At 47.1% G+C, this 72,089-nt stretch overlaps 3 protein-coding genes and 1 pseudogene across 6 annotated transcripts; 3 read left to right on the top strand and 1 right to left on the bottom strand.

Moving 5' to 3' along the window:
* Window positions 1-20,653: 20,653 nt before the first annotated feature.
* Window positions 20,654-26,740, top strand: LOC127300583 (uncharacterized). 4 transcript variants are annotated; one of them, XR_007851397.2, is made up of 12 exons: window positions 20,654-21,545; window positions 21,644-21,804; window positions 22,260-22,320; window positions 22,403-22,468; window positions 22,561-22,646; window positions 23,251-23,308; window positions 23,499-23,711; window positions 23,900-23,965; window positions 24,268-24,347; window positions 24,442-24,551; window positions 24,626-24,792; window positions 26,350-26,740. XR_007851397.2 is itself a non-coding variant. In XM_051330715.2 (11 exons), exons 1-10 carry the CDS (start codon window positions 20,754-20,756, stop codon window positions 24,541-24,543), a joined length of 1,698 nt encoding a protein of 565 aa, XP_051186675.1. In that variant the 5' UTR covers window positions 20,657-20,753; the 3' UTR covers window positions 24,544-24,551; window positions 26,350-26,740. The 4 variants fall into 4 exon arrangements, 1 of the variants encoding a protein (XP_051186675.1); XR_007851396.2 differs by having other exon boundaries at window positions 20,658-21,545; window positions 24,429-24,551; XR_007851398.2 differs by lacking the exon at window positions 24,626-24,792.
* A 1,469-nt stretch (window positions 26,741-28,209) lies between these two features.
* LOC127303744 (subtilisin-like protease SBT1.8) lies at window positions 28,210-46,565 on the bottom strand (annotated as a pseudogene).
* Window positions 46,566-53,204: 6,639 nt separating this feature from the next.
* On the top strand, window positions 53,205-55,070 carry LOC127300582 (uncharacterized). Its single transcript, XM_051330712.2, has one exon. It carries the CDS (start codon window positions 53,355-53,357, stop codon window positions 54,861-54,863), a length of 1,509 nt encoding a protein of 502 aa, XP_051186672.1. The 5' UTR covers window positions 53,205-53,354; the 3' UTR covers window positions 54,864-55,070.
* A 2,472-nt stretch (window positions 55,071-57,542) lies between these two features.
* Window positions 57,543-59,526, top strand: LOC139830093 (uncharacterized). Its single transcript, XM_071820620.1, has one exon. It carries the CDS (start codon window positions 57,623-57,625, stop codon window positions 59,369-59,371), a length of 1,749 nt encoding a protein of 582 aa, XP_071676721.1. The 5' UTR covers window positions 57,543-57,622; the 3' UTR covers window positions 59,372-59,526.
* The last annotated feature ends 12,563 nt before the right edge of the window (window positions 59,527-72,089 follow it).

Below are 72,089 nucleotides of genomic sequence, written 5' to 3'. Positions count from 1 at the left end.
GGAGGAATCATCCTCCTCCTTTTCCTCTTCTTCCTCTACTTCTTCTTCTTCCTCCTTTCCGCCGGAGGTGGGTTTCACCCAGGGATGGAGGTCGTCCTCGCTTTCACTTATCAGCTCCCCTTCGATGAGGAACTTGAGGTCGTCTTCCCCATCGGTCAGAGGCAGGTCGCCATCTGACCCGACGAATGCTTCGGGTGGACCATCTGGCACATGGTCGAAGTTCCACTCCGGCTCGCTTGAGGAGAAAGACTGGAGGGAGAGGCCGGAGGAGACGGAGGAAGAGGAAGACATTGCTACAGGGAAAGAGGGTTTTTTGGTGCCGATAGCTAGAACAGAGGAAGGGGATGAAGAGGGCTAATCAATCGGCACAGTTAAATAAAGGAGGAGCCTAGTGGAGATTTAATGCCATTGCAGTTTCCAAGGAAGTGATGCTAAAGCTATCAAATTTTGCAGAGAAGTTGAGAAGACAAGGTGTCATGATGAAGGATACTGCAACGGTTCTGCTCTGCCACGACATGACCCGACGAAGGAAAAGCAGAGTGATTTTGGAATTATCAATTCCAAAATCAGGGGGGCATGTGTTATCACCAGAATTTGACCGAGTCAGAGGTGGGCCGCGATCAAGATGGATTTGAAGAATATACGTGGAAGAAATACGTGAATCGGCCTGTTATGCAAAGTTTGGGCTAGTTGGCCCGTGTATCTGTAATATAGTAGGATACGTGTCGGTTAGGTGGAGTTTGTCTCGTGCACGGTGGGGATTATTCCCACGTTAGAAAGTCCCCTGGACTATAAATATGTATGTAGGGTTTATGAAATAAACAACAACCAACGTTCAACACAAATCAATCTCGGCGCATCGCCAACTTCTTCGTCTCGAGGGTTTCTTCCGGTAAGCATCATGCTGCCTAGATCGCATCTTGCGATCTAGGCAGCATAAGCTTATTACGTTGTTCATGCGTTGCTCGTACTGAAGCCTTTTTGATGGCGAGCAACGTAGTTATCTTAGATGTGTTAGGGTTAGCATTGTTCTTCGTATCATATGCTGTCGTAGTGCAACCCTTATACATCTAGCCGCCCTTACACCTATCTTAGGTGTAGGGGCGGCACCCCGCTTGATCATTATTTAGTAGATCCGATCCGTTACGGTTGCTCCTTGTTCTTCAAGGATTAGTTTAATATCTGCAATAGTTAGGCCTTACAAAGGGTTGGAGGATCTAGCGGCACGTAGGGTGTCGTTTGCTAGTCCTAGATAGGATGTTCCGGGGATCAACCTCGTGTTGGTTTTTAGGCCTTGTCTAGGATCGGCTTACGATCACCGTGCGTGGCCGCGAGGCCCAATCGTGAGTAGGATGATCCGATTATGCGGTGAAAACCCCAAATCGTCGTAGATCGTTTTAGCTTTATCTTGATCAAGCAGGACCACCATATATTCGTGCACCTCGTACGAATCATGGGTGGATCGGCTCCTTCAGCCGATTCACAGGATAACCTGAGAGCCGATCGAGGCTCGTATTTAATGTTTACGTGTATGCCATGCAGGAAACTAAGCGAGGCATCTCCATCACCTTCCTGACCAGGTATAGGTCAGGTGGCACGCCCTTGCACCAGCATCGGACGTGCGTACCAGAGGCTTTGCGGGCCGTCGCTCGGAGGGACCAGGGCCAGCCGCAGCGCTAAGTTGTTCCCGGCTCTACTGTGTTGCCCGTCGCTGCTCGCCGGTGGGTTTCTGACCGCAACACTACCTTTAAAATTTCTATCCTCTACCTTTGCAATATATAGCTCATGGGACAAATAGCCTAAAAGCTATTGTGGTATTGAATATGTACTTATGCACTTTATCTCTTATTAAGTTGCTTGTTGTGCGATAACCATGTTCCTGGGGACGCCATCAACTACTCTTTTTTGAATATCATGTGAGTTGCTATGCATGTTCGTCTTGTCTGAAGTAAGGGCGATTTACCACCTAATGGTTAGAGCATGCATGTTGTTAGAGAAGAACATTGGGCCGCTAACTAAAGCCATGATCCATGGTGGAAGTTTCAGTATTGGACATATATCCTCAATCTCATATGAGAAAATTAATTGTTGCTACATGCTTATGCATAAAAGAGGAGTCCATTATCTGTTGTCTATGTTGTCCCGGTATGGATGTCTAAGTTGAGAATAATCAATAGCGAGAAATCCAATGCGAGCTTTCTCCTTAGACCTTTGTACAGGCGGCATAGAGGTACCTGATACGTCTCTGACGTATCGATAATTTCTTGTGTTCCATGCCACATTATTGATGATATCTACATGTTTTATGCACACTTTATGTCATATTCGTGCATTTTCTGGAACTAACCTATTAACAAGATGCCGAAGTGCCGATTCTTTGTTTTCATTGTTTTTGGTTTCAGAAATCCTAGTAACGAAATATTCTCGAAATCGGACGAAATCAACGCCCAGGTTCCTATTTTGCCCGGAAGCATCCAGAACACACGAGAACCGCCAGAGAGGGGGCACAGGGCCACCAGACCCTAGGCCGGCGCGGCCAAGGGAGGGCCGCGCCCCCCTATAGTGTGGGCCCTCCAGAAGTCCACCGACCTTGCCCTTCCGCCTATTTAAAGCCTCCGTCGTGAAAACCCTGATATGTTCGACAAAACCCACAGAAACCTTCCAGAGCCGCCGCCATCGCGAAGCCAAGATCTGGGGGACAGGAGTCTCTGTTCCGGCACGCCGCCGGGACGGGGAAGTGCCCCCGGAAGGCTCCTCCATCGACACCGCTGCCATCTCCACCGCCATCTTCATCACCGCTGCTGCTCCCATGAGGAGGGAGTAGTTCTCCATCGAGGCTCGGGGCTGTACCGGTAGCTATGTGGTTCATCTCCCTCCTATGTACTTCAATACAATAATCTCATGAGCTGCCTTACATGATTGAGATTCATATGATGATGCTTGTAATCTAGATGTCATTATGCTAGTCAAGTGAGTTTTACTTATGTGATCTCCGGAGACTCCTTGTCCCACGTGTGTAAAGGTGACAGTGTGTGCACCGTGTGGGTCTCTTAGGCTATATTTCACAGAATACTTATTCACTGTTATGAATGGCATAGTGAAGTGCTTATTTATATCTCTTTATGATTGCAATGTGTTTTGTATCACAATTTATCTATGTGCTACTCTAGTGATGTTATTAAAGTAGTTTTACTCCTCCTGCACGGTGTAATGGTGACAGTGTGTGCATCCGTGTTAGTACTTGGCGTAGGCTATGATTATGATCTCTTGTAGATTATGAAGTTAACTATTGCTATGATAGTATTGATATGATCTATGCCTCCTTTCTTAGCATGAAGGTGACAGTGTGCATGCTATGTTAGTACTTGGTCTAGTCTTATTGATCTTTCATGCACTCTAAGGTTATTTAAATATGAACATTGAATTGTGGAGCTTGTTAACTCCGGCATTGAGGATTCGTGTAATCCTACGCAATGTGTTCATCATCCAACAAGAGTGTAGAGTATGCATTTATCTATTCTGTTATGTGATCAAAGTTGAGAGTGTCCACTAGTGAAAGTCTAATCCCTAGGCCTTGTTCCTAAATACTGCTATCGCTGCTTGTTTACTGTTTTACTGCGTTACTACTGCTTGTTTACTGTCCTGGGCAAAGCACTTTTCTGGTGCCGTTGCCACTGCTCATATATATTCATACCACCTGTATTTCACTATCTCTTCGCCGAACTAGTGCACCTATTTGGTATGTTGGGGACACAAGAGACTTCTTGCTTTGTGGTTGCAGGGTTGCATGAGAGGGATATCTTTGACCTCTTCCTCCCTGAGTTCGATAAACCTTGGGTGATCCACTTAAGGGAAAACTTGCTGCTGTTCTACAAACCTCTGCTCTTGGAGGCCCAACACTGTCTACAGGAAAAGAAGCGTGAGTAGACATCAGTACCCCTTTGTGACACTTGGTTAAAACATGTGCATTGCGATAATCCCGGTAATCCAAGCTAATTAGGACAAGGTGCGGGCACTATTAGTATACTATGCATGAGGCTTGCAGCTTGTAAGATATAATTTACATAACACATATGCTTTATTACTACCGTTGACAAAATTGTTTCTTGTTTTCAAAACCAAAGCTCTAGCACAAATATAGCAATCGATGCTTTCCTCTTTGAAGGACCATTCTTTTACTTTTATTGTTGAGTCAGTTCACCTATCTCTCTCCACCTCAAGAAGCAAACACTTGTGTGAACTGTGCATTGATTCCTACATACTTGCATATTGCACTTGTTATACTACTTTACATTGACAATATTCATGAGATATACATGTTATAAGTCGAAAGCAACCGCTGAAACTTAATCTTCCTTTGTGTTGCTTCAATACCTCTACTTTGAATTATTGCTTTATGAGTTAACTCTTATGCAAGACTTATTGATGCTTGTCTTGAAGTACTATTCATGAAAAGTTTTTGCTATATGATTCACTTGTTTACTCATGTCATATACATTGTTTTGATCGCTGCATTCATTACATATGCTTACAATAGTATGATCAAGGTTATGATGGCATGTCACTCCAGAAATTATCTTTGTTTATCGTTTACCTGCTCGGGACGAGCAGAAACTAAGCTTGGGGATGCTGATACGTCTCCGACGTATCGATAATTTCTTATGTTCCATGCCACATTATTGATGATATCTACATGTTTTATGCATACTTTACATCATATTTATGCATTTTCTGGAACTAACCTATTAACAAGATGCCGAAGAGCCGATTCTTTGTTTCTGCTGTTTTTGGTTTCAGAAATCCTAGTAAGGAAATATTCTCGGAATTGGACGAAATCAACGCCCAGGGGCCTATTTTCACACGAAGCTTCCAGAAGACCGGAGAGTCAACGAAGTGGGGCCACGAGGTGGCCAGGAGGTAGGGCGGCGCGGCCCCACCCTTGGCCGCGCCGACCTGTCTCCTGGGCCCCTCGTGACGCCCCTTGACCTGCCCTTCCGCCTACAAATAGCCTTCGTCGCGAAACCCCCAGTACCGAGAGCCACGATACGGAAAACCTTCCAGAGATGCCGCCGCCGCCAATCCCATCTCGGGGATTCGGGAGATCGCCTCCGGCACCCTGCCGGAGAGGGGAATCATCTCCCGGAGGACTCTACGCCGCCATGGTCACCTCCGGAGTGATGAGTGAGTAGTCTACCCCTGGACTATGGGTCCATAGCAGTAGCTAGATGGTTGTCTTCTCCCCATTGTGCTTAACTGTCGGGTCTTGTGAGCTGCCGAACATGATCAAGATCATCTATCTATAATTCTATATGTTGTGTTTGTTGGGATCCGATGAATAGAGAATACCATGTTATGTTGATTATCAATTTATATCTATGTGTTGTTTATGATCTTGCATGCTCTCCGTTACTAGTAGATGCTCTGGCCAAGTTGATGCTTGTAACTCCAAGAGGGGGTATTTATGCTCGATAGTGGGTTCATGTGTCCGTGAATCTGGAGGAGTGACAAGAACCTCTAAGGTTATGGATGTGCTGTTGCCACTAGGGATAAAACATTGATGCTATGTCCGAGGATGTAGTTATTGATTACATTACGCGCAATACTTAATGCAATTGTCTGTTGTTAGCAACTTAATACTGGAAGGGGTTCGGATGATAACCTGAAGGTGGACTTTTTAGGCATAGATGCATGCTGGATAGCGGTCTATGTACTTTGTCGTAGTGCCCAATTAAATCTCACTATACTCATCATAATATGTATGTGCATGGTCATGCCCTCTCTATTTGTCAATTGCCCAACTGTAATTTGTTCACCCAACATGCTGTTTATCTTATGGGAGAGACACCTCTAGTGAAATGTGGACCCCGGTCCAATTCTCTATACTGAAATACAATCTACTGCAATACTGTTATACTGTTTTCTGCAAACAATCATCTTCCACACTATACATCTAATCCTTTGTTACAGCAAGCCGGTGAGATTGACAACCTCGCTGTTTCGTTGGGGCAAAGTACTTGGTTTGTGTTGTGCAGGTTCCACATTGGCGCCGGAATCCCTGGTGTTGCGCCGCACTACATCTCGCCGCCATCAACCTTCAACGTGCTTCTTGGCTCCTACTGGTTCGATAAACCTTGGTTTCATACTGAGGGAAAACTTGCCGATGTATGCATCACACCTTCCTCTTGGGGTTCCCAACGGACGCGTGCTGTACGCGTATCAATACACCATTAGGGTGGAGGCGGAAGGAAGATACACGTGTTATCTAGCGGGAGAGATGAGGGACATGAGGAGGAACCGAATGAAGACCATGGCCTTCGTGATGATGCTCATCGTGACCATGGTCATATTTTATGTGATTGTAGTTTAGGTTAGTGTTGATCGCCAAAACCCACCGGCGGGCAGCGGCCTGTCAACACGGTAGAGCCGGGAAGAGCCTAGAGCTGCGGCTGGCTGAGACCCCTCCGAGCGACGGCCCGCAATGCTCTTCTGGTCACACGCGGCGATGCGAAGTGCAAGGGCGTGCCACCTGACCTATACCTGGTCAGGAAGGTGATGGGGATGCCTCGCTTATGTTCCTGCATGGCATACACGTAAACATTAAATACGAGCCTCAATCGGCTCTCAGGTTATCCTGTGAATCGGCTCAAAGAGCCGATCCACCCATGATCCGTACGGGGTGCACGAATACTTGGTGATCCTGCTTGATCAAGATGAAGCTAATGAGATCTACGACGATTTAGGGTTTTCACCGCATAATCGGATCATCCTACTCCAGGTTGGGCCTCGCGGCCACGCACGGTGCTCATAAGCCGATCCTAAACAAGGCCAAAGAACCAACAATGATGTTGATCCGCGGAACATCCTGTTTAGGACTTGCGAACGCCACCCTACGTGCCACTGGATCCTCCCCCCCTTTGTAAGGCCTAACTATTGCAGATATTAAACTAATCCTTGCATAACAAGGAGCAATCGTAACGGATCAGATCTACTAGATGATGAACAAGCAGGGTGCCGCCCCCACGCCTGAGATAGGCGTGAGGGCGGCTAGACATGCAAGGGTTGCACTACGTAAGCATGTTTATACGAAGAGCTATGCTAACCCTAACACATCTATGATAACTACGTTGCGCGCCATCAAAGACGCTTCAGTACGCGCAACGCATGAACAACGTGGGGCTTGTGCTGCCTAGATCGCAAGATGCGATCTAGGCAGCATGTCGCTTACCTGATTGAAACCCTTGAGACGAAGGAGTTGGCGGTGCGCCGAGATTGGTTTGTTTTGGGGTGAACGTTGTGTTGTTGTTTATTCCATAAACCCTAGATACATATTTATAGTCCAGCGGACTTTCTAATTCGGACGTGCACCTAACCGTGCACGAGTAAAACTCTAACTTTTAATCTAAAGATACGATCTACTATATTACAGATACAATGAGCAATTCAGCCCAATTTCGTGTATAAGGCCAATTCTTGTTTTTCCCTTCCATGTATATCTTCAAGTCTTTCTCAATCGTGGCCCACCTCTGACTCGGTCAAATTCTGGTGATAACACATGCCCCCCTGGTTTTGGAATTGGTAATTCCAAAATCACTCTGTTTTCCTTCGTCGGGTCATGTCGTGGCGTAGCCGTTGCGATATCATGATGCCTTGCCTTCTCAACTTCTCCGCGTGGCACCACGTCCTCGGAAACTGCGGTGGCATTGAATTTCCACTATATCCCCTTTTATTTAACCGCCACGAACAGTTCTCCTCTGCATCCCCTTCGCATTAGCACTCCAAGAGCCCTCCTGCGCCACCATGTCTTCCTCCTCCTCTGCCCCATCGGATCTTGCCAGCCAGTCCTCCACGTCCCGCGAGCCGACGCCGGAGTACAGCCCGGCGGAGGACCACGCGGCCAACACCCGCCGCGCCATTGCGGCCGGGGAAGAGTCTAGCCACGACTTCTCCATCTGGTCCGAGGACGACAAGTCCCTGACCGACGGGGAGAGCGACCTCCGCTTCCTCGCCGTTGGGGAAACGGAGGAGGAGAGCGATGACAGCTTCTCCTGCGACTTCACCTCTTCCGAGGAGGAGGAGGAGCAGGAAGAGGAGGAAGAGGACGACGACGAGAGCTCCTCCGACGAGCCGCCGGCCAAGCGGTTCTGCCCTTGGCCGGGCAATCTTAGCGACTTCGACAGCGACGAGGACGACGCTGACGAAGAAGATGAAGACAACGAGGGCCCGGTCGGCGGCCATTGGAGCGACGATGAGCCCGCCGGGAGCAGCGCCGATAGCGGCGACGACGGCGACGACGAGAGCAGTGATGGCCCATAGATAGGACCTCTAGAATAGGGCCAGTAGTAGTAGATGGGGCAATGTATCCCCTAGTACTTCCTTTTGAGAGCAATCAGCTCTTTATGTAAGAAATCTAATCAATGAAGAACTTTCCCCAATTCGATCTTGCCGATTTCCTTTGAGTTTAATTTAGCCGATTCCTCCTTCTACTGACCTTGCCGATTCGCCCCCTTTGCCGATGCGTAATAAACCGATAACAACGCATCGGTCCTTCGAAATTCGTCCCTTCCTTCTTCAACTGATGATTTTTCCTAATTCTGGCGGATAATGCAGAATCTTCAGGAAAACCTTGGAATTCTTCCAACCAAAACCAATAGTCCTTTTTAATACTCATCATCTGTGAAGGAGGCTGCAATGAAAAATCAGCCGATGGCATCCCCATCGGCTCTTTAAACAGAGTACCCACTAGGCCTGTTGCCCCCCGAGTCTTACTCGAGCCTGCTGCCCCCCGAGCCTTACTCGGGGCGAGAATGTCAGAGAGAATGCGCCACAGCCGATCCTCTTTCTTCCTCCAACAGCCGATAATCTTCCATTTCAACTGAACTAGCCCCAAAGATTGGAAATCCTTGACAAAGAGGTTCAGGAACCCGGATCGGCTTGAAGTAGCTGAAGAAGTTTCCATTGTTTTACTCACTCGAGGCAACAGAAGGTACCACCGTTAGCCTGGATCTGGTGGAGGCTCGATAAAAATTGCATAAATCCACTAAAGTCGATGGCTGCGCATCGGCTGCCTCTCAATTCTAAAGTCGATGCCCTTGCATCGGCTGTAAATTTTTTTTTTTTACTGGCCGATTTTCTCCTATCAGCCCCCAGTATTCATTGCACACATGTACCCCTGCATCTTGTTCACGTACCCCTGCATCTGTTCCCGTATTTAGGTGCCCCCCGAGCCGAATCTGTTAAAGAATGGCAGATATCGGCTCTGTAATTCGCACGTCGGCTCTTGATAGGGTCAAAGGTGAACACAAGCAGAACATGTGGTGAGGATAATTTTGGCCGATTGCTGGGATCGGCCTCCATAATGATTGAGCGCTGATCAAGGTTCCGTAATGTCCCTTCATACCTTTGGGGCCGATCACAAGGATCAGCCTCGCCAAGTTGCACGTCGCTTTGCTTCGACTACATGGTCAGGCCAGTGGATAAAACCAGCTTAACCCTTCCCTTTGTCACATCAATACGCTCGCAATCGTCCAAATTGATGCCTGAGAGGGGTTCTTGGCCTGCTGCTTCCCATGCGTTCATGCCAGCCGTTGAAACTTCGGCTGAGTCGTCAGCTTGGACGACCTCTACCTCATCTCCATCCCACTGTATTATGCATTGGTGCATCGTGGAGGGAATACAGCAGTTGGCGTGGATCCAATCTCTTCCCAAAGAAGACAAGATAACTGCTCGTGCTATCGACGATGAAGAACGTTGTAGGGATAGTTTTTCTTCCTACGGTCGGATCCACGTTCAGAACTCCTTGTGCCTCGTACGCTTGGCCGTTGAAATCGCTCAATGTTACGTTGGTCTTGATTAGATCCGAGCTAGAGCGTCCTAGCCGACGTAGCATAGAGTACGGCATGATGTTAATCGCCGCTCCGGTGTCCACCAGATCTTATTCACAAAGCCTCCCATCGATATACCCTCGTAAGTATAGGGCCTTCGATGCCCGTAGCTCTTATCTCGTGGCTTCTCAAAGATAACCGGCCGTGGGCCGCAGTCAAGTTGTGCCACGGATGTCTCATCTAACCCCTGGGCACCGAACTCGAAGGGAGGATGAACACCATGTTCTGCTCCAGCCGATGTTTCATCATCGGCTCTCCTTTGTTTGGGGCGCCACTCCATTTTCCGTGGACGACCCTCTTCATCCAGGGCTCGCTGAACCTTCGCAGCCAGATCAGGCCGTGCCTTCCTTAGCGTATGCAGGTATAACCTTTCGGCTTCCTCCAGGCCGCGCAAACGTTGAACCCTGCGCTTTTGTGAACGGCTGAGTCCGTCAGGGCACCACCTCGGACGGTGGCACCTGTCTTCTTCTTCTTCTAGTCCTTCGTCTTCGGAATCCTCAAGATCTGCCCAACGAAGTGACTCAGCACGTTTGCTTGGTGGTGGGAGAGGCCCTAAGCGCTCAAACACAGACACGTTGGCTGCCTCCTTCTTCTTCTCGTTGCATTCTGGGCAATTGCCGATTGTGGGCAATCGGCTCATTCCTGAATCCCAGCAGTGTCTGAAGAAAGGGCAGTCCCAGTGTCTGGCGTTATCATCTTGCTCCCTTGATGTGTCCGTGGCACGGCGCTCGTGCTCCTCCTCATAGCGATCCTGCCGACGATGTCTTCTGGCTTCTCTAGCCAGACGATCTCCTTCATCATCATAGTTGGACCGTCGGCGTTGGTCATACTGTCTCACATATTTGTTGAGGAGGTGATCAGAGAGAGGTCGTTGATATCTTATGTTCTTCACTTCTCCCTCTGTAACGTAGCGCTTGCCATCATGATGGAGCCGATCGCGTGGAGCGGCCTCCTCTCAGATCCTTGCTATGAGAGCAGCTGCCCTCATCTCCATCTTTGCCAGAGTGGTTCCCTTGTCCTACCATGTTGATGCTGAACGTGGGACCTGGCTGGCAGCCCTCGGGGTAGATGACTTCTACCATGTTAACGGCGGGGAAGGGCTGGGTGTCTACCTTCATGGCGTACTGGTTGAAAATTAAACGCCCCTTCTCTATCGCCGCTTGGATGTGCTGACGCCACACCCTGCAGTCGTTGGTGGCATGTGAAAGCGAGTTGTGGAACTTGCAGTACGGCTTTCCGTTTAGCTCTTGCGCCGTGGGGAACTTGAGACCTTCAGGAATCGTCAACTGTTTCTCCTTGAGCAGGAGGTCGAAGATTTGTTCAGTCTTGGTCACGTCAAAATCAAATCCCCTGGGCGGCCCTGGTGGCTTTACCCATTTGCAGGACACAGGGGTTCCTCCCCGAGTCCATTCAGCCATCGCTACTTCTTGGTCTCCCGCAGCACTTCACCTTCCTCTCAGATCGACCATGACTATCGCACGCTTGAACTTGTCTTGGTACAGTCCGGGTGGCGCTGTTCATATGCCGATAGTTTCGAACCATGTGCGCCACGAGGGATAATCTGCTTGGGAGGCCATGTCCTTGAGCTGTGTTGCAAGGCCAGCTACGCCAACTCGATCGCTTCCTTTTCAGCTTATACGAACCGAATAACATCGGTTCGGCAGTTTCCTGTGGCGCTGGATGTACTCTGTCACCGTTTCTCCGCGCTTCGACGTAATTGTGCTAGATCGGCAATGCTAGACTCGGAAGCTTCAATGATATTGCATATGGAACTGTTCTTCCAATTGCTTCCAAGATCGGATGGAGTTTGCCGGCAAAGAGGTATACCATCCAAAAGCCGATCCCGTGAGGGACTCGTGAAAAGAGCCTCACACGTAGCTGATCCGACATCGAAGCCGGTCCTAGTTGCGCCAAATATCGGCCGATGTGCTCGAGGGAGGTGGAGCCATCTGTTCGACTGAATGTGGCGAAGTCGTGAGCCGATATTTAGGTGGCAGCGGGATCATCTCGTACTCGTCGGGTACGGCTTAGAATAGCCGATTGCCCTTCTTTTCGGCATAATGCCGAACTGGTCTCTCAAGATGGTACTGATCGATCCGCCGTGGCCGGCTGCAGGAGATGCACTCGAAGATTCGCCGGGGTGGCGTACTTAGCCAGCCATGTTTGCTTTTCCAGCTCGAGCCAAGCTGCGGGAGCTGGGCTCTCGGAGTTTCGTCGGGGTGGCGTACTTAGTTAGCCACGTCTCGCTTCTCAAGCTCGTCGCCGACGTCCCTCCCGTCTGCGCCGGAGTCCCCGACGTTGTGGCCTGGTTTGAGAGTGCCCGGTTGCCACAATCTGACACATACGTGCACGCGTATCCTTGAGGGATCTCCTTAGGCGCCTCAGCCAAGAACCGGTAGTCACTAGGGTCACCACCGATCTTGTAGACGACGAATGCCGGTGTAGCCGACACTTTGTGGTGCTGCCAACGCATATGGCAGCGGTGGACGGGACCGGAGTGGCAACTCTCCTTGGTGTGTCCCGAGAGCTGGTCCCGACGGCGAGTACCGGTGGCTCATGATCTCCTGGATCACGCGCAGAGCGAGACGCTCCAACACGTTGACCAAGTTTTCGCAGTGGCGGTGTAGCGAGTGAGCCACCAAGTAGTTGATCTCCTGCCGCAGGCCCCGGTGCGTTCCTCCGACGGGGCAGAGATCTATCCCATCGAGTGCACCTTGTGGTGAGAATCCCTTCCATCTGATGCCATGGGTACGGGTTCTCTGGAAAGAGCCGATGAGGTCGGCTTCGAGGGTGGCCTTGATCTCGTCATGTTTCTTCTTGAGCTCGGCAGGCAGCTCCTCGTAGGTGACTGGCGTGCCGTCCGTCGCCATCTCAGATGTAGATGGCGATGTGGTTGATGTAGACGATTGTCCCACCGGGCGTGCTGTAATGTGTTGATCGCCAAAACCCACCGGCGGGCAGCGGCTGTCAACACGGTAGAGCCGGAAGAGCCTAGAGCTGCGGCTGGCTGAGACCCCTCCGAGCGACGGCCCGCAATGCTCTTCCTGGTCACACGCGGCGATGCGAAGTGCAAGGGCGTGCCACCTGACCTATACCTGGTCGGGGAAGGTGATGGGGATGCCTCGCTTATGTTCCTGCATGGCATACACGTAAACATTAAATACGAGCCTCAATCGGCTCTCGGGTTATCTCGTGAATCGGCTCAAAGAGCCGATCCACCCATGATCCGTACGGGGTGCACGAATACTTGGTGATCCTGCTTGATCAAGATGAAGCTAATGAGATCTACGACGATTTAGGGTTTTCACCGCATAATCGGATCATCCTACTCCAGGTTGGGCCTCGCGGCCACGCACGGTGCTCATAAGCCGATCCTAAACAAGGCCAAAGAACCAACAATGATGTTGATCCGCGGAACATCCTGTTTAGGACTTGCGAACGCCACCCTACGTGCCACTGGATCCTCCCCCCCTTTGTAAGGCCTAACTATTGCAGATATTAAACTAATCCTTGCATAACAAGGAGCAATCGTAACGGATCAGATCTACTAGATGATGAACAAGCAGGGTGCCGCCCCCACGCCTGAGATAGGCGTGAGGGCGGCTAGACATGCAAGGGTTGCACTACGTAAGCATGTTTATACGAAGAGCTATGCTAACCCTAACACATCTATGATAACTACGTTGCGCGCCATCAAAGACGCTTCAGTACGCGCAACGCATGAACAACGTGGGGCTTGTGCTGCCTAGATCGCAAGATGCGATCTAGGCAGCATGTCGCTTACCTGATTGAAACCCTCGAGACGAAGGAGTTGGCGGTGCGCCGAGATTGGTTTGTTTTGGGGTGAACGTTGTGTTGTTGTTTATTCCATAAACCCTAGATACATATTTATAGTCCAAATGGACTTTCTAATTCGGACGTGCACCTAACCGTGCACGAGTAAAACTCTAACTTTTAATCTAAAGATACGATCTACTATATTACAGATACAATGAGCAATTCAGCCCAATTTCGTGTATAAGGCCAATTCTTGTTTTTCCCTTCCATGTATATCTTCAAGTCTTTCTCAATCGTGGCCCACCTCTGACTCGGTCAAATTCTGGTGATAACAGTTAGTAAGCTACATTGTGAGGTGTATGACGACACTTGTGACGACTATGTACCGAGACTTCTAACTTTGTGAAACTTCATCGTTGGTGTTGCATGTGTGTTGTATGAATCAACATTTCGAAACGAGACTTGCCTATTTGTGTATTGATACCGAAATGAGACTTGGCTCTCTATGTGTTTTCATATTGCATGTACTGCTGTATAAATATGTATTGTATTGGATGCTATATGTATTGTTGTATAAATATATACTGTTGTATAAATATGCATTGTAATACGCTGGAAAAAACTGTAAAAATTGGATTTTCGAACTATACCACCGGCGCACCTCCATGCCCTACTGTCGGCGCACAGCACACGCGCCACTGCTGACAGCCCTACTGCCGACGCAGCACAACGTGCGCCAGCGGTAAACAGCTATTGCCGGCGAAGCTGGCTCGATGCGCTGGCACTAACTGAACTACCGCCGGCGCACCGTCCGGTGCGCCGACAGTAGCCAGTTACCACCGGCCCGTTCGCATCGGCGGGCTCTGGTGCGCCGGCAATTAATAGCCCAAAACGGTGCATCGACAATAGGCCTTTTTCTAGTAGTGCCATCAAGGTGCGCTTTAGTCAATCTCGTAATCTAACGGGCTCCAAGACGCAACAACACACACACATATTATTGTTGCCTATATCTTATCGCAACCGAGATGGTTGCAATGTATTTATATATGCTTGCTATCTATCTCTTGATGTCCATTTATGCATGTTTTTGTGTCAACATAAATGCATGTGCGGCCTATAAGAAAATCCTGTTTTAAAATATTATATGGCAGCATGTACAATATTGTTGTCTATTTCAAACATTAGATGGTAAATTTTAGGTAGATTTAAGTAGTAATAACTTTTCAAATTCATTGGAACGGTTGTGACGAGTTGTTCAGACATTGACATTTAAGTCCAAAGCGTTTTCAGCACTAACTTCTAGTGTATGCACGGAAGGTGTTTAGATCACGTGGTAGCCAATTTAATTAATTAGTTGACCAAAAACTCTAATGAAAATCAAGATGCATGTATTGTATGAGAATCTGATGAGAAACATGGTGCAAGACGTGAACATATATTGTGCAACTCCCATCCTTATCGCAAACTAGTTCCTTGCATGCATTTTGTGTGCATATCATCCATCGACGTCCATTCTCAAGCATTCATTTCCATATGTCAAATGTCGATTTAGACGCATAGGGTGCCATTTAATCAAATCATGCACTTCCATATGTCTTTCATGCTCATTCATCTATGGATATGTACGTGATAAATCGCTCATGGTAACACTAGCTGAATACAAATCTAAATTGCACGAACATTTCTCATGCCCATAATATGGTGAATTGATGTTCTCACAACGGCCATCAATGGACCTCTTGAATAAGGTGGTAGGGGTACTCACTCTAGCACGTCACTAATGCACATGTGCTACTTAAGGCAGTGTTGAAGTGCATGAAAGCATTACCAGTATGGTTGTTGCACCATGTGGTGTCACAACATTACTCTCTTCCTAGTATAGAAGAGAAGAGACCCTTGTATTTGCAAACAAAGCATCGGACATTTACGGAAGCGAAGGAAGGAGTAGAAAAAGTTTTAGATACATATGTCGCTTACGCCAACCCATTGACACAAGTTACTAGCTAGAACTAGGAAGCATCGGGATTGTTGTCCGGGACCTTAGACACAATGTTTTCTTGGGAACTACATCATGCGCCTAAGGATACTATATGCCACCTAGGCCTTAGCTTACAAGATCACAACAAGGTGGATCCCAACATGGGATCCCGTTTTCTATTATGTGTCTCCCCGCAAATATTGATGCGTTAGATATGATCACCCTTAGTGATGCATATTAATTAGCCAGCGAAGAAATGCCATCAAGCAACACTTTCAGAGATGTAGTCTCAGATTTCAATGATGCTTTGCACACACTTGTCTGTGTAAAATGTTGTCGAGTTTAATGGAAACACTTTCTATAAAAATGAGTATTTTTTGGATTATTTTAAGAAATCCAAGTGCCAACCAATACCCCAGATTCACTAGGGTGTGATCAAACCACACGAGAGCCCATGGTGATTGTAGAATCACACGTTGACCTGGTTTACACACTATTAGATGTCTTCCATTCTAGCTCACCGGGACTAGAGTAGCACACACACAAACATGTGGTAGTCCTCTCCAAAAATTAGACTCACTTGAATACATTTTTATGAGCCTTTTAAATTTGTTTGTTAGTGGCACGAGCCCTTCATCTAAACAAGTTGATAACCATATTCCATGTCACCTATATAAGACGGAAATACACAGTATACAATGGACACATCTCTTTGATTATCTCTAACGCTTAATTTTTGCATGCTTTTAAATTATGGATTTGTTAAGGTCAAACAAGAAAACGTGTGAGTAAGAGAAGACATCTCGTAAAATGAAGATGTTTTGTTTTTTCAACTAAGAGATCTTAGCTAGTGCTAGTAAGAAAAGACTAACCTCTTTCCATTTCTGCTCCATCTCATCAATTATTCTACGTGAAATCGTTAAACTATCATCATTGTGCATGCCCTAATGATTGCTTCACCGTTTTATTAGAGAAGAAGATTGGTAGCATGAAAAAATAACTTGACACCACAAGGCCATCAACAATCCGGCTTTAGTTGGGCCTGTAGACAACCTAAACACTAAACATACATCTCTACTTGATGAGCCCAGCTAAACAATCTGATATATTCCGGCCCGGCCCGGTCCGGATTTTCGCGATCCCATCTGACTTTCTTCTTCCTCGCTCCATTCATGCTCACCACACACCCAGAAACCCCACAGAACCCTACAACCACCTCCGCGCGCCGCCGCTCGCCATGGCTGCCGCTGCCGGCGGGGCAGCGGGGCAGCTGGGCACCTGTGGCGCGTGATCCCGCGCCTTGTCCTGGAGACCGTCCTCCACAACCACACCCTCCACCCGCGCGTGCCGCAGCCGCTGCTCCTCCTCGGCCCGCGCGGCGTCGGCAAGGCCACGCTCCTCCTCAACCGCCTCCCCCCTCAGTGGTCCAAGCCCCCGCACTACGCCGCCTTCGTCAACTTCCTCCATCCCGCTCCCACTTCCCCCCACCCACGCCACCACGGCGTTGTGGTCTGTCTTCGCTGACTCCACGGCCCCTCCCTTCCCTCCGCCTCCAGCTCGAGTCCGCGCTCGAGGAACTCACTCGCACCGCGGTACTATTAGTTGGCATGGACTACTAACACCTTGTACAAGGGGTGGTGATAATTTTCTGATGCTTTTTAGAGTACGTTATTTTGCTCATTACCTATCGACATTTATATGTGTACATGTCATGTGCATTATTGCATCACATGTTGTGACCCTTTGCTCTTCCTATTTAAGAGAAAACCTAAGTAGCTAGTATCCTTACTCACAAACAAGTTATCTAAGTTTTACCAAAGAAAAAACAATGAGTATAGCTAAGGCTGTAGCTACATATTTACAGCACCCTGTATGGTTTCTACATAGGAGTAGGAAGCATCAGGATTTGGCGACATTGGGCATCATAGCAGAATCGTGAAGGAACATTCTGGCACCACTCGCAAGCCACACTTTCATGGATCAAAGCATGGGAGCCATATGTTCACACTAAGTGGGATGTCCTTCCATTCGCCACATTAGGAGCAAAATCCTGCCACCAAGACACAGTGTTCAGCTTTGTTGTGAGCAAAAATAAGGCACGCGACAAATAAGATGTTTGCCGGAGCAGTAAACATGTACATATGAAGTTACCAACTTCCTACAGTGATGGCAGGTTAGAGCGCTCATTAATTAAATGAAAGAAAAGTTAATGGTCATCAGGGTGCGCTTTAGTCAATCTTGTAATCGAACGGGCTCCAAGACGCAACAACACACACACACACATATTGTTGCCTATATCTTATCATAACCGAGATGGTTGCAATGTATTTATGCTTGCTATCTCTCTCTTGACGTCCGTTTATGCATGTCTTTGTGTCAACATAAATGCATGGGCGGCCTATAAGAAAATCCTGTTTTAAAATATTATATGGCAGCATGTACAATATTGTTGTCTATTTCAAACATCATATGTCGAATTTAAGGTAGATTTAAGTAGTAATAACTTTTCAAATTCATTGGAGTGGTTGTGACAAGGTGTTCAAACATTTATGTCCATAAAAATCAAAGCGTTTCCAGCACTAACTTCTAGTATATGCACAGAAGGAGCTTAGATTACGTGGGACATGTTTCCAAGGGTAGCCAATTCAATTAATTAATTGAATAAAAACTCTAATAAAAATCAAGATGCATGTATTGTATGAGAATCTGATGAGAAACATGGTGCGAGACGTGAACATTGTGCAACTTCCATCTTATCGCAAACTAGTTGCTTGAATTATGTGCATATCATCGGTTGACGTCCATTCTCAAGCATTCATTTACATATGTCAAATGTCGATTTAGACCCATAGGGTGCCATTTAAGCAAATCATGCACTTCCATATGTCTTTTATGCTCAATCATCTATGGATATGTACGTGATAAATCGCTCATAGTAGGGCTAACTAAATACAAATCTAAATTGCATGAACATTTCTCCTGTCCATAATATGGTGAATTGATGTGCTCATAACGGCCATCATGGACCTCTTGAATAAGGTGGTAAGGGTACTCACTCTAGTACGATCACTAATGCACATGTGCTACTTAAGGCAGTGTTGAAGTGCATGAAAGCATTAATACTATGGCTGTTACTCCATGTGGTGTCACAATATTACTCTTCCTAGTATAGAACAGAAGAGACCCTTATATTTGCAAACAAGGCATAGAAGATTTACGGAAGCGAAGGAAGGAGTAGAAAAAGTTTTAGATACATATGTCGCTTACACCAACCCATTGACACAAGTTACTATCTAGAATTAGGAAGCATCGGGATTTTTGTCCGGAACCTTAGACACAACGTTTCCTTGGGAACTACATCATGCGCCTAAGGATACTATATGCCACGTAGGCCTTAGCTTACAAGATCACAACAAGGTGGATCCGAGCATGGGACCCCGTTTTCTATTATGTGTCGCCCCACAAATATTGATGTGTTAGATATGATCGCCCTTAGTGATTCCTACTAATTGTCCAGCAAAGAAATTTCAGGAACCAACACTTTCAGAGATGTAGTCTCAGATTTCAGAAGATTCACTAGGGTGTGATCAAACCACACGAGAGCCCATGGTGACTGTAGAATCACACGTCGACCTGGTTTACACACTATGATATGTCTTCCACTCTAGCTCACCGGGACTAGAGTAGCACACACACATCTGGTAGTCCTCTCCAAAAATTAGACTCACTTGAATACATTTTTATGAGCCTTTTAAGTTTCTTTGTTAGTGGCACGAGCCGTTCATCTAAACAAGTTGATAACCATATTCCATGTCACCTATATAAGATGGAAATACATAGTATACAATGGACACATCTCTTCAATTATCTCCAACACTTAATTTTTTTTGCATGCTTTTAAATTATGGATTTGTTAAGTTTAAACAAGGAAACATGTGAGAAGACATCTCGTAAAATGAAGATGTTTTGTTTTTTCAACTAAGAGATCTTAGCTAGTGCTAGTAAGAAAAGACATCTCTTTCCATTTCTCCTCCATCTCATCAATTATCCGTGGAATTGTTAAACTATCATTATTGTGCATGCCCTAATAATTGCTTCACCGTTTTGTTAGAGAAGAAAATTGGTAGCATGAAAAAATAACTATCAATCATGTATTGTTGATGCTTCTGGTTCGGTGGTGCTGGAGTATTCAGTGGTGCTGGAGTATATACTATGCATAATATCTCCTAGCAATGATCATGCCAATCTTCAAGAAATTGTGAGTGTAGCGGACTGGTACATTTGGTGGCAAAGGCGTGAGATGGTTAAAGGAGTGCAAGTTGTTTCTGCCACTAGCTATGCGTTTGCAATCAACGCGTTAACAACCAACTTTGTTTCGGCAAAGATTTTTGCAAAACAAAAGAATGTGGCTTGATCAAAGTCGGTGCAAGGATCATATAAAATGAATGCTGATGCTTCTTTCTTCAGCGATGGGTTTGGTGCGGCGGGAGTCGTCCTTCGAAACTGCCGCGGTGAGGCAGTGGCTGGCTGAGCCCGCTCGTTTGAGAATGTTCTAAATGCTGCAGCGGCTGAAGCGTTAGCCCTTTTGAGAGGTTTGGAACTCTTAGAACAATTGGGTTGTGCATCGGTGGTTATTGAGTCAGACTCTATGGAATTGATACATGCTTGCAATGGTGAGATGGAGATTTGGAGTCCGCACTCAGCTAGAGTGTTTTTCAAAAGCGAGTACGATCAACAATGTCTCTTTTCAACATTATCCTAGGGATGCAAATAGGGTGGCTCATAATCTAGAAAGGAATGCTTATAGAGGAAAGAATTTTTGTTTTGGGATGGTGATCCTCCGGGATTCATCCTACCAGATGTAATAAAAGATGTAATAGTTCTGTTAAATGAATAAAGGCCACTAGGCATTCCTTAAAAAACAAACTTAACATCACACCAAACATACATCTCTACTTGATGAGCCCAGCTAAACAATCTGGTATCTTCCGGCCCGGCCCGGCCCGGATTTTCGCGATCCCATCTGACTTTCTTCTTCCTCGCTCCATTCGTGCTCACCACACACCCCGAGAAACCCCACAGAACCCTACAACCGCCTCCGCGCGCCGCCGCTCGCCATGGCTGCCGCCGCCGGCGGCGCAGCCGGCCGCCCGTGGCGCGTGATCCCGCGCCCCGTCCTCGAGACCGTCCTCCACAACCACGCCCTCCACCCGCGCGTGCCGCAGCCGCTGCTCCTCCACGGCCCGCGCGGCGTCGGCAAGTCCACGCTCCTCCTCGACCGCCTCCTCCCCCAGTGGTCCGAGCCCCCGCACTACGCCGCCTTCGTCGACTTCCTCAACCCCGCCCCCACTTCCCCCGCCCACGCCCACGCCACCGCGGCGCCGTGGTCTCTCCTCGCCGACCCCACGGCCCCCTCCCTCCCTACCCTCCGCCTCCAGCTCGAGTCCGCGCTCGAGGGACTCACCCGCGCCGCCGTGCTCAAAGGCGCCGTCGGCTCCAAGGACGTGCTCGCCGCGCTCTCCCGCTCCCACGGCCTCCACACCGCGCTCTCCCGCCTCGCGGGCCCCGCCGCCGCCCGCGGCCGGGGCACCAGCTCGGTCCCGGTGCTCTGGGCGAGGGCCGTGCTAGCCGCGACCTCCTCCGCCCGCGGCGAGGACCCCACGTTCCGCATTGGCGAGGGAGAGGCGGCCAACTGTTCCATGGAGGAGACGGCGTACATGCAGGAGGCCATGGCGGCGCTGCGCGTGGCCAAGGAACTGCTCCGGATGCAGGAGGGGTGGAGGAAGGAGGCGTTGCGGGAGATGAATAGGACGGGCCGGTTCTCGCGCCCGCTGGTCAATTCAGCCACGGACTGGCCGTGCCTCCTGCTGGACGTGCTGTCAGGCGCGGCGGAGGTGGATTTCTTCCAGGTAGAGTTTTGTGTGATCTCAGTTTGGTGTGAGGATTCATGTGGAAAACATTGAGGCATTATGTACCAGTTTGACAGACTTTTTTTTTTGGTGTGCAGCCAAAGCTGGTGCTGAACAATGTGGATGTACTCAAGAGGGCGACGTGTGAGGATGACACTATGGTGCCTGCAGCAATGTACCATGACAGCTTCATTTGGAGGTTGATCGCACTTGGTGCCAATGAGCAGTGCTTGCCTGTGTTTATGTCGACCTCAGATGGGTAAGAATCTCTCTAAATTGTTCTGCATGATATATTTGGTAAATCTCACATTACATGAATGATCAGGATGCATAGAGACAGGGGTGAATGCTACAAGATTTGCATCAAGATTGAAAAATCTTGCATTTGTTGAACATAAAACATCTGATCTGATGCATAGAGACTGGGGTGAATGCTAAAATACTCAAACAAACCTTGCACTGGTTGAACACAAATATCTAATCTTCTTATACCATTTTAGGTTTTACCATGCCCTGGTGCCTTGTACCACTGTCACTCCTATCTTCTGATTACCATGGCATATCCAAAATACCCAAGATACAGTTGATCCTGTTATCTAGCTTTGTTGTGATAGTTGGCTATCCGGGCTGTATTTTTCTACTTATTACTGCATTAATGCCAGAACATTCCACATGTAAACTGACGAAACCATGTCCCTGTTCAAATCTTTGCAGATACTATTCTTCTCAAGCATTTGTTGATTTCGGTTTTCCTAATATCTTCATTTCTCGCGAGGTATGCTTAGTTTACTCTTGGACCCTTGCTTTTTTCCTTCTTTACCAATTTTTACTTAAGTCACGATTATTTGATACCACAGACATTTGGTTGGACACAACAAGAAGCTAAACTGCATATGGTTTCTGAGTTCTTCAGTGAAAAGGAGGTAGTAAGATTTTGTACTTACTAATTCTGTTCTGTTTCCCCCTTGAGCAAACCCTGTGCATAATTTCCTTCCCATGTTTATTGAAGTTGTAGTGGAAAGTTGTTGATGAGATTCTTGGGACAAACACACGACACCTATCTGAGATATATATGCTGAAGCAAAAGGCCAGTCGCCCAGAGTAAGCAACATACCCATTTTTCTGTCACTAATCTTGATATGATAGCCTTAGTAATAATATTCTCTGATGTTTTGTGGGTCAGTGTCATAAATAAGTAAAATAATTACTATACGCTTGATGTTCTTGCGGATTATATATCATTTTGTTGCAACCACCTGCTGTGGGAGCTTCTAGCACTGGGTCTGTCCTATCCGTAAAAAGGACAAAATGACCAAGTTTAGATACTTTTATCCTTTGTCACGACTGCTATTAACTCGACTGTTTTAGTAAATCATTTGGATGTTTTGATTTCTAATATCCCTGCTTGTGGTATGTATTACTCTATTATAGGTTTAATGTTTATATACCCTACATTAGAAGAGTTTGAGGTCTGTAGACCTCAGCTCATGCCTTCTTATTTATTTTGGAACTTATATAGTATTTGCTAGCAGATTTATGCTATACAATTAAGTCCTCTTGAGTAACAGAGTTTCATTATGTTTTCAGTCTTAAACAAATATACTACACATATATGATTAAAGCACCAACCTCAGTTTGTTCGACACTGCTGTTTGCCCATGCTTAATGCAATTGTTATTCTAATTTGATCTCCTTTGCGTTGCAGGGTTTTGCATGACACAAACATTGAGGAAATTGTTGACACATACCTGGCACACTTGCAAGTAAGTAAAATTTCAGCCAGAGCTGAGACAAGTACCACTCCCCTCAGCTTGGATAGCTGTAGTTATTTCCCGTTTCCAAATTTGCTCTTTCATTGAAACGCATGCTTTTGCATTGAATATCAGAACTAGGAGAATGCAGTTAAAATAGGAGGGAAAAGAGCATGATTGTTGTTTCATTTCTTCTCACCAGGTATCTGTTGTGAATCCTGCTATGGATACAGCATTGAGTATGGTGCAGAAGTTCGCCTCTGATGTTCGCGAGGGTAAAATACCAGAAAACAGACTGTCTTTTGGTGCACCCTGGAGACATCCACCCAGGACTGACAACCCTGATACGTCATATAAGTGGGCAAAGATTCAACTGATGGATTTTGTCCAATCCTTTGTAAACGCTGAATTTGGGGTAACTATTATGTCCCTTCTGCTAGCCAGGCATTTGCACTTTTGCTGTAATAGAAATAAAGATGGCATGCAATAGGGGAAGTGACAAACTTTCCCATTTTTCCACTTTCAAGCATACATGGAACATTTTAGCTCATGTATTATTGGATTTCCAGAGTGTTAAGAGTATTTTCTTTGTGTATTTTACAGTTGAACTACCTAGCAGATGATAGCCTGGAAATATTGGATGATCCTGCAGCAGTGGCTATGATGGAGGTATTTCAATCAATCTCTGTATGGTATTATTACAATCTGCATTGTAAAAAAAAAGGTTTGACCATCAGTATTGAAATAATCACCAACATCAACATTACTAATTGATATTAGTAGATCCATCATGATAATAATTTTATAATGTTACTCATATTTGTTTAAAGCACCATATTTTCATGAAAATAGTCTATAGAATGGTCAAAGTGACATCTTGGAGGCACTGTCAATGTCTATATTGGCCTGTACTGTTACTCAGATGGAGTATTGGCGTAATGATATCATGCTTACATGGTTGCTGTTTCTAGGTCGGCCTACTTTATCAACAGAGAGAACCATCCTTTATGCGACCAATCACTCGTGGGATTCAGCGCTGTCTTGCTAGATGGTGCGTTCTTGTACTCCTTGCACGCTGATGTTCTAGCGAATAGTTTGTTTCTGATGAAATTCTTTATTTGATTATGTCTAGGCTTGTTCAGCAGAGATTAGAGTTGAACCTTCAAGAATCAATATCATTCTTATGGCAACGTGCAATACGTGGGCGAAGCTACCGGCACTTGATGAAAGAAATCGGCTACAAGTAACAAGCTATGTAAGAAGGTCTCATATATTCACTCCGTTATTTTGAACTTGAAGTGGGACCCTTACATTTCATTTGTTATGCAGATTATGTCAAGAAAATTATCTTTTGTCTAGAAGTGATTTGAATGAACCAGGAACCATTTTCAATTCTATGGTGTGGAACTGACTTGTTATTTTGATGGATTTACCCTCTAGTATCCATAAGATTATGTGAAGCACACATGTGATTTCACAACCACTGACATGCGAATGTAAGTTAATTCACCTGTCATAAGTTATAACCATTTGCCATGTTTCTTTCAATCAGTAGTAACCTGGTATGAGTGGTTCTTATAGATTGGAAGAATTATTCCATATGTTGAGCTTTTGTCTTAGTGGCTTCAACTTGCAGCATTGCATTATTTAGCGTGAAAAGAATAATCCCCTATATAGAAGTTGATTGCCGCAACTATACTTCAAACAGTTTTCTGAAAAATCAAATTAAGTGTAATTATTAATAATAATAGTAATAAAACAATTGTAGTCTTCTTCGAGCAGGCCCTCCTGTGAAAGAGGCCGGTGTCTGCTGTTTGTGTTCCTGTTGCCCTGGTGATTGCTTCGCAGAAATGTCTGCCTCCAAATGTGCACCTTGGGCTCACCCACTCTTCCAGTTAGTTTGATTTATTTGCTAGTAACTACGAAATCAGGCTGCGTCTCCATGTTTTGTTGGTAGTATGGTGCAAAATCAGGAAAGCCTATTGTGTCTCGAATTTGGATACTCAGAACAAGACACTGGCCTAGTTTTTGTGAATGCATATTTTCTTCTCTTATTTCATCAATAACATGTCCCATATTGCTCCATTTTGGCATTTACATTTTGAGATGTGCACAACAACCAACCCATACTATTTATTTTTATACTGAACCACTGGTAACGTTTTATTCAGTAGCATCTAGTTGCATACTTCTGTAAACTAAATAGTAAAGTGTGCATACAGACATAACCATCACGTGAGTAATGTTTTATTCGTAAGTAATGTTATATTCAGTAGCACCTAGTTGCATACTTCTGCAAACGAAATGGTGAAGTGTGAGCATACAGTACTTAGTAAAGAAAGGAAAGTTCTTTGGTTTACAGTACATTGATCTTGGCCTGATAATATGTGTACTATCAGAGCCATACTTTAATCCTCAGTTGGCTGAACCTTTTAGGTTTTGTGTAAAATCAAATTAAGTGGGAGTAATAAGGAACAATTGTAGTCTCCTTCCAGCAGGCCTTCCTGTGAAAGAGGCCAACGTGTCTGCTGTTTGGGTTCCTGTCGCCCCGGTGATCATTTCCCAGAAGTGTCTGCCTCCGAATGTGCACCTTGGGTCACGAACTCCTCCAAAGTTAATTTGATTTATTTGCTAAAAACTATGAAATCAGGCAGCATATCCGTGTTCTGTTGTTGGTAGCATGGTGCAGAATCAGGAAGGCCTATTGTGAATGTGAATATTCAGAACAAGACACTGGTCTAGCTTTGTGAATGCGTATTCTTCTCTTATTTCATCAGTCAAATGTCACATATTGCCCATTTCGGCATTTACATTTTAAGATGTGCACCACAACCCACCCATACTCAACAGCTAGGAATGTTTTATCTGCGAGTAATCTTTTGCTCATTATAGCACCTAGTTGCATACTTCTGCAAACGAAATGGTGAAGTGTGTGCATACAGTACTTTAGTAAAGAAACAAAAAATACGTTGGTTTATAGTACTTTGGTCTTGGCCTGATAGCCATACTTCAATTTTCAGTTGGTTGAACCTTTCCTGCTCTTACTTTTTCAGGATGGCTCAGAAATTTTTCATCATGGTTGCCAGAGGTGGACGTCTTTTTTGTACTACGCTAACAAGTATATCTATTGTGGTAGCACTATGGTTCTTTTTAGGTCTCTTATTTAAGTATTTATACACCATTTTGGATGAGACGTTGCGAACAGAGAATCTCGCTCAAGTAGCAACATGAGTTGACAGAAAACCACTTTTATCGTTTACATACTCTGGTAGTAGGCAATAAGCTCCGATTTTTTGGGTGGATGTTTTTGTAATTCAGCATGATCAGATTATATACCAGTTCATGCTCTGATACACATAATAATACTGTGACTCATGGCTTGGTAGGACAGCCATGCTCACTATGTTCATGTGTGACCAATATGAATAGGCCTTGCATTGCTAATTTGCTTGTCTCTGGAAGTGGCTGGTTTGCTCTTAAATCTTTTGTTGATGAAGGCGGAACAAGAGCCCCTCTCTCTACCTTATACATTGTAACTAATTAAGCGGTTTGTGGATGGCATCTGTTCACTACTTGGCATTTGCTCAGAAAATATTAGAAGTGCAAATGTTCTGGAGTAGCGAAGAAACATTGGCAACAACTCCAGGAGGACACTCTCTATACCTTGATACATTGTGTCTAGCAAGGGTCTTAAAGCACACTTGAGGTTATGCTCACTCTCTCGTCGGTGAACGTGAATCTCCTATTAGCCAAGTTCGTCGAGGTGATGGAGCAAGCGCGGAGTGGAGAAGGCCACTTTGGAGTGAGAGCAGCTGCAATATGTAGACGTGAAGACTGCAGAGCGCCAAAATTTACAAATGAAACTTGTATAACATGGACAAGGATTTATTCAGGTTCGGACCCATGATGCAGGTGACAACCCTACACATTTCCTTGCTGGTAGACAGGTAGAGTACTATCTCTTCGGTCCTTTTTAATTAACTCAAATTTAGTACAAAGTTGTACTAAGTTCAAGTCAATTAAAAGAGAGCGGAGGCAGGATATTTTTTATGTTTCTGCTCCCAAAGATATTAGCTGGCCTATGATTGGCACGTACACCGTTTGAGGTTCGAATTCTCAAGTTTAGAACTTTTGTATGTAATCCAAAATCGGGAGTGGTGTTTTGGAACATGGGTGCATATGCTCCCTATATTTTGAAATGCATCTTACACATATTTTAAATTTCAAAAAAATTAAAACAAAAAATTAATACATACATCTTCACGTGCTACACGCTCACAAAGTCGTTTCATAAAAAATCGATTTATCATGTGACGTGTGTAAAAAAGACAAAATTCAGTGCTAAGAATAATGCTTTTCACAAGATAAAGTTTCTCCTTTTTACATAGACAAGAAATTTTTTTTTTCGTGAAACTTGACGAATACACATACATAATGAAGATGTACATGTAGAATTTTTCGTCCAAATTTTTCGACATTTCGAAATATTTTTTTTTGGTAGAGGGAGCATACGCACCCGGGAGCCGAATTGAATTTCCGGGCTCTTCGGTTAAATATTACACAAAACATGATTTTTTCGATAAAGAAAATATATTAATATCACGAATATACCAATCATAAAATCTGAATCTTAGAAAACCTGAACCTAAAAGCGGGAGAGCCTGTATTGTCTTTTAGCGAGGTATACACTATACACGGGGGAAGCAAAAAGGTCATTGAACTATTGACTTGGTTGCCTGAAAACTTTGTGTAGATGAGGAAATGGTCTATAGCTTTATTGAAAGGAAAAAAAAAGAGGAATGCAATTAGCTGTTTTCGAATCTGTTTCTCCAACTTGCATTTGTCACCCACAAGTTCACCGTTCATGATCCATATCTAACACGAATGCATCACAAGCTAATTATTCTCCTCTCCTTATCACAAGCTCAAAGCAAGCAAATCCTTATCATTCAGACAGTTTCACCAGATCAACTCACAATTCACATGCAACATCAGTTTCAGATTATCTCCCTCTCTCACTTATTCAGCTACTACTGTACTGATACATGGTGTATCTATCAAGGGGTCTGCCAGTTGAAGGCAACGGGGCTCCTGACCCGGTGCTTCCTGTTCTCCCAGGAAATGTGGCCGAACTCCCATGTCCCGGCCGGCTTCACCTTTCCTTGAGCCTCGATGCTGAACTCCACGGTGTAGCTCCGCTTCTGGTTCTTCCCCTTGAACTCCAGCGTCGTCGGCGTCACGGCCACCGCCACACCCTCCGGCGCCGCGAAGGTGACGTTGTACGTCTCCGGCTTCGCCGACAACTTGGTCACCGTCCTCGTCAGAGTGCGGTTGCTCCCGTCGAACACCACCACGAACGACGGGTAGTTGAGGTTGGCCACGCCCCCGGGGATCCTCGACCTCGCGCCGCACCCGGTGCTCATCTCCGGCACGAACTGCCGCATCTGCTCCGCCGTGTAGTTAAGGGTGCACAGGAAGTCCACGTAGTCCTGCGTGCCGGCGTCGTACACCAGGCCCGGGTCAATGGCGAGCCGAGGGAGGACGAGCCCCGCACCGGCCGCCAGCGGCGTCGCGTCCATCGCGGCGACACCGTCGCCGCTGTCGACCATGTCCCTGCCGTTCTTGTCGAGCGGGCCGGCGGTCGTCATCAGCGCCGACCGCACCATGGCCGGCGTTCAGTCGCCGTGCGCTTTCTTGATCAGCGCCGCGGCGCCGGCGACATGCGGGCACGCCATGGACGTCCCGGAGAGGATGTTGAACTCAACCCTCCGTGGGTCAACCTCGGAGCTCGACGGCGACACGTCGCCCGACCAGGCCGCGAGGATGTGTTCACGCCGGCGCGACGACGTCCGGCTTCAGGATCTCCGGGGCCACCGCGCTGGGGCCCCGCGAAGAGAACCCGGCCACCATCGGCGCCCGGTTCTCTCCGGTGACCGTCTCGCAGGCGAAGGCGAAGGACGCCACCGGGTACGGCGATGACGCCATGTAGTCGTTCAGCTTCCTTTCGGCAGTTTGACTGATCATGACACCGGTGAGCGTGAAGGTCTCGGCCATGACGGCGTCCCAGAACCGGGTGTCCGGTCTCGGCTCCTGCCATCCACGTGCACACCACCAGCTTGCCCATGACCTTGTCGAGCGTCAGGTCATCCTCGTCGCAGGAGCTGTACACGAGCTGGACCATGGCGAGCCGAGGGAGGACGAGCCCCGCAGCGTCGCATCCATCACGGTGCCGCTGTCGACAATGCCCCTGCCGTTCTTGTCGAGCGGGCCGGCGGTCGTCATCAGCGCGGACCGCACCATGGCCGGCGTCCAGTCGCCGTGCACTTTCTTGATCTGCGGCGCGGTGCCGGCGACATGCGGGCACGCCATGGACGTCCCGGAAAGGATGTTGAACTCGACCCTCCGTGGGTCAACCTCGGTGCTCGACGGCGACACGTCGCCCGACCAGGCGGCGAGGATGTTGACGCCCGGCGCGACGACGTCCGGCTTCAGGATCTCCTGGGCCACCGCTCTGGGGCCCCGCGAAGAGAAGTAGAGAACCCGGCCACCATCGGCGCCCGGTTCTCGCCGGTGACCGTCTCGCAGGCGTAGGCGAAGGACGCCACCGGGTACGGCGTCGCCCTCTCGCCGGTGACCGTCTCGCAGATGATCGACAAGGCAGTTTCAGTCCCTAATATCCTAGGGTTTCTCACTCTAGGGAATGTTAGTGAATAATATCCTAGGGTTCAACTTGCAGCATTGCATTATTTGGCGTGAAAAGAATAATCCCCTATATAGAAGTTGATTGCCGCAACTATCAAACAGTTTTCTGAAAAAACAAATTAAGTGTAATTATATTAATAATAATAGCAATAAAACAATTGTAGTCTTTTATTGCTATTTGTCTCCTGTCATATTAATAATAATAGCAATAATAACAAACAGCTATCCAGCAGGCCCTCCTGTCAAAGAGGCCGGTGTCTGCTGTTTGTCTCCTGTCAAAGAGACCGAGGTAGCTGTTGCCACCGGAGAGGACGACGAACACGCCCCTGCGAACGGCACCGAATGTGGCGACGGCGAGGGGGTTGTCCTAGAATGCGCCGTCCTTGCGGCCGAGGGAGAGGGAGATGAGGTCCACGCCATCGCTGACCGCGGCGTCGATCGCCGCCACGACCGCCGAGTCGGGGCATCCTGCAACCGGAACGCACGCCTTGTACATGGCGATCGCCCTCCCGCCCGAGAAGCCGTACAGGTCGGCCGAGGGAACCTCGGCGCCGGCGGCCGTGGACGCCACTGATGGCGTGTAACTCACACGTTCGTTGGGAACCCCAAGAGGAAGGTATGATGCGCACAGCAGCAAGTTTTCCCTCAGAAAGAAACCAAGGTTTATCGAACCAGGAGGAGCCAAGAAGCACGTTGAAGGTTGATGGCGGCGGGATGTAGTGCGGCGCAACACCAGGGATTCCGGCGCCAACGTGGCTTGCCAAAAATCCTACTTCTACAATTGGTAGGTTACCGGAACCTGCACAACACAACCAAAGTACTTTGTCCCAACGAAACAGTGAGGTTGTCAATCTCACCGGCTTGCTGTAACAAAGGATTAACCGTATTGTGTGGAAGATGATTGTTTGCAGAAAACAGTAGAACAGTATTGCAGTAGATTGTATTTCAGTAAAGAGAATTGGACCGGGGTCCACAGTTCACTAGAGGTGTCTCTCCCATAAGATAAACAGCATGTTGGGTGAACAAATTACAGTTGGGCAATTGACAAATAAAGAGAGCATGACCATGCACATACATATCATGATGAGTATAGTGAGATTTAATTGGGCATTACGACAAAGTACATAGACCGCCATCCAGCTGCATCTATGCCTAAAAAGTCCACCTTCAGGTTATCATCCGAACCCCCTCCAGTATTAAGTTGCAAAGCAACAGACAATTGCATTAAGTATGGTGCGTAATGTAATCAACAACTACATCCTTAGACATAGCATCAATGTTTTATCCCTAGTGGCAACAGCACAACACAACCTTAGAACTTTCTCACATCCGTCCTGTGTCAATGCAGCATGAACCCACTATCGAGCATAAATACTCCCTCTTGGAGTTACAAGCATCTACTTGGCCAGAGCATCTACTAGTAACGGAGAGCATGCAAGATCATAAACAACACATAGATATAACTTTGATAATCAACATAACAAGTATTCTCTATTCATCGGATCCCAACAAACGCAACATATAGAATTACAGATAGATGATCTTGATCATGTTAGGCAGCTCACAAGATCCGACAATGATAGCACAATGGGGAGAAGACAACCATCTAGCTACTGCTATGGACCCATAGTCCAGGGGTAGACTACTCACACATCACACCGGAGGCGACCATGGCGGCGTAGAGTCCTCCGGGAGATGATTCCCCTCTCCGGCAGGGTGCCGGAGGCGATCTCCTGGATCCCCCGAGATGGGATCGGCGTTGGCGGCGTCTCTGGAAGGTTTTCCGTATCGTGGCTCTCGGCACTGGGGGTTTCGTCACGGAGGCTTTAAGTAGGCGGAAGGGTAAGTCAAGAGGCGGCGCGAGGGGCCCAGACCATAGGGCCGCGCGGCCGGGCAGGGGCCGCGCCGCCCTATGCTCGCTGCCTCGTGGCCCTCTTCGTCTCGTCTTCGGACTTCTGGCAGCTGCGTGGCAAAAGAGGCCCCTGGGCGTTGATTTCGTGCAATTCCGAGTATAGTTCCTTACAAGGATTGCTGACACCAAAAACAGCAGAAACAAGAATCGGCACTTCGGCATCTTGTTAATAGGTTAGTTCCAGAAAATGCACGAATATGACATAAAGTGTGCATAAAACATGTAGATAACATCAATAATGTGGCATGGAACATAAGAAATTATCGATACGTTGGAGACGTATCAGCATCCCCAAGCTTAGTTCTGCTCGTCCGAGCAGGTAATATGTTAACACATATAATTTCTGGAGTGACATGCCATCATAACCTTGATCATACTATTTGTAAAGCATATGTAGTGAATGCAGCGATCAAAACAATGTATATGACATGAGTAAACAAGTGAATCATAAAGCAAAGACTTTTCATGAATAGCACTTCAAGACAAGCATCAATAAGTCTTGCATAAGAGTTAACTCATAAAGCAATAATTCAAAGTAAAGGCATTGAAGCAATACAAAAGAAGATTAAGTTTCAGCGGTTGCTTTCAACTTGTAACATGTATATCTCATGGATATTGTCAACATAGAGTAATATAATAAGTGCAATAAGCAAGTATGTAGGAATCAATGCACAGTTCACACAAGTGTTTGCTTCTTGAGGTGGAGAGAAATAGGTGAACTGACTCAACATTGAAAGTAAAAGAATGGTCCTCCATAGAGGAAAAGCATCGATTGCTATATTTGTGCTAGAGCTTTGATTTTGAAAACATGAAACAATTTTGTCAACGGTAGTAATAAAGCATATGTATCATGTAAATTATATCTTACAAGTTGCAAGCCTCATGCATAGTGTACTAATAGTGCCCGCACCTTGTCCTAATTAGCTTGGACTACCGGATCATCACAATGCACATGTTTTGACCAAGTGTCACAAAGGGGTACCTCTATGCCGCCTGTACAAAGGTCTAAGGAGAAAGCTCGCATTGGATTTCTCGCTATTGATTATTCTTCAACTTAGACATCCATACCGGGACAACATAGACAACAGATAATGGACTCCTCTTTTATGCATAAGCATGTAACAACAATTAATAATTTTATCATTTGAGATTGAGGATATATGTCCAAAACTGAAACTTCCACCATGGATCATGGCTTTAGTTAGCGGCCCAATGTTCTTCTCTAACAATATGCATGCTTAACCATAAGGTGGTAGATCGCTCTTACTTCAGACAAGACGGACATGCATAGCAACTCACATGAAATTCAACAATGAATAGTTGATGGCGTCCCCAGTGAACATGGTTATCGCACAACAAGCAACTTATTAAGAGATAAAGTGCATAATTACATATTCAATACCACAATAGTTTTTAAGCTATTTGTCCCATGAGCTATATATTGCAAAGGTGAATGATGGAATTTTAAAGGTAGCACTCAAGCAATATACTTTGGAATGGCGGAAAATACCATGTAGTAGGTAGGTATGGTGGACACAAATGGCATAGTGGTTGGCTCAAGTATTTTGGATGCATGAGAAGTATTCCCTCTCGATACAAGGTTTAGGCTAGCAAGGCTTATTTGAAACAAACACAAGGATGAACCGGTGCAGCAAAACTCACATAAAAGACATATTGAAAACATTATAAGACTCTACACCGTCTTCCTTGTTGTTCAAACTCAATACTAGAAATTATCTAGACCTTAGAGAAACCAAATATGCAAACCAAATTTTAGCAAGCTCTATGTATTTCTTCATTAATGGGTGCAAAGTATATGATGCAAGAGCTTAAACATGAGCACAACAATTGCCAAGTATCACATTACCCAAGACATTAATAGCAATTACTACATGTATCATTTTCCAATTCCAACCATATAACAATTTAACGAAGAAGAAACTTCGCCATGAATACTATGAGTAGAAACCAAGGACATACTTGTCCATATGCTACAGCGGAGCGTGTCTCTCTCCCATAAAGTGAATGCTAGGATCCATTTTTTTCAAACAAAACAAAAAACAAAAACAAACCGACGCTCCAAGAAAAAGCACATAAGATGTGATGGAATAAAAATATAGTTTCAGGGGAGGAACCTGATAATGTTGTCGATGAAGAAGGGGATGCCTTGGGCATCCCCAAGCTTAGACGCTTGAGTCTTCTTAATATATACAGGGGTGAACCACCGGGGCATCCCCAAGCTTAGAGCTTTCACTCTCCTTGATCATGTTGCATCATACTCCTCTCTTGATCCTTGAAAACTTCCTCCACACCAAACTCGAAACAACTCATTAGAGGGTTAGTGCACAATAAAAATTAACATATTCAGAGGTGACACAATCATTCTTAACACTTCTGGACATTGCATAATGCTACTGGACATTAGTGGATCAAAGAAATTCATCCAACATAGCAAAAGAGGCAATGCGAAATAAAAGGCAGAATCTGTCAAAACAGAACAGTTCGTATTGACGAATTTTAAAATGGCACCAGACTTGCTCAAATGAAAATGCTCAAATTGAATGAAAGTTGCGTACATATCTGAGGATCATGCACGTAAATTGGCTTAATTTTCTGAGCTACCTACAGGGAGGTGGACCCAGATTCGTGACAGCAAAGAAATCTGGAACTGCGCAGTAATCCAAATCTAGTACTTACTTTTCTATCAACGGCTTAACTTGGCACAACAAAACACAAAACTAAGATAAGGAGAGGTTGCTACAGTAGTAAACAACTTCCAAGATACAAAATAAAAACAAAGTACTGTAGGTAAAAACATGGGTTGTCTCCCATAAGCGCTTTTCTTTAACGTCTTTCAGCTAGGCGCAGAAAGTGTGCATCAAGTGTTATCAAAGGATGGTGCATTCTCAGCGGGGTGTGGAGTTTTCTCAACCAGGCATAGTATATTAGATACATAAGTTTTAGCATCTCCCTTTTCATTAGTCTTAGGCGTGCTACTCTCATCAAACAAATTTTCAGGAACAAGCCAAGCATAGTTATTCTCTAGTGCATCATTCATAGCTAAGAGTTTACATGGTATTGGTGCTTTGATCTCCCCACCATAATTAACTTTATTAGTGTACTTTTGTCTATCCTTTTCCATCTTCTCAAGGGTACTGGCAAAGTTGGTATAAGAACCTAGCATATTATATTTAGTGAAAATTTTTCTAGCTTCTCTCGCTATTCCCCCAAATTCTTTAAGAAGGGTTTCTAATACAAAATCTTTCTTTTCTCCTTCTTCCATATCACTGAGTGTAAGAAACATATGTTGAATCACAGGATTAAGATTAACAAATCTAGCTTCTAATGCGTGTACTAAAGAAGCAACAGCAATTTCATAAGTGGGGGCAAGTTCTGCCAAGTGTCTATCTTCAAAATTTTCAATGGTACTAATATGATTGAAAAATTCTTCTATATTATTTCTCCCAACTATAGACCCACGTCCTACCGGTATGTCTTTTGTGGTAAAATTAAAAGGAAACATGATGAATCAAGTAAGGTAAATGCAAGTAACTAATTTTTTTGTGTTTTTAATATAGAGTGCAAGACAAAAAATAAAGCAAACTAGATAAAGTAAATGCAAGTAACTAATTTTTTTTTGTGTTTTTGATATAGCAAACAAGATAGCAAATAAAGTAAAACTAGCAACTAATTTTTTTTGTATTTTGAATTTAGTGCAGCAAACAAAGTAGTAAATAAAACTAAGCAAGACAAAAACAAAGTAAAGAGATTGAGAAGTGGAGACTCCCCTTGCAGCGTGTCTTGATCTCCCCGGCAACGACGCCAGAAAAAGAGCTTGATGGCGTGTAACTCACACGTTCGTTGGGAACCCCAAGAGGAATGTATGATGCGCACAGCAGCAAGTTTTCCCTCAGAAAGAAACCAAGGTTTATCGAACCAGGAGGAGCCAAGAAGCACGTTGAAGGTTGATGGCGGCGGGATGTAGTGCGGCGCAACACCAGGGATTCCGGCGCCAACGTGGAACCTGCACAACACAACCAAAGTACTTTGTCCCAACGAAACAGTGAGGTTGTCAATCTCACCGGCTTGCTGTAACAAAGGATTAACCGTATTGTGTGGAAGATGATTGTTTGCAGAAAACAGTAGAACAGTATTGCGGTAGATTGTATTTCAGTAAAGAGAATTGGACCGGGGTCCACAGTTCACTAGAGGTGTCTCTCCCATAAGATAAACAGCATGTTGGGTGAACAAATTACAGTTGGGCAATTGACAAATAAAGAGAGCATGACCATGCACATACATATCATGATGAGTATAGTGAGATTTAATTGGGCATTACGACAAAGTACATAGACCGCCATCCAGCTGCATCTATGCCTAAAAAGTCCACCTTCAGGTTATCATCCGAACCCCCTCCAGTATTAAGTTGCAAAGCAACAGACAATTGCATTAAGTATGGTGCGTAATGTAATCAACAACTACATCCTTAGACATAGCATCAATGTTTTATCCCTAGTGGCAACAGCACAACACAACCTTAGAACTTTCTGTCACTGTCCCAGGTGTCAATGCAGGCATGAACCCACTATCGAGCATAAATACTCCCTCTTGGAGTTACAAGCATCTACTTGGCCAGAGCATCTACTAGTAACGGAGAGCATGCAAGATCATAAACAACACATAGATATAACTTTGATAATCAACATAACAAGTATTCTCTATTCATCGAATCCCAACAAACGCAACATATAGAATTACAGATAGATGATCTTGATCATGTTAGGCAGCTCACAAGATCCGACAATGATAGCACAATGGGGAGAAGACAACCATCTAGCTATTGCTATGGACCCATAGTCCAGGGGTAGACTACTCACACATCACACCGGAGGCGACCATGGCGGCGTAGAGTCCTCCGGGAGATGATTCCCCTCTCCGGCAGGGTGCCGGAGGCGATCTCCTGGATCCCCCGAGATGGGATCGGCGTTGGCGGCGTCTCTGGAAGGTTTTCCGTATCGTGGCTCTCGGTACTGGGGGTTTCGTCACGGAGGCTTTAAGTAGGCGGAAGGGTAGGTCAAGAGGCGGCGCGAGGGGCCCAGACCATAGGGCCGCGCGGCCAGGGCAGGGGCCGCGCCGCCCTATGCTCTGGCTGCCTCGTGGCCCCTCTTCGTCTCGTCTTCGGACTTCTGGAAGCTTCGTGGCAAAATAGGCCCCTGGGCGTTGATTTCGTCCAATTCCGAGAATATTTCCTTACTAGGATTTCTGAAACCAAAAACAGCAGAAAACAAAGAATCGGCACTTCGGCATCTTGTTAATAGGTTAGTTCCAGAAAATGCACGAATATGACATAAAGTGTGCATAAAACATGTAGATAACATCAATAATGTGGCATGGAACATAAGAAATTATCGATACGTCGGAGACGTATCAGCCACGTGCGTGCCGTGCCCCATGAAGTTCCTCGGGCTGGGGTCGTTGTAGGCGGGCAGGTCCGCCATGTTGATGGTGAAGGGCTTGGCGCCGACCAGCTTGTTTGATGTAGCCCCGCTCACCGACGACGCTACACCAAGACCAACAAGTCCCCCAAGTGGACCAATGACGCGAGCCCGGGTCAAAGCGCTACACGATAAGGTGAACTCACTCCTCACTACCCTTGATCTTGATACCCCATTGGACGGACTGCTACCTCAGGCCGATATGCTTTGTGTTATCAGGTATGAACCTCGAGAGAAGGACGTCGCAGCAGACCCGAAGATGGACAAGGAAGGAGGAGGAGAAGAGTGGCCGTCGAAGGACGCCCCTCAGGGCCGGCACTGCCGGCCTCCAGGCACCGGCACTGCCGGCCTGCTCACCCCGGCACTGCCGGCCTCAAGCCCCCGGCACTGCCGGCCTGCTCACCCCGGCACTGCCGGCCACCAGACCCCGGCACTGCCGGCCCTTCCAGCTGAAGACGCGACCAGCGGCACTGCCGGCCTCGAACCAGCGGCACTGCTGCCCCACTGCATCGCTGCCAATCCTCACCGGCACTGCCGGCCCAGCCCCTGTTGACTTCATCTCAACCGTTGATTTTGCATCTATGGACCAGGATAATTTATGTAGTGCCGATTTTACCCATGTACGAATCTGGACCTATAAGTACCTCACCCCTTCCTCCAGATTAGGGTTAGACTTGTTTTGAACTCAAACCTACCTTTGAGCTTAGTCTCCCTTGGGTATCATCCCTCTGTAATCAAGGCACCTTGGTTGTTGACTTTGATCTTGTTGAGTGAGATTCTAGTACAAGTTACTCTCTCTCCCTCACCAAGCTCTTCCTCTCCAACCCCAATCTCTCTCCGGGAATTCTGCCACGTGCCTCTTCCTCGGAGATTCTATTGGCGTGGTCCATCGAGCCACGGAGGTAAGCATCGGGTGTATCGGGTTGGTGTGCGTGCGTGAGTCTCGGAGTTCCTCGTGTTCGTCGTGTTCTTCGTGTTCTTCGCGCTCTCCCACCTCTTCCCTTGGATTTCGGGGTCAAGCTGCAAGATCGGGCCACACACGGGGTCTTAGACCTCATCATATGGTATCAGCAGCTCTTGGTTACCGCAGATTTGACCCTCCACCCACCCGATTTCGTTTCTAGAAAATTTCCCAAAAAAATAGCCCCAAATTGCCTCTTGACCGATCTGTGATTTGTTTGCGTTTTGAGTGGTTTTGATCCATGGATTTCGTGCCCCTCTGGTTGATCTACGTTTTCCCCACTTTCTAGACCTCAATTCCATCGATTTCTGACGTTTTGGTCGAATTTGGGCCGCTTTTCGCGAAGAACAGCTCGAGCTGTTCGTCAGGGACCGGCACTGCCGCCCCCATCAGGCCGGCACTGCCGCCCAGGCCGGCACTGCCGCCGCATCCAGGCCGGCACTGCCGCCCAGGCCGGCAGTACCGCCCGATCCAGGCCGGCACTGCCGCCAGGGACCAGCCAAGCTAGCCCAACCACATTTCGACCGCGTCTTCACCTTTGTGTTTGCTTGTTCTGGTTTGAGTGCCTTGTGTGTAAATCTAACCCGCAGCTACGACGCAAGCGACGACACTCTCGGCACCCCGACTTGCAAACGTACTCTTGATCCTTCCACCATATTGCAAGTTGCGTGATCATCACCGGCTACGACACATCTAGGTATAACTTGCAACTCCTCGTTCCTTTTGCGATCCAACCCTCCCGAGCATTGCTTGTTTAGTGTTGCGAGACATTGCACGTGGCCCCGCATTGTGAGGTGTGTGTGTCGTGTTGAGTAAAGCATCCAAGCAAACACTCGTGTGGCAAGATAGCAAAAGCGAGGCTAACGCTAACATAGTGTGTGAAAAAGCCCCAAAAACACAAAAAGAGTGCGAGTAGCACCATACATCCATACATCCATACATACAAACGAGTGCAAGTGCCACCATATACAAAAGAGAAAAAGCTTTTAAGCAAAAGAGAGATACGAGAAGAGAGGCCACGTGTAAATCTTGGTGTCTCCTCGTTGCAACCAAAGCTTTGGCTCTCCTTGTGTTAGTGTGACACCGGGCACCACCTTGTTGGTTGGTTTTTGTGCTTTTCCGCCCATTCCTTGGTTGCACTAACCCCGTTTATCTCGTGTGTGCGTTCCACCTCTTTCGTGTTTTCGTGATCACCATTTGGACACTTAATTTTTGGACCTCACCCACTTTTAACAACATACTCGATCTTGGATTTGTCTTTTGGCTTTCCACAACACTCGCCTAACACCATATTTGCTAGCTTTTGCGTGTGGTTTTGCGTGTGTCCCCGATACACTTGATCTTGCTTTCGGCTTGGTTGATTGCCTCAGTACTATCTTACCTTGGTAAGAGTGCGAGGTAGTCTCCTTCCACTAACATACACAACATAGTTCTTGTCTTGCCATCATGGATAGGAACGGAGATACCACAAGGGATGAAGAAGTCCTCCGCAACACCGAGAGGTTGGTGACTCAACACAACCTATGGACGCATCGCCAAGAGTTCAAGGAGCAACTCGCTCTCTTCGAGACGCGCATCGATGAGCAATACGATGAAGTGGCTCACAACTTCTCCGCCGTGAACCAAGACTTGGCTCTCCTTCGTGAAGCTACGAACAACTTGAATGGCCAAATGGCGGCCAATGATGCGAACATGGAGCGGCGCATGGATAGCCTCGAGCGCGCCATCACCAACTTGGGTCGTCATCACCGACACCGCTCTACTTCGTCGTCATCAAGCTCGCCACAAGATTACTACTCTCATGGTGGCCTTTCGTCCTCAAGCTCTTCCTCAAGGCATGAAGACCATCATCGACCTCATCGCCCACAAGCTCGTCATGAAGATTCTCGCTCCAACTCTAGGCGCGGCGAAATCCATCGCCATGCTCGTCCTCATGAGCGCCCTCCACAAGACCAAGTCCTACAACAAGGTCATCACCAAGCGGATCGCCATGCCCACCATGGGCGTGACGACCAACCTCAAGACCAGGGTCCTCAAGTCCCACCTCGGCGAGATCTCTGTCGCCACCCTCGCCATGACCAACGTGGCCGAGGAGAGCCACACCATGATCAAGATGAGAGACCCAACGTTGAGCATCGTCAACAACCGCGACAAGATTTTCAACCACATCCTCACCGTGAAGCAAGTGTTCATCTTCAACGCCAACCCAATGCTATGGTTGGCCGTAGAAGACCTCCTATCCCTCCTCAAGCCGCAAGAGATGAAGGCGCCCCTCCTCGTAGAAGAAACTTGGAGGATGAAGAAAACATGTTTGGAAGACTCAAGTTCACCATGCCAAAGTTCAAGGGTGAAGAAGATGCCGAGGCCTACCTCTCATGGGCACTCAAGGTTGACAAGATATTCCGCATCCACAACTACTCCGGTGCCAAGAAGGTGGCTATGGCGTCTCTTGAGTTTGAAGATTACGCCAACACTTGGTGGGAGCAAGTCCCCACTCTTCGAGAAGAGAAGGGTGAACCTCCAATTGACACTTGGGAAGAAATGAAGAAAGAGATGCATGCTCGCTTTGTCCCCACGCACTACATGACCGACCTCTTCAACAAGCTCCAAAAGTTGAAGCAAGGCACCAAGACCGTTGAGGAGTTCTACAAGGAGATGGAGCTCACTATGATGCGAGCCAACATCCAAGAGTCCGAAGACCAAACCATTGCTCGTTTCTTCAATGGCCTCAATTACCCATCAAGAGGATCGTCGAGTTCCAACCATACTCCAACATGGTTGAGTTGGTCCACCAAGCATCCAAGGCCGAGCGCCAAGTGATTGAGGACATCAAGTACTCCAAGGCCAAGACCTATTTCTCCTCCAAGCTCGCTACATCAACTCCTCCTACTACATCAACTCCTCATGCTACAAGTGCCAAGGCCGACGTGTCATCTACAACATCCAAGAAACCGACTATCCAAAGTCGCATGAAGCAAACGGTCTCCTCCACCGCCTCCTCTAAGGCATCCACGGGACCCTCTAGTGTCACTTGCTTCAAGTGTGGCACCCAAGGTCACAAATCGTTTGAGTGCAAGAACACCAAGGTTATGATCACTATGGAGAATGGTGACATCGAGACGCTAGATGAAGATGAATATGAAGCCCTTGTGCAAGCCGCCGTGGAAAGTGAAGAAGCTTATGAGCAAGAAAGTGGAGAAGATCCTCTCTTATGTGAGCATGACCCAAGTCCCTCACTTGTGGTCACAAGGGTGCTAACAACTCAACCGCAAGCTATGGAAGACCAACGGTGCAACATATTCCAAACCCGTGCCGGAATTGGTGGCAAATCGATCAAGGTCATTATCGACGGTGGAAGTTGCCATAACCTTGCAAGCACCGAGTTGTGTGAGAAGCTCAACCTCACTCTCCGCAAGCATCCTCACCCTTACCATATCCAATGGTTGAGTGACAAGGGCAACGTCAAGATACAACAAACCGTCACCGTCACTTTCAAGATTGGACCTTATGAGGATACTATTGAGTGTGACGTGGTACCCATGACGGTGTGCCACATGTTGCTTGGCCGCCCTTGGCAATATGACAAGAAGGCTATACATGATGGACTCTCCAACACATACACCTTCAAGGTCAACGACAAGAAGTTCGAGTTGCGTCCGATGACTCCTAGCCAAATCATCGCGGATAATGCGAAGGCTTTAGCGAGGGCACAACTCCGCACCCACCATAGTGAGATGAGAGGAGAGGGAGCGACCCACAACAAAGATAGTGAGCGCCACAAGCCATATATGAGTGAGTCCAAGAGTGTCCTTCTAGCCACCAAGAGTGAGTGGAGAGAGCTCCAAGAGAACCCATCCACCATATTGCACTATGTGCTCATATGCAAGGGACCATCATCGGCGACTAACGACTTAACCAACATTCCTTCGTCTTTGTTGTCTCTTTTGAAGGAGTTTCAAGACGTCTTTCCCGACGAGCTCCCTCATGAACTACCACCACTTCGAGGCATCGAACACCGCATCGACCTCATACCCGGCGCTCCGCTTCCAAACCGTGCCGCCTACCGCACCAACCCCAAAGAGACAAAGGAGATCCAACGCCAAATTCAAGCTCTCCTCGCCAAAGGGTATGTCCGCGAAAGCCTTAGCCCTTGTACGGTTACCGTGATTCTTGTGCCTAAACCGGATGAGACGCAACGGATGTGTATGGATTGTCGCCCCATCAATGCCATTACCGTCCGTTACCGCCATCCCATTCCACGTTTAGATGACATGCTTGATGAACTTAGTGGTGCTACGATTTTCTCTAAAGTCGATTTGCGTAGTGGTTACCATCAAATCCGCATGGCCATTGGTGATGAATGGAAAACGGCATTCAAGACCAAACTCGGTCTCTATGAATGGCTCGTTATGCCTTTCGGTCTCTCCAATGCTCCATCTACTTTCATGCGCCTCATGAATCACATCTTGCGTCCTCTCATTGGCAAGAGCGTGGTTGTCTATTTCGATGATATTCTCATTTATAGCAAAAACCTCGAGGACCATGTGCAACATGTGAGAGAGGTCTTGTGCATCTTGCGTCATGAAAAGCTTTATGCTAACCTCCCCAAGTGCACCTTTGCTCAAAACAAATTGGTTTTTCTTGGCTTTGTGGTTTCCGCTAATGGTATTGAAGTTGATTCTTCCAAGGTGGAGGCCATCCACAATTGGCCTACTCCTACAAATGTTGGTCAAGTCCAAAGTTTTCATGGACTTGCCGGTTTCTACCGCCGCTTTGTGAAAGATTTTAGCACCATTGCTTGCCCTTTGAATGAGCTTACCAAGAAGAATGTTCCGTTTGTTTGGGGTAATGCCCAACAAAATGCTTTTGATGAGTTGAAGAAACGCCTTACCGAAGCCCCTCTACTTGTGCTTCCAAATTTTGCAAAAACTTTTGAGATTGAGTGTGATGCAAGTGGGCTTGGTATTGGTGGTGTTCTTATGCAAGAGGGCAAACCCGTGGCATATTATAGTGAGAAGTTAGATGGCGCACGCATCAACTATCCTATATATGACAAGGAGCTCTACGCTTTGGTTCGTGTTCTTGAAGTTTGGCAACACTATCTTTGGCCTAAGGAGTTTATCATTCATTCCGATCATGAGTCCTTGAAGTATTTGAAAAGCCAACACAACTTGAACAAACGACATGCAAAATGGGTCGAGTTCATTGAGTCCTTCCCATATGTGATCAAATACAAGAAGGGCAAGGACAATGTTGTGGCGGATGCTCTTTCCCGCAAAAACACCCTTTTGCTTACTCGTTTGGATTTTCATGTCTTGGGACTTGAAGAGATCAAAGAACCCTATCCTTCCGATTCTTTCTTTGCTCCCATATTTGAGAAGTGCTCCATTGAGCGAGGAGTGGATGATTTCTATTTGCATGATGGCTACTTGTTCAAAGCTAACAAGATTTGCATTCCCGAGTCCTCGCTTCGAAAATTGCTTTTGCAAGAGTCACATGGAGGTGGTCTTAAGGGTCACTTTGGACGTGACAAGACACTCGCGATGCTATCCACTCACTACTATTGGCCAAAGATGAAGCGAGATGTGGAGCGCCTTTGCCGCCGGTGCACAACATGCTTACAAGCTAAGTCCACTTCCAACCCTTATGGTCTTTACACTCCATTGCCTATTCCATATGCACCATGGACCGATATTAGCATGGATTTCGTTTTAGGCTTGCCTCGCACTAAGCATGGTCATGATTCTATATTCGTGGTAGTGGATAGATTCTCTAAGATGGCTCATTTCATACCTTGCCATAAGAGCGACGATGCTTCACACATTGCTTCATTGTTTTTCAGGGAAATTGTTTGCCTACATGGAGTACCGCAAAGCATTGTCTCGGATCGAGACGTCAAGTTCATGAGTTATCTTTGGAAGTCGCTCATGGCAAAGTTTGGAGTGAATCTCTTATTCTCATCATCCTCGCACCCGCAAACGGACGGCCAAACGGAAGTGGTCAATCGAAGCCTCTCCACCCTCCTACGCATCCTCGTGAAGAAGAACTTGAAGTCATGGGAGGAGTGCCTTCCTCACGCGGAGTTCGTCTACAACCGCGCCAAGCACAAGACTACGTCAAGGAGCCCCTTCATGGTCGTCTATGGCTTCGAACCTTACACGGCACTCGACATACTTCCGCTTCCCCTCCACGAGCGGATCAACATGGACTTCGACAAGCGCACCGCCGCCGTCAAGAAACTACATGAAGAAACAAGAGCGACCATACAAGAACATGTGCTTCGTCAAGCAAACCGCATCAACGCCAAGAAGGCAAGAATATTCCAAGAAGGAGACCTCGTTTGGATCCACCTCCGGAAGGAAAGGTTCCATCATGAGCGCAACTCCAAGCTCAAGCCAAGAGGAGATGGTCCCTTCAAGGTCCTCAAACGCATCAACAACAACGCTTACGTCATCGACATACCGACATCCAAGTACTTGGTGAGCAACACGTTCAACGTCTCGGACTTGTCACCCTATCATGGAGATGAGGAGGTGCAAGAGTCGAGGACGACTCTTTCCCAAGGGGGGGGGGGGAGATGATGTAGCCCCGCTCACCGACGACGCTACACCAAGACCAACAAGTCCCCCAAGTGGACCAATGACGCGAGCTCGGGTCAAAGCGCTACACGATAAGGTGAACTCACTCCTCACTACCCTTGATCTTGATACCCCATTGGACGGACTGCTACCTCAGGCCGATATGCTTTGTGTTATCAGGTATGAACCTCGAGAGAAGGACGTCGCAGCAGACCCGAAGATGGACAAGGAAGGAGGAGGAGAAGAGTGGCCGCCGAAGGACGCCCCTCAGGGCCGGCACTGCCGGCCTCCAGGCACCGGCACTGCCGGCCTCCAGGCACCGGCACTGCCGGCCTGCTCCCCCCGGCAGACCGCCGGCCTCAAGCCCCGGCATCGCCGGCCTGCTCACCCAAGATCGCCGGCCTCCAGACACCGGCACTGCCGGCCCCTCCAGCTGAAGACGCGACCAGCGGCACTGCCGGCCTCGAACCAGCGGCACTGCCGGCCCCACCGGCACTGCCGGCCAATCCTCACCGGCACTGCCGGCCCAGCCCCTGTTGACTTCATCTCAACCGTTGATTTTGCATCTATGGACCAGGATAATTTATGTAGTGCCGATTTTACCCCTGTACGAATCTGGACCTATAAGTACCTCACCCCTTCCTCCAGATTAGGGTTAGACTTGTTTTGAACTCAAACCTACCTTTGAGCTTAGTCTCCCTTGGGTATCATCCCTCTGTAATCAAGGCACCTTGGTTGTTGACTTTGATCTTGTTGAGTGAGATTCTAGTACAAGTTACTCTCTCTCCCTCACCAAGCTCTTCCTCTCCAACCCCAATCTCTCTCCGGGAATTCTGCCACGTGCCTCTTCCTCGGAGATTCTATTGGCGTGGTCCATCGAGCCACGGAGGTAAGCATCGGGTGTATCGGGTTGGTGTGCGTGCGTGAGTCTCGGAGTTCCTCGTGTTCGTCGTGTTTTTCGCACTCTCCCACCTCTTCCCTTGGATTTCGGGGTCAAGCTGCGAGATCGGGCCACACACGGGGTCTTAGACCTCATTATTGTTGTTGCACGATAAGGTGGAGTTGAACCCGTCGGCGTCCACGCCGTTTCCCCTCCATGTGGGGCGGACGGGGCCGAGGCCGGTGTCGTTGAAGCTGGCACGTTCCGGCCAGATGCCGGAGTCGATGAAGCCGATGATGATGCCGTCGCCGAACTCCGAGTCCGGCCACGCGCCGAAGTCGTCGTGGAGGCCCATGAACCAGGGCGACCTCGTGGTCTGGGTGTGGTAAACCCTGTCCTTGTACACGCGGGTCACGCCGGGGACGGCCGACATGCGCCGGGCCTCGCCGGAGCTGAGGCGGACGGCGATTCGGCGAAGCCGTGCATCACGGTGCCATAGGTGTAGAGGATGCGGCTGGAGCTTGTGGCCGCCATGGACGTGTACCAGTGATGGAGGGTGGGGAACTTGGGTGGCTTGGCCAGGTGGTTGGTTTGGACGATGTAGGTGTGGTGCGAGCTCGATGGACGATCAGGCATGGGCTCGGCAATGGATGTCTTGGGCTCTGGGAGGATGATGGCCGAGTGAGTGGACTGGACAAGGACGAGAACTAGTAGGGAGAAGATGGAGATCATGGCAGCCATTGTTGATGTGTGTGCGTGTGATTGAGCTTGTGGAGGAATGCATGAGCCTACGTGGTACGGCTTTTATAGAGCCTGGCCTTGGTTGGGCAAACTGTGACGCCAATGTACAGCACACAACATGAGATTTTCATCCTGTGTCAAGCATCTCTACAATAGTATAATCTATATAAAAAAAGACGAGCATGTGCACCATATATCGCCGAGAGAAAATATTTCATCACACATATCCTTTGGAAGTATGCAGCCATTGATATGCCTGTGTTGCCATGTTAAGCTATCATAGTGGCTCAGTTAGTGGATGCTACTCGTGGGTTTCTTTCCTGCACAATTCTCAGATAGTGGGAGCTAAATGCAGCAGCGAAACAAAACTGAAGGTGCAAGCTAATATTGATGTTGCCGGAGAACAATTTTGATTTTGGACTGCGATGAAACGTCCTTCCAAAACCAAACAAGGAATGAAACGGCCTCCACTCTCCTTTTGTCTCTTCCTAAAATCACCACTTTCTTTTTCTCCACACTTATATCCCAATTTTCAGTTAACATTCTAACTTGCTATCAGGGATGAAATCAACTGCCTCTCATACTCATAGCGTACCAGCAGGAGGTCTCAGCTCAAATTGGATGTCGAATGAGAAGCAATGGAAGGCTATCTGGAAGGTTAAGGCCCCTGGGAAGATGAAGATTCATCTGTGGCGTTTTGCTCAGGATTGCCTTCCTACGGGGATCCAGCTGCGGAAGAGACAGGTCCCAGATACAGGCCCATGTGTGTTTTGTGATCGGACAGAGGGTCTGGACCATGCTCTTTTGACGTGCCAGTTTGCTCGAGTTGTGTGGCGTGAAGTGAAACAGCGTATCCCTCTTCGGCTGGAGCGCAAGACCTTCACCACATACCGGCAGTGGCTTTTTGATTTCTTGGACAGGTCTGATGATCTCCAGGCCACCACTCTTGCTGTAACTCTATGGCACATCTGGGAGGCAAGGAATGAAGCGCGAAATTCCACTGCTAAGCCGAATCCGATTCGCACTTGTGGGAAGATTCTAGCCTATGTCGATCTCATTAAGGAGAACCTATTCAAAACAACACCAGCATCTAGGTGTGGCTCCAGAAAATCAGTTCCAAAATGGAGGCCACCGCCGCAGGGTATGATCTGTCTTAATTCGGATGCAGCGTTGTTCGACGGTGAAGGGTGCATGGGGCTGGGCATGGTGGCGCGTGATCACAAGGGTTCTCTCTTGGTAGCATGTCGCCAGCGGATCCAGGGCCTGCTCTCCCCCGAGGAAGCCGAAGCTCTAGCTCTTCAGCGTGCTGTCCAGTTGGCCCAGGAGGAAGGCAATGATAAGGTGGTATTCACCTCAGATTGCCTCTCCTTAATACAGCGTCTTAAATCTGGTGTTATGGACCGTTCAAATGCTGGTATTCTGGTTAGTGGCATCAAGGAGATGACTACTACCTTCACATCAGTTTCTTTCTCTCATGTGAGTCGTATTCTCAATGTAGCAGCGCACACTTTAGCAAAGTCCTGTGTTAGTTTTACCTCGTCTGAGGTTTTCTATTCTGTTCCGGATTGCATCTGGGCCTCTGGGGAACTATTTGTAATGATATGATTTGATCAATAAAGCTCTGTTTACTGTCAAAGAAAAAAAGCGTACCAGCAGTAGCACATGAGAGCAGACAAGGTAGTTTCAGTCCCTAAATACAGACACCAAAAGTTTCACTACAGCTCTGGTGAAATTCAGGATGAGATCAGAGTCATCCAAAACAGATACCTATGTAAAAAGACATGCCAAGATGTAAGCAAGGCACAGTGGATGTTTAGATGGATTAATTTTTTTGAATGGGTACAGATACAAGCTTTGCATTGTCTTGAGCAATGTGATTGGCCATATTTTACAGCTACAAGGTATCGGAGATGAATCTGCACAGTTATATATGACCATTAGCCAGCAGGTTTCTACTTTTGTTGTGCTACTTTTGGTTATACTGATCGCCATGCATGCTGGGTACTTCCTCCGATCTCTTTTAATTGTCTTGGATTTAGTACAACTTTATACATATAAAAGTCGAGTTAATTAAAAAAGATCAGAGAAAATATCTTGTATGTTCGTTGTCTAAAATTTAAGAGTACAAGGTAGAGGTCGGAACTGCTACAGCTTGTCTCAAGTACCTCCTAAATGCAACGTTCGGCGTCAGCAGCACGTCTGTAAATCTGTAATTTACGTCGTTCAGGCGATTGAATTGGTTTGCTTGATAGATATTGGCAGATGAAGAGCTTGCTGTACCCAGCAGCCCCGCACAATCAGCCGTGAAACACACCTGATGCTAACCTCTTTTTTTTCAGGAAACAAATTTGATTTTGGACGGCGATGAAACGGCCTTCCAACGCAAATGAGGAATGAAACGGCCTGCACTATCTTTTAGTCTCTTCTGAAATATCCAACTTTATTGTCTATATTGGTCGTACACTAATAATTGAAAAACACAATACTCTTAAGAACCACAAGAGACAATTTTGAAGATAAAAACACCTTGACAACAACAAAGCATTTGTTTTATTTGACAACGGCAGAAAGAACGAATATTAAAAAAATACTTAGACAACTCAGAAAATTGGAAACAATTAGGTTAATAGAATTTTCTAATGCTCGACAGTTTCTTTCCAGCAAACCTATAAAATTAAATAGTGAACGACAAGGTGACAGAAAAATAACTACTCTATAACTAACAACATGAAATAAATCCCAAGAGAAAAACTTAAAATTGGAAATTGGAAAATCCCAAGATGATGAATTAGAGAATAAAAAATATTGAAAAATCATGCATTTGAGATGTATGGAATTCACTAAACTTATGCGTGAAAAAAGAAGAGAATTTTCGTAATGATTTTACTAAAGTTTCAATGGATACGAGATAGCCATTGAAAGAGTCGAAATCTGAATTTGGTTTATTCAAATTTCAGAGACTAATTAAATCATTGTAATTAAAATAAACAATTACGACTGTCTTAATATTAATTAGGATTTTAGCAAATGCTTCATAGTAATTGTGAGAGTATTCTCATGATTATGCAACTATTAAGACGGTGTAGAAATACACAATATTTTAATAAAGTACGGACGATTAATGAGATGCATTGTCATGACTATGATGAAATAAATAAATGTGTAGTTGTGAATTATATTTTTAGCCCCGTACTAGCATTCAGAAACTTACTAGAATAATTGGACAAACCATGGGATGAAGTAAAACTTACTAGAATATGTTGTGAAGTGTGATTTGTGGCCGGCACAACTTTTTACGCACATAATTTTGACACATACACTACATTAATGCTATGCTACTCACTGGTAATCTAGACCTACTCGATTTTACTACTTTATATGCTCCGTTAATTTTGTGCCAATAACGAGCTTGGACCGTTCCCCTCCTATCGCTACAGTAAAAGGAGGCGATTTCTTGGGCTCTTCCTCTGCTCCCACCTCGCCGCCGGCGATCCGTGTGATTCCTCACCCTCCGGCGGCCGCTCCGGCGGCGGGAGGATGGGGAATCGCCGGATCCCGGCGTGTATATAGCGTAGGTAGCAGTAGGGTGCTAGCCGGCGGCGCTGCGGAGATGGAAGCGTGGCCGGAGTGGCTTTTGATGATGGCGGTCATCTCCTCTGGTGTTGGTGCTCCGGTGGAGGCCAACTCCGGATCCGCCGTCCCTGCATCGCCCGCGTCTCGTCGGAGGCGCTCTGCGTGCTTTCCCCGCGCCGGAGGCCAAGTAGTGATGGCTCCGGTTTTCGAAGATCTGGAAGCTTCGTTTGCAGGTATCCAAGCTGCCGTCGCCGGTCGCTTTGCATGGTGGAGGTGCTCGCACCGAGGAGCGTTCGACTCCCTGGCCGTTCGGGGGTCCTCCCAGTCCAAGGTTTGGAGGATGAGCGGCAGGTTTCGCCGGCGTGGCGTCGTGCTCGGCGGAGACGACGACAGGGTCCAGGAGGGCTTATCTGTATTTTTCTTTTTTCCTGGTCTTTTCTGTAAGAAACTTGGATAATGCAATCAGGTCCTTCCTTCGCAAAAAAAAAATATGCTCCGTTAATTTATAACCACTTCCCTATTTTACAATCAAATTGTCACGGGTGCGGCGTGCGCCGTGCCTATGCCTCCTAGCATCATGTATGACTAGCCTAAACTCCTACACGGGCACTTTGAACATCTCATCTCAATAACCCATTTTTTGATCCTTTACATTTAAGATCGTTGGATTGGTCTGGCGATACTAGCATGGTTGCCTTCCTAGATCGAGATCCCCATCATATGTGGTTGTCTACTATGTCGACAATTCATTGAAATCTGATCCTCTACTCTCCAGGTACTTTTTTTCGCCAGAAAGATTTGGATCTTTTACAGAAGTTCACAAGATGTACAAAACACCCCAAACATAAATTAAATTACATCAAGGTCTTTGGACCACCTAACAACCACCACCGTGAGCCATCGACACACTTTTATCGCTGCTCTCCTACCAAAGCCAACCTGATATTGTTGATGATAGTTGGGAAGTATTCGTGCACGTGCTCCTAAGGACCAGCGCCCCAGAACTGAAGGCGTCCCTTGAGTTGATCCGAATCTCCTAACACCAAACATATAGCACACGCAGACTGAATGAGATCCACCACTCCATGGAAGCATCGACCAGAATATGTCCCGCCCTCCTCGACACCACCGACGAGATCGCTGCCGACGGGGTGGATGAGGAGGCGGTAATACTTTATTATTATTTTCTCGAACGGTGTCACAATAGCAACCATAACATCACTGCCGGTTGATCAAACTCTAATTGTAGGGACCTTGATACAGCGCCGAGCTCAGGTCCGAGGTCCCCACCCCCTCCCGCCGCCGGAGCGGTAAGCAGAGGAGTCGAGGATCCATCAATTTCATGTTGGAGACAGAGGAAACGAAGCAGTTGGCGGCGCTCACCTAGCCACCTCCTCTTTCTTTCTAGCGGTGGGAGGACAAACGTTTCAGTAACAACAAATTTGGCAAGAATTCCAAGACTTATGATTTTGATTTTATTTTCCTCTATATTCATGGTTTTAATAATTATCAATGATGTTCTCTTTATTAAATTAGTCAAACTGGATTCCCCAAAAAAATCAATTTCAAGTGGGTTTAACAACATGACTCTGCAGTTACATTACAGTGGAATGCAGCCAGTAATTTTTTTACAGTACATACAATCTTCTCTACATTGTTCATTGGAAAATGATCATTATCCGTCGGAGGATCGCGCGGTTGCAACCTCCGGACGCACGACCGTCCGGTTGGCATCGTTGAGGCACCGAACGCGCTTCCTCCGGCTTCTTGTCTTTCTCGTCGCGCACACGCGTCCCATGCGAGGCCCTAACAAGAACGCGTGGGTTTGGGTTTGTTCTTGCTCGGGCTCTCTCTCCCCTGTATTCATTTCCCTTCTCATCCTCGACATGGCACCTCCTGCTGCGACCCTCCACCATGAATCCCCACCAATCCTCACGCAGATTCCTGCATGAACTCGCTGGACCCCTGCCCCACGATCTCGCCGGACCCCCGCACCCCCGCGACCTCGCCGGATTCTGCCCCGCGCCCGAGCGACCTCGTCGGATCCTCGCGAACTCGCCGGATATACCTGGCGGCGCGGTATCTCTCGATCTTTCACCGCTGGCGCCTGGCGCTGGTATCTCGCTTCTACCGGCGAGGTCGCTGCAGTGCTACAAGTAGCGAGCGGTGGTGCTTTCAAGTGCCTGCCGGTGGAGCTGCAATCGCCTGCCGCGGAGCTGCAACCATCTGCTAGCGGAGCTGCTGTCGCCTACCGTGGAGCTGCAACCGTCTACCAGCGGAGCTTCAACCAGCGGGCGGGCAGCTGCAATCGTCTGCCGGCGGAGCTGCAATTTTCTGCCCGTGGAGCTGCAACTGCAACCAGCGGCGGCGGTGCTACAATCAATTGCCGGCGGAGCTGCAACCATCTGCTGGTGGAGCTGCATTTTCTGTGCGGCGGAGCTGCATATTCTATGGGGCGGAGCTGCAATTGCTGTGCGGCGGAGCTGCATATGCTGTGGGGCGGAGCTGCAGTTGCTGTGCGGCAGAGCTTCAAATAGCCGCCCCCGGAGCTGCAAGCGATTCCGGCGGTGCTGCAAAATGGCCGCCGCCGCAGCTGCAACTGCCGTTGCTGGTAGCTGCAATAGAGCGCCGCAGGTGCTGCAAGGGAGCAACAGTGATGTGATGGGCGTCTTCTCCGACGACGACGCGGGAGGCGGTGCTGCTGTTTGACGGCGAGCGACACCACGTCCTTGGGAGGGTGGGGGTGCTGATGCTGCCATGGAAGTGTTGGGTGCTGCGAGCGTGGACGGGTTTACGGACTTCACCGGCGGTGGTGCCGGCGACGGTGGTGCTGGCGACGGTGGTGCCAGCGAGGGCGGCGGCGGTTCTGTCGGCGCGGGCGGCTGTGCTAGCTATGCGAGCGGAGTTTCGGAGTAGAACGCTGCAAAATTTCCTTCGTGTGGTGTATTTTCTTTTGGTGGGTGCCGGGTCCAGTTCGACACGTGTCAAACGCTGGACTCGGAGGTTAGGCTGTTTCCAGCCTCCGGAGGATTTGTAGCGCGACCCTTGTTCATTGCAGAGTGTCGTGTATTTTTTTTCTGACGCTTAGACCAGAAAAAAAAAAAGGAACTTCCGACAGAGCTACACATCCGGATTCGCTTCGCTGCCCGCCGATCTGCCTCGCCGCCGGCCAGCCACACAGCCGGCGTCGTGCCCACAACCGCCTTCTCAGACAAAATGGCAAGCTCCGATTCACCTCCTTCCCAACCTCTCCCTCCAACCCCCAGACCCAGAGTCAGGCACCACCGCTCCATCGTCCTCCTCACGGCACCGTCCCTCCTCGCCGTCGCCGTCGCCATCCTCTTCGCCACCTCAACCAACCCCCTGCCGCGCCTCCTCCACCTGCTCCTCAGGCCCAGGTCCCTCCTTACCCGCCCGCCGGAGCCAGTTCCAGCTGCCGACACCTCGGGGCACGCGGGACGCCCACCATGTGTTCTATGGATGGCCCCATTCGCGTCCGGCGGCGGATACTGCTCCGAGGCCTGGTCCTACGTCGCCTCCCTCGAGGGGAACGTCGCCGCGGGGTTCGGCGCCAACTACACGCTCTCGATCGCCCACCACGGTGACCTCGAGTCGCCGGAGTTCTGGCACGGCCTGCCCGAGCAGTCCAAGGACCTGGCGCACAGGCTCGCCACCGCGCGGTGCGAGCTCTCGCGGGCCATCGTCGTGTGCCACAGCGAGCCCGGCGCGTGGTACCCGCCGATGTACCAGTCTCTGCCCTGCCCGCCTACCGGGTACGACGAGCCGGCCTTCATCATTGGCCGGACGATGTTCGAGACTGACCGTGTCTCGCCGGAGCATGTCAGGCGCTGCAACCAGATGGACACGGTCTGGGTACCGACGGATTTCCATGTGTCGACGTTCGTGAAGAGCGGGGTGGATCCTTCGAAGGTCGTCAAGGTGGTGCAGGCCGTCGATGTCGCGTTCTTCGATCCGGCCAAGCACGTCGCATTGCCACTTCCAATTGGTTTCTCTGTCATGGCGTCTGATGATTCAACAATCGGCACGGAAGACAGTAGCTCCAAGGCCAAAGGCTTTGTGTTTCTTAGTGTGTTCAAATGGGAGCAGAGGAAGGGCTGGGATGTGCTGCTGAGAGCATTCTTGCAGGAGTTCTCTGGAGCTGATGACGTTGCACTCTACCTACTGACCAATGCCTATCACTCTGACACCGATTTCGGAGGGAAGATCCATAGATTTGTGAAAAGCTCTAGCATCGAGGAGCCAGCGGAAGGCTGGGCAGAGATCCGGGTGGTTGATGAGCATGTCCCACAGTCTGACCTTCCAAGGTTGTACAAGGCCTCAGATGCATTTGTGCTACCTTCCCGTGGCGAGGGATGGGGCAGGCCGGTGGTTGAGGCGATGGCCATGGAACTACCGGTGATTGTGACGAATTGGTCAGGCCCAACGGAATACCTGACTGAAGAGAATGGGTACCCATTGGACGTGGACAGGCTGACTGAGGTCACTGAAGGGCCATTCAGGGGCCATCTCTGCGCTGAGCCATCAGTTGATCATCTGAGAGCTTTGATGAGACGTGTCTTTGTTGATCGAGAAGAGGCGAGGAGTAAAGGAAGGAAGGCAAGGGAAGACATGGTCAATAGGTTTTCTCCCGAGGTTGTGGCAATGATTGTTGCTGATCAGCTACAGAAGGTGGTTGCCAGTACGCAGTACTCAGTAGATGGATAGCTGAAATGTGATCATGAATTTGGAAGGAAAGTAGATATCATACACCACACGAGTCATGCAGGTATGGTAGGCATGTTAGTCAGTGCTACTTAGAAGTTATGTGTATCAGTTTCTGTAATTGTCGGATAAACGGTGACTGTTGTTGTTTTGCCTTTATGCCATCATTAATTGAATGATAAGCAATCATGTTATTAATTTTTGACATTATATGGCGTTTTTTTTTTGTTAACTTGACATTTGCTGTTAAAATAATAACATTGGATGTGACCATTCAGCTCAAGCCCTTGCATGATATTTGCGCATTCCCCTTTTAGTTAGCACATAAACGAAGATCTAGCCAGTTAAAGTTCAGCCCATCCTATCATGGGCCAACAGAAAGAATGTTCAGCTGCTTCTTTCATAAATAGAGGTTTGATGATGATTCATCAGAACCCATCAACGGTGAGGCATGTACGCTATTTGAGATACCATTCCCATCAGCTTAAATAAACTGTAGTTTTTTCCCGTTTCCAAATCTGCTCTTTCATTGAAAACGTGTGCTTCTGCTTTGAATATCAGAGCTAGGAGAGCGCAGTTAAAATAGGAGGGAAAAGAGCATTGTTGTTTCATTTCTGTTCACCAGGTATCAGTACAATCTGTGTCGTAAAAAAAGAATAGGTTTGAACATCATTGTAGAAAACATGAGGAGCATCCACATCACTAATTGATTTATCCATCATCAAATATACTTTTATAATGTATACATATTTGTTTGAGGCGACATATCTTTGTAGAAATAGTTTGTTATAATGTCTAAAATGACCTGGATGGAGTATTTGCTTCATGATATGTTGTTCACATGTTGCTTCTTGCTAGGTGTCCTGCTTTATCAACAGAGAGAACCAGCAACTCGCGGGGTTCAGCGTGGTCTTTCTAGATGGTGCGTTCTTGTACTCCTAGCATCGATGCTGATGTTGTAGGAAATGGCTTGTTTCTCCTCGAATACTTTATTTGGTTATGTCTAGCACTATGGGAACAAGTCAAGGTGCCTTTTTATCGGGGCTGTCAGCACAGGCCCCGAACAAGGCAGGCCATGAAGAAGGCCGTCGGCACAGGAAAGTTTGTGCCAACGGTGACCGTCGGCACAAAAAAAAAGCCGTCGGTCAGGTCGCACAGGGGTCTCCGCCGTGACAGCGAGGTGACGCCGTTATATTTTTTTTTTGCCCTCTGGCCCTACGGCCAGGCCATCGGCACAAGTGCCCAGATTTTTTCCCATCCACGTAACCCACCCCAACCCCTTGGATCGCCTTTTTAAGTTTTCAACTGAATGGCAGAAAATGATAAAAAAATCAAAAAATAAAATCCTTTGAGATGAGATGTGCAACAGAATTTAACAAAAATGAATTTTGACATTTTTTCTTTGAGATGTGCAACAGAATTTAACAAAAATGAATTTCGACATTTTTTCTTTGAGATGTGCAACAGAATTTAACAAAAATGAATTTCGACATTTTTTGCAAAATTGCGTCGTGTATCGGTAAAACGGCTTTCTGGTTGCATATTGCATATGAAGTCGGGAAAAATGTATAATATATCAAAATGATCGTGGTAAGAAGTTACATCCGAATTCACTAGGGTTTACCCGTTTGGTATTTTTCTAGATTCTCAAAATTTTAAATGGAAACAGGAAGATTTTAGTTTTTGCCAGAAACTGAGGATTTTATATTTTCTTAAAAAATAAAATTAATAATTGCATCCTGCATAAAGATTATTATTACTTAATCATTGATGTTAATCTAAATAATAGTTTAAAATTCAAAATTATAAAGAGTTGTGATATCACGGTGCAAGGGTTAATAGGATTGATATGACAGTATTATCAACAAAGTTTCATTTATGCTGTCGGTACAACTATGCTCGGTACAACTATGCTGACGGCCAAATTGGCATGTGCTGGCGGTTTCTGGCCATCGGCACCTTAACTGGTTCCGTAGTGTAGGCTAGCTTGTTCATCAGAGTTACAGTTGAACCTTCAAGAACCAGTATCGTTCTTATGGCACGAAAGTACTCGGTGAACACAGGCACCAGTGGCGAAGCCGGCACGAGAGAGGCAGTCGATGCCTCGTCTTGGCTGTAGACCGAGTTCACGGCTGATGGTGCTCGGGGCTCACCTCGGAATAGTGCCCTGTCGGTGGCGCCGGCTACATGTGACAACCCCCGGAGACAGCCCGTCGACATCATCATCGGCACCACATACTGCTGTGACAGCTTTGGGTGCTTGATGGTGTGCAGTTCCGGCAAGATTGTTAGGCGGCCTCTTGACAAATAAGACGATGGAAACATCTTCTGTGTTGACTATTGTGGTACTGCTGGAAGAAGACTTCCTTGAAGCGAGCGAGCTGTGGGTACAACAATTTTGCTAAACTTGTTCCAGGAGTGCTGAAGGTCCACAGGCGACAAGTATGGGTGTTGAAGGTGAAGGCACGTATGTCGGCCACATCATCTTCAAATGGCTATGGCGACGCTCCCGCGAGCTGCGGGCCATGGAGCTAGTCGGCAGCGCGTGGGCGTGACTATTGTACTTGAGGTATAGAGTGAAGACAGAGAGAGAAAGCAATGAGAGATGCTTCGAGAATCATTTACCTTCTTTATAAGCGTCCCTCTTCCCTCTAACGCTGAGAAGACAAACAAAGACTCACACTGAGCTACACATTCGTGCTCGCTGGGTTGCCGAGGACTGAGCTTTGTTGCCAGGCAGCAACACTACCGTCTCGGCCACCATGGCAGGCCCACCTCCGGCCCAACCTCTTCCTTCAACCCCCAGGCACCTCCTCATCCTCTTCCTCCTGCTCCTCACGGCGCCCTCCCTCCTCACCGTCTCAAGCAAACGCCCGCCACGCCTCCTCCGCCCCCTCCACTTGTTGAATTGTTCCCTTCTCCACCCACCGGAGCGCCACCTCCTTTCAAATGCTTCCCTTCTCAACCCACATGAGCGCCACCTCCTTTCCAATTCTTCCCTTCTCCACTCGCCGGAGCGCCACCTCCTTTCAAATTCTTCATTTCTCCACCAGCCGGAGCGCCAACTCCTTTCAAATTCTTCCCTTCTCCACCCGCGAGAGCGTCACCTCCTTTCGAATTCCTCCCTTCTCCATCAACCGGATCGCCACCTGCTCTCGAATTTTTCTTCCCTTCTCCGCACCCCAGATAGCCACCTGCTCTTCACGCTGAATTCTTCCCTTCTCCGCCCGCATGATCGACACCCCGGGGAAGAGTTAGGCATGGACGATACCCCACTGAATGTCGTACATCCACCGTGTGTTCTATGGATGGCCCCCTTTGCCTCCGGTGGCGGCTATAGCTCTGAGGCCTGGTCATATGTCGCCTCCCTTGATGGGAGCGGCGACAACTTCACGCTATCAATCGCCCACCACGGCGACCTCGAGTCGTCGGAGTTCTGGCACGGCTTGCCCGAGCAGTCCAAGAATTTGGCACATAGGCTCGCCGCCGCAGAATGTGAGCTCTCCCGGGCCGTCGTTGTGTGCCACACCGAGCCCGACTCCTGGTACCCGCCGGTGCAGGGGTCTATAGCATGCCCTCCTACCGGGTACAACGAGCCGAAGTTTGTCATTGGTCGGACGATGTTCGAGACTGACCGTGTCTCGCCAGCACATGTCAAACGCTGCAACCAGATGGACGCCGTCTGGGTACCGACAGATTTCCACGTGTCCACATTCGTGAAGAGCGGGGTGCATGCCTCCAAGGTCGTCAAGGTGGTGCAGGCTGTGGATGTCGCGTTCTTTGATCCGGCCAAGCACGTCGCGCTTCCTCTTCCAATTGGTTTCTCTGCGTTGCCAGATGATGCAGGAAGGAATCATGTTAAACCCAAAGGCCAAGGTTTCGTGTTTCTTAGTGTGTTCAAATGGGAGCAGAGGAAGGGCTGGGATGCGCTGCTGAGAGCCTTCTTGCAGGAGTTCTCTGGAGCTGATGATGCTGCACTCTACCTGCTGATCCATGCATACCAAACTGGCAGTGATTTCGGAGGGAAGATCCATAGATTTGTGAAAAGCTCAGGCATCGAGAAGCCAGTCGGAGGATGGGCAGAAGTCCGGGTGGTTGATGAGCATGTCCCACAGTCTACCCTTCCAAGGTTGTACAAGGCTGCAGATGCATTCGTTCTGCCTTCCCGTGGCGAGGGGTGGGGCAGGCCGGTGGTCGAAGCCATGGCCATGGAGCTGCCAGTGATCGTGACGAACTGGTCAGGCCCAACAGAATACCTGACTGAAGAGAATGGGTACCCACTGGAAGTGGACAGGATGACTGAGGTCACTGAAGGGCCATTTAAGGGCCACCTCTGCGCCGAGCCATCGGTTGATCATCTGAGAGCTTTGATGAGACGTGTCTTTGTTGATCGAGACGAGGCGGTGAGCAAAGGGAGGAAGGCAAGGGAGGACATGGTAGAGAGGTTTTCGCCGGAGGTTGTGGCGAGGATCGTTGCTGATCAGATACAACAGGCACTCGCTCGTACCTAGTATTTACTTCACGGGAATGTAGATATCATACACCAGTACACCACACACATATCATGCATTATGGGAAGCTCGTTAGTCATTGCTCCTTCATAGGAGTTATGTGTATCACTTTCTGCAATGGTGGATAGTAATAAATAATTGGTCACTTTTGTTTATTTGCCTAAGTGTCATCTTAGTTGAATGGTAACCATCATTTTGTTGGCTTATGACATCATATGGTGAGCTTTTTTTTTTTGAGAATACAGTAGACGCTCACAAATACGTACGTACAAACACCCCTACGAACGCACGCACGCCCACCCTATCCCTATGAGCACCTTTGAGGGACTGAGCCGGCATATCTTAAGGTTGACGAAGTCACCACTGGCGCCTCGCTATTGACGGGCACGTCACCTACCACTGAAAGCATAGCGCCGGTTAAATCCTGGAATAAATCCAGGTAAATGCAAACACACATGCTAAGTTTAGGACTTGAACTTGGGTAGACTGGTTACACCACAAGGGACCTAACCACCAGCTCTGTTTTCATATGGTGAGCTTTTAGAATTAACTTACTCCATATTTGTAAGGAGCATTAAGTCAGCAAAACGAAGATCTAACCAATTGGACTTCAGCCCTTAGCCCCTTACCATGAGCCAGCAGAAGGAAGATTTAGCCACCCCTTTTTTAAATGTAGCATTGATAATGATTCGTCAGAAATCATCCCTAGAGTAAGAATACATGTAAGAAAGCAGCACTGGTTTTCCAAGTCTGAATTACTGTGCAGCAACTGTAATTTATTTATTGTAACGAAAAGGAGGAATAATCAATTAGAATAATTAACGTCGACATACGTAAGCTGCATACAACTGTCGTTTTGGATCTTCGATAGTGATACAGTGATACGGCGTCGCCTAGACTTGACTGTTAATACTAAGTTAGATGGTTCCGTTGCAATTGTCATTGTTATTGCACCAAGTTTGACAGTATATGGCGCAAATGTACCGAGCGAAGTACTACATCCGGTTAGATGATAAATATCAAAGAGAGGTTGAAGCATCAGTAGCTATCACCTACAAGAATGGTCTAAGTTTGACAGTACGCCGCCCCAAGTGGGCGCTGTGGGTGTTACTTTTCGAAAGTTGGAGCTCCTGTAAAAAAGCATATCATAGCATTGCTGGAGTGGCTGCATGAATCGAAGTTGAGGTTAGTTGCTTCGAGCATTGGTTACTGTTCTCTACTCTAGAACATGAGACAACACATGCTTGCGACTACAGACTGCTCACACGGATAATATCTTCACTTGATATTTTGACACTCAACAGCTAGTAGAAGCAATAAACGTTGGGTTAGAATAGTAGCATGCATAATCTGTGATAGAAGAAAAATAATAATCTGTGGTGGATATTTTGGTTCTGTTTTTCTGCGCTCGCCAAATAGTTCGGGTTGTAGAGCATCTAGTGAACTTACATAATATGATGCAATGAATGATTCATATTTATGTCCAGTTCAGGCTGAAAGTTGGTACTTAACATCTAGAGTGCGCAGTGCGTTGCTAACAAAAGAAGTCACATACTTATTCAAGCATAGGTATCGTTTGACTGCTAATTTTGCACATTGTTCATCGTAAGGTTGAGAATGTAAATTAATGTGCACGAAAAGCATCATAATTTTGCCAAAATACCACCATACCACTCAATGGTTGCAGAGTCTGGGAATGGTAGTTACATGTGAGTACATTTATTAATCTGTTGTGCTGGATATTTACTTTTGATCACATAATTTACAAAATAATTAATAAGTTATGTGTTAACATAAAGCTTACATGTAGCCGACATTTGAATAGAAAGCATTGTAATGAGGGCGTTGTGTTGTGATATAGCTACATGTTGTAAACAACATATTTTCTAAACACATAGACTATGAAGAAAAATAGAGATCATCTGCCCACTGAAGTACTTACAACAAATGTTAAATTAGTATGTAAGTTTGAAATTATGTTTAATTCGAATAAACACCTATATGTATAGAAAACACCATCGCCGAATGCGTGACCTATATTCAAATTGTTCATTTTAACCGGTTAAATACAAAGTACCTATTGTTGAATAAGGTGATATTACATAAAATGATATATTAGACTATCGACAGTATCTTTCATATAAAACATATCAAAATTAAATATAATATAATGAAAGTAATTGTTTGTGTGCAACATGTAAAATGAACCCAAAGTAACCATCTTGTGGATAATGAATACATTTCTTCAAATTGAAATTTAAAAATAATAAGCCAACAAAAAATAATATATATGCCTAAAAAGGAGATGTAAAAAGGAGATGACGAAGAAATATCTTCTTTAGCGAATCTGTCAAATGCTCAAATTTCTATAATTCTATATGTTTACAGGCCTTAGCATTTACAAAGATGTCACTAATAGTATGTTATAAATAATAATCATCATGAAGTTTCTTATTTCGCCGAGGGTCTTCTTGTGCTATGGACTTTCTTGTACACTACGTTCCTCATGCATGTTCATTTTTCGATAATGGACACTTTATTACTTTAAAAGCAATATATCCGGTCTCTGCATAGCTAGGATTCACACAGCCGTACCAGTAAAGTTATTACAATCAAACACCAACGAAATCTAAGCAGGAGGGCCAAGTCGGAAATCACGCTGCCACCCATGTTGGGAAAAAATACCCCTCGCCATATTCTCCAATCGTGTAGATACCTCCATAAAGAGTTCGCGATGGTCCACTCGCTAAAGAGGCAACTATAAACGGAGCGTAGCTGTGCACCGGTAGATGACCTACATAAGAGAACAACATACATTGTTAAGAACCTTATCATTTCTACATAGCCATAGCAACCAAACAACGACAATCACTCTCATCATAATAAGACGATTAAACCAGGTATCCACGCCATTGAGCCAGTTGCCGAAAATATTCACAAAACTACGTGGTGGGTACAAGGTAGAACCTATCTGGATGGCTAACCATATAGATCTACCAAATTGACACTGAAATAATAAGTGTTTTATGGTCTCGTCATGATGACAAAAGACACACCTTTTACTTCCCAGCCAATTGCATTTAGCAAGGTTATCCTTGGTGAGAATCACAGCACGACGAAGATACCACACAAGCACCTTTGTTTTAAGAGGTATCTTCAATCTTCCAAAATTTTCAATTATTATCAACATGAATATCAGGTTGGATTAAAACATTGTACATGGAAGCCACCGAGAATGAACAACTCCTAGTAAGATTCCAACGAAACTCATCAGACCCCTGCGTCAGATGTACTGAATCTAGACACTGTAACAATTCATTCCATGATTCTTGTCTAACTAAGAACAACTGAGTATGGGTGTGTTTGGTAGCCCGGGGCAACTGAGAATATCTCTCTCTACCCATACATGGTGACCCTAGCCAAGTTGAGTTGAGACACATCACGGGTTTGGCACCCGTGTATGTGTTGAGCTATGCTCATATAAGATGTTGTTTGGTAACATTTGTGCTGAGGTGAGCATGTATCAAAGCAGTTATACAAAAACGTCCTGTTTTTTAACAAAAAGATCCTCAAACAGAAAAAGATAAAAGCAATCGGGTCCCGTTCCTTTGGAGCTTCTACCGGTGGCGAACTGGGGATGAGCGGCGGCCATTGGAGCTACTGAACGGCGGTGGCGAGGGGCGTCCAGGGATAGGCGGCGGTCCGCGCGGGACGAGGGGCGTCCAGGGAGAGGCGGCAACCCGCGCAGGGGCGTCAGCGGCGGGGCCTGCTGCCTCTGTCCGGCGCGGGAGGAGGAAGGGCCGACGGCCGTGGGGCGGTGGCCGGCTCCGGCGGCGTGGCGTCGACTCTGGCAGCGGTGGTAGTCCCTGGTGCGCCGCCGTCGGGTCCGGGGCGACGCAAGGAGGCCCTGGCGGCGGCCCTAGCGGCGGTGGTCGGCCCTGGCGGTGCCTCGTCGGACCTGGCGGTGCAGGAGTGTGTCGTCGTGCTGCTGGGCGGCCGGTGTGGAGCTCTTCGGCGCCCATACGGCTTCAGCTCGCGCAGGCTGCGAGGGGAGGCGACAGGAGAAAAGAAAAACAGAAGGAGAGAATGAGGGGTGGAGTTTGACCGGGTGAGGGTCTGGGCCTCTAGGGGGTCTAAGTCGGGCGAGTGGGGCTTTTTGCGGGTTGAGCTCGCCCAGGCCGAGTTGTGAAGCCCGATTTGAGCTTCTCAACTGGGCTAGGCTGAGAGCTCTTTTTTGTATGAGGTGGGTATAGCTGAGATGAGTTAGCTCGGGCTAACAAACACATATATGTCTAAAATTCCCTGCTAAGATGGGAATCTCTGGTTAACCCAGGCTACCAAACACACCCTATATTGTTTAGATTCTTTTCGCTTCATGGAATTCTTGGTCTCCTTGGCATGGTCCATGATTGCGAGGATCTTAATATTCTTTTTTATGGTGGATATCGATCACATGATGTACAAATGAACAGAGAATACTGGATCTAGTAGCCATGTACAACCAACAATGGTCATGGTCTGCCCTTGCGCCTTGTTGATCGTTAAAGTTGAATGTGGCATGAACCTTCCTTCTTGGGTAGCGAAAAACTACAACAGTACTCCTTGTCCTTAGCAAGGACCGAGAAGAACATAGCGAAAAAAGCTAATGCCTGAACATGTGAAAGAGTTGCTATTAGTGATATCTTGATTTACCTCCCTTTCACCCTAGTTTCGTGAACGGCATGCATCTAAATAGCTGTTCAGATCTTAGTACATCCATCCATCCCTTTCACATATATAATCGTAAAAACCCTTTTCTGCCAGATAGATTCAGATGTCACAACTATAAAATTGGATATTTAAATGGGCTCCCAAGAGTGTATGCTTCTCGGTAAATTGTGTTCTTAACACTCCCTACGTCTTGAAAAGGACGTCGCAGATTTATCTAAATTCAGTTATATCTACACACTTATATTTAATTTGGACAAACCTATGACATTCTTTTCCAGACGGAGTACCAATGAATATGGAAAAATTACACGTGCATATGTCAGTGTCCTTGGTCTACTTGTAAATTTTCATGGAAAAACATCAGCTTTCTGTCTTGTGTGAAAAATAACTTGTTACTAGTAAAACAATTACCTTGTGAGAACAATTTGTTGCTAACCTTGTGAGATCAACATCTTTGAGATGTCTTACTTATCTACTGGTTCTACTTCTATGGCACAATGCATCCAATTTTTTTTTGAGAATTCGGCAGGTGAGCTGTTCGATATATTAATAGAAGAAGATTTGGCATAGGGAAACCGGGCCCAAAAACCATACAGGGCGACCGAGTTTATGAGGAAAACCGGCCCAAAAACCGCACAAATATCGGAGCCTCATCGCCCACACGATACCAGACTACCGACGACCAAACACACACCACCAAACCCAGAGCCGCTGCTCCGACGTCCCCTGCTCGGAGGCGAGCCGCAACGCTGCACGACATGGACGTCTTGTAGCCCAAACTACCAAGGCGACCATCCGGAGACCACGAACGCCACGCCAAAAGATATGGGGCCGCCGCCCCGACATGCCAGCCACACCGACCGTCCCGTCGTGTAGGCCGGGCCGACGAGCTCGCTACCCACGTAGCACCAACACGCCAACCATGCCTTGCTAGACCATGACCACACCCCATGGAGTCATCGTTGCAAGACCTTCCGAGGCCGCCGCCTCGGCGTACATCAACCGTCCGGGGCAGCCGCCCCGGCATCCACCACCCTCGACAACAGGGCAACCATGCACAACTGGCACACATCTACCGCACCACGAGGAATGCGAACTCCAAAAGCGGCGCCTTCAGGAAGGTAACGGCACAGAGTGTCGCCGCCGCTCGCTCCAAGGAGCATAGGTTTTCACCCGAAGCACGCAACGACTCGCGACAACAGGAGACCAAGCTCCCCGATGGAGCCCTCAACAGGGGAAACGGTACCTAGGGGCACCGCCAACATCGGCACCAAAGGTGCGAAGCTTTCGCCTGGAGTGTCAACGCTGTCGTCAGACCCAAGTAGACCCTGGCCGTAGGCGTGGCCAGCCTAGCAGGGGGCCTTGTTGCCGTCCACCAAACGCACAACACTCGCCTGAGTAGCGCGTCCGCGTCCGGCCAGTCCACGCGCGCTAGCACCAACGAAGCACTAGCGGCCACCGGGAAGCCGTGCAGCGCCACGCCAGGCGAACCGCATCCACCACAAGCCAGATAGAAGCCGCGACATGGCCGGATGGGGCGAGAAGCGGACGAAACGGCGAGCTGCGAAGAGCAGCGAAGACCGAAGCCGCCCCGCCAAACCGCCGGCAGGGGCGACCCGCAGGGGCCCCGACGCGAGGAGCGGTCGGAGATGCGCCGCGACATGGACGACGGCGAGCCACACCAAGGCTAGGGCGACGCGGGCAGGAGCGTTGCTTGTGACGGTAAAGCACTCGTCCGTTGGGAACCCCAAGAGGAAGGTGTGATGCGTACAGCGGCGAGTTTTCCCTCAGAAAGAAACCAAGGTTATCGAATCCAGTAGGAGTCAAGAAGCACGTTGAAGGTTGATGGTGGCGGAGTGTAGTGCGGCGCAACACCAGGGATTCCGGCGCCAACGTGGAACCTGCACAACACAACCAAAATACTTTGCCCCAACTTAACAGTGAGGTTGTCAATCTCACCGGCTTGCTGTAACAAAGGATTAGATGTATAGTATGGAAGATGATGTTTGCGAAGAACAGTAGAAACAAGTATTGCAGTAGATTGTATTCGATGTAAAGAATGGACCGGGGTCCATAGTTCACTAGTGGTGTCTCTCCGATAAGAATAAGCATGTTGGGTGAACAAATTACAGTTGGGCAATTGACAAATAAAGATGGCATGACAATGCACATACATGTTATGATGAGTAGTGTGAAATTCAATTGGGTATTACGACAAAGTACATAGACCGCTATCCAGCATGCATCTATGCCTAAAAAGTCCACCTTCAGGTTAGCATCCGCACCCCTTCCAGTATTAAGTTGCAAGCAACAGACAATTGCATTAAGTATGGTGCGTAATGTAATCAACACAAATATCCTTAGACAAAGCATTGATGTTTTATCCCTAGTGGCAACAGCACATCCACAACCTTAGAACTTTCTGTCACTGTCCCAGATTAAATGGAGGCATGAACCCACTATCGAGCATAAATACTCCCTCTTGGAGTTACAAGTAACGACTTGGCCAGAGCGTCTACTAGCAACGGAGAGCATGCAAGATCTTAAACAACACATATATGATAGATTGATAATCAACATAACATAGTATTCCATATTCATCGGATCCCAACTAACGCAAGATGTAGCATTACAAATAGATGATCTTGATCATGTTAGGCAGCTCACAAGATCCAACAATGATAGCACAATGAGGAGAAGACGACCATCTAGCTACTGCTATGGACCCATAGTTCAGGGGTGAACTACTCACACATCAATCCGGAGGCGATCATGGCGATGAAGAGTCCTCCGGGAGATGATTCCCCTCTCCGGCAGGGTGCCGGAGGCGATCTCCTGAATCCCCCGAGATGGGATTGGCGGCGGCGGCGTCTCTGGAAGGTTTTCCGTATCGTGGCTCTCGGTACTAGGATTTTCTCGATGAAGGCTTCTTATAGGCGGAAGGGTAGGTCAGGGGGCATCACGAGGGCCCCACACGCCAGGGCCGCGCGGCCAAGGCCTGGGCCGCGCCGCCCTGTTGTGTCGGTGCCTCGTGGCCCCACTTCGTATCTCCTCTGGTCTTCTGGAAGCTTCGTGGAAAAATAAGACCCTGGGCGTTGATTTCGTCCAATTTCGAGAATATTTCCTTACTAGGATTTCTGAAACCAAAAACAACAAAAAACAGCAACTGACTCTTCGGCATCTTGTCAATAGGTTACTGCCGGAAAATGCATAAATATGACATAAAGTGTGTATAAAACATGTGTGTATCACCAATAAAGTAGCATAGAACATAAGAAATTATAGATACGTTTGAGACATATCAAGCATCCCCAAGCTTAGTTCCTGCTTGTCCTCGAGTAGGTAAACGATAACAAAGATAATTTCTTAAGTGACATGCTATCATAATCTTGATCAATACTATTGTAAGCATATGTAATGAATGAAGTGATTCGAAGCAATGGTAAATACAATGATTAAACAACTAAATCATATAGCAAAGACTTTTCATGAATAGTACTTTCAAGACAAGCATCAATAAGTCTTGCATAAGAGTTAACTCATAAATCAATAAATTCTTAGTAAAGGCATTGAAGCAACACAAAGGAAGATTTAAGTTTCAGCGGTTGCTTTCAACTTGGAACATGTATATCCCATGGATAGTTGTCAACATAAAGTAATATGATGAATGCAAATATGCAAGTGTGTAAGAATCAATGCACAGTTAACACAAGTGTTTGCTTCTAAGGTGGAAGGAAATAGGTAAACTGACTCAACATAAAAGTAGAAGAATGGCCCTTCGCAGATGGAAGCAGGGATAAATCATGTGCTAGAGCTTTTCAAGTTTTGAAATCATAAAGAGAGCATAAAAGTAAAGTTTTGAGAGGTGTTTGTTGTTGTTGTCAACGAATGGTAGTGGGCACTCTAACCCCCTTGCCAGACAGACCTTCAAAGAGCGGCTCCCATGAAATTTTTTATTTTTGGGTGACACTCCTTCCAACCTTTGCTTTCACAAACCATGGCTAACCGAATCCTCGGGTGCCTTCCATCAATCTCATACCATGAAGGAGTGTCTTTTTATTTTAGTTTTATTTAGATGACACTCTCCCCACCTTTGCTTTCTCAAGCCATGGCTAACCGAATCCTCGGGTGCCTTCCATCAATCACATACCATGGAGGAGTGTCTTTTTTTGTAAAATTATGAAGGTTAATTAATTGGGGCTGGGAACCTGAACGTCTCCAACGTATCGATAATTTCTTATGTTCCATGCTTGTTTTATGACAATACCTACATGTTTTATACATACTTTATGTCATATTTAGGCATTTTCCGGCACTAACCTATTAACGAGATGTCGAGCCAGTTGCTGTTTTCTGCTGTTTTTGGTTTCAGAAATCCTAGTAAGGAAATATTCTTGGAATTGGACGAAATCAACGCCCAGGGGCTTATTTTTCCACGAAGCTTCCAGAAGTCCGAAGGGGAAACGAAATGGGGCGACGAGGCGCCGCCACACTAGGGTGGCGCGACCCAAGGGGGGCCCGCGTGGCCCTAGCGTGTGGCCCCCTCGTCAGCCCTCCGACTCTGCCCTTCCGCCTACAAATAGCCTTCGTCGAGATAACTCCAGTACCGAGAGCCACGATACGGAAAACCTTCCAGAGACGCCACCGCCGCCAATCCCATCTCGGGGGATTCAGGAGATCGCCTCCGGCACCCTGCCGGAGAGGGGAATCATCTCCCGGAGGACTCTACACCGCCATGGTCGCCTCCGGATTGATGTGTGAGTAGTTCACCCCTGGACTATGGGTCCATAGCAGTAGCTAGATGGTCGTCTTCTCCTCAATGTGCTATCATTGTTGGATCTTGTGAGTTGCCTGATACGTCTCCGACGTATCGATAATTTATTATGTTCCATGCCACATTATTGATGATATCTACATGTTTTATGCACACTTTATGTCATATTTATGCGTTTTCCGGAACTAACCTATTGACGAGATGCCGAAGGGCCAGTTGCTGTTTTCTGCTGTTTTTGGTTTCAGAAATCCTAGTAAGGAAATATTTTCGGAATCGGACGAAATTAACACCGAAAGTCTTAGAAATACACGAAGCTTCCAGAACACCCGGGAAGGACCAGAGGTGGGCCACAGGGGCCCCAGGAGGGTGGACGGCGTGGCCCAAGGGGGGGGCGCCCCCTATCTCCTGGGCACCCCGTGGCCCCTCCGACTCCGACTCTCCGCGTATATAATCGTCCCTGACCTAAAAACATCGACGAGTTCGACGAAAACAGAGAAAACCATCCAGAGCCGCCGCCATCGCGAAACTCCAATTCGGGGGACAGAAGTCTCTGTTCCGGCACCCTGCCAGGACAGGGAATTGCCCCCGGAGCCATCTCCACCGCCGTCTCCACCGCCATCTTCACCGCCATCGCTGCCTCCATGATCAGGAGGGAGTAATCCACCCCCGGGGCTGAGGGCTCCGCTGTAGCTATGTGGTTCATCTCTCTCTCTCTTTGTGATCAAGTTGAATATTATCTATGTGCTACTCTAGTGATGTTATTAAAGTAGTCTATTCCTCCTCCGCGGTGTAATGGTGACAGTGTGTGCATCATGTAGTACTTGGTTTATGCTATGATTGTGATCTCTTGTAGATTGTGAAGTTAACTATTGCTATGTTACTATTGATATGATCTATGCCTCCTTCATAGTGTGATGGTGACAGTGTGCATGCTATGTTAGTTCTCGGTGTGATTGTGTTGATCTATCTTACACTCTAAGGTTATTTAAATATGAACATTGAATATTGTGGAGCTTGTTAACTCCGGCATTGAGGGTTCGTGTAATCCTACACAGTTAGTGGTGTTCATCATCCAACAAGAGGGTGTAGAGTAGTCCTATTATGTGATCTTTGTTGAGAGTGTCCACTAGTGAAAGCAGGATCCCTGGGCCTTGCTTCCAAGCATCGAATCTCCGTTTGTTTACTGTTTTGTTGAATGTTTACTCGCTGCCATATTTTACTCGGATTGCTATTATCACTCATACTCATCCATATTACTTGTATCTCACTATCTCTTCGCCGAACTAGTGCACCTATTGTATTAGGTGTGTTGGGGACACAAGAGACTTCTTGCTTTGTGGTTGCAGGGTTGCATGAGAGGGATATCTTTGACCTCTTCCTCCCTGAGATCGATAAACCTTGGGTGATCCACTTAAGGGAAACTTGCTGCTGTTCTACAAACCTCTGCTCTTGGAGGCCCAACACTGTCTACAAGAATAGAAGCTCCCGTAGACATCAAGCACTTTTCTGGCGCCGTTGCCGGGGACCTGAAGGAACAAGCTTTCCTCCCTCGTCAACTACGCGCCAAGCACTTTTCTCGGGCGCCGTTGCCGGGAGGAAAGGTAAAAGGCATTCATACTCCGGTTCCGAATGTAACGCATGCTTTCTCGGCGCCATTGTGTTTGTGCTCGAAGCTATTTCCTTTAGATCCTGCAATTGCAACTTTTTGTTTCTTGTTTACACTAGTTAGGCATAATGGAATACAACTATGAGCTTTTTGATTTATTTCCTAAGTTAGGACATGAATTGTGTGATGCGAAAATTAAAGAACCTATGGAGCCTCAATTGCATGCTAGTAGCAATGTTATTAGTATGAACGCAATCACTACTAATGCTATGAATAAGTCTAAGCGAGGGGAAGCTAGTTTATATAAAAATAATCTTTTTTGCTCTTCAGCTTTTGAAGAAATATTTTGCTCTGATAATGCTTTATCTCCCATATGCGATAACTCTAATGATGCTTCTGATATTTTAAATCCACCTACTGCAAGTACTTCTTTCAAGATACCCATGAAAATTATTGAACGTGTTATGGATAACCGCTATGAAGGGGATGGAACTGTCCATCCTAAAGATCATTTACTGTTTTTGCATGAATTATGCGGGTTATTCAAGTGTGCAGGTATCTCTATGGATGAAGTGAGGAAGAAGCTATTCTCTGTTTCGCTGTCTGGTAAAGCGGCGCATTGATATAAATTGTTGGAGAATAGTCATTCTCTTGGTTGGGAGGAAATTGCATCTCTCTTTTATTCTAAATTTATCCTCCTCATGAAGTGCATATTGATAGGAATTATATTTATAACTTTTATCCTCGTGATGGAGAGAGTATTTCTCAAGCGTGGGGGAGATTGAAGTCACTAATGCTCAAATGTCCCATTCATGAGCTCCCCCGTAATGTTATTGTTAACAATTTTTATGCGAGGCTTTCAGGACAACACAAGGACTATCTGGATGCCTGTTCGGAGGGATCTTTCACAAGCAAGGAGGTTGAAACTAGGTGGGATCTTCTTGATCGAATTGAGGAGAACGCTGAAGGATGGGAGAACAATGAAGGTAAAGAGTCAGGTATAAATTATGATTATGAATGCATTGAAGCTTTTATGGATACCAATAAATTTTGAAATATGAGTGCTACTTATGGTCTTGACTCTCAAGTTGCTGCAAATCTTTATAAAGCCTTTGCTTCTCATTTTGAATTGCCTAAAAAGAATTTTGATAAGTATCATGAACCTTTTAAAGAGGCTTGCATGAAGAATGAAATTGTTGTTAATTATTGCAATAAGCATGCTCAAACTCCTAAGAATGCTATTCCCTATAAGCATGTTAATTTTTGTGGAATACATAGACCTTGTGGAATTAATCAAATCAAAGATGAATATTGTATCCATCATGCTAATGAAAAAACAAGAAAGTGGTTTAGGGCTCTAGATGATCTTGGTAAAAAAGTTTGTGCCCTCTATCCTTTTATTTGTGAAGTTTGCCATGAAGTGGGTCATTTTAATTTTCAATGCTCCTCCAATGATAATTTAAACCCAATGAGTGCTGCAAATTTGTATTGTGATGATGAAATTACTCCTAATCAGCATGATGAACTTACTTTATTTTTGGGGTGTGAAGAACTGTCGAGAAAAATCTCTTTGTTACATATGAGTGATCTTGATATTGATGATGTCCTGCATGGGTGTTTTTCTTATT

Source organism: Lolium perenne, chromosome 5 (genome assembly GCF_019359855.2).
Source record: "Lolium perenne isolate Kyuss_39 chromosome 5, Kyuss_2.0, whole genome shotgun sequence".
Taxonomy (NCBI): Eukaryota; Viridiplantae; Streptophyta; class Magnoliopsida; order Poales; family Poaceae; genus Lolium; species Lolium perenne.
Note: the sequence above shows the minus strand (reverse complement) of the source record. Positions and strands in the feature narration are given on the sequence as shown.

Excerpts from the sequence above, each read along its gene's own strand:
- LOC127300583 (XM_051330715.2), top strand. The coding sequence starts at position 20,754 with ATGGCTGCCGCCGCCGGCGGCGCAGCCGGCCGCCCGTGGCGCGTGATC. Across the intron at positions 21,546-21,643 it reads CGGAGGTGGATTTCTTCCAG|CCAAAGCTGGTGCTGAACAA; the intron begins GTAGAGTTTTGT and ends TTTGGTGTGCAG. Across the intron at positions 24,348-24,428 it reads CAGCGCTGTCTTGCTAGATG|GCTTGTTCAGCAGAGATTAG; the intron begins GTGCGTTCTTGT and ends GATTATGTCTAG.
- LOC127300582 (XM_051330712.2), top strand. The coding sequence starts at position 53,355 with ATGGCAAGCTCCGATTCACCTCCTTCCCAACCTCTCCCTCCAACCCCC.
- LOC139830093 (XM_071820620.1), top strand. The coding sequence starts at position 57,623 with ATGGCAGGCCCACCTCCGGCCCAACCTCTTCCTTCAACCCCCAGGCAC.